Here is a 72,089-nt window from a genome sequence, read left to right as displayed (position 1 = left end):
CGAATAGAGGTATCCACCTAAGTTACTGTATCATATCTGTTGATGTCTATTCAAAATCACTCTAGCAGATGACTTTTGAAGTTTACATAATTTGTCAACTTTTCAGATTGCCCCATACAGTACAACAATAATTAAAATGAGGAGAATTAATTATATTAAAAAATTCACCAAGAATTGAACGTAATCTAGACAACACACCTACTTTGCTTGCATGTTTTTGAATATAAAATTTCAACTTGTTCAGACACGTGCAACATCTGGCAATAGAAACACCAAGTCCATTTACACCTCCTACCTGTGCCCTTTTCAACAAAAACCCACAATTATCGCTTTTCTTGAGAATTCCAGAGGTAAATCAGTTGACAACAGGTGATAATTGGGGATACCATTGCGCACCAAGGGCCTTCATGGCCGAGTGGTTAGAGCATCGCGCTCAAAATCACACGGCCTCTGACGGCGCGGGTTCGAATCCCGCTCGCGCGGGTAAGTGAGAAAGTTTCCCAGTTTACTTGCAGAAGGTCGGTGGTCTCTTCCCAGGAACATTGTATCTGGGTTCTCTCTTCCACCAATAAAAACTGGGCGCCACCAGATAACTGAAAAATTGTTGAGTGTGGCGGAAAACACCAATCAATCAATCGCGCACCAAACGTCCCCATACACTGGAGTACACAAGGTGTTCCAGGAACGTCTAAGAAAACAAAAGGGGCACGGTTTTGTTTTTAACTGTTAATGAGGGGACTCCAAAAGGGCATACTGTAGATGATGATTTAATAAGTAAATCAGAAACTCATTTTACTTAAACATGAGTGTTTTTCACATTATTTCGATGAAAATATTTTAAATGATTTCAATTCGTTAGAACACTGACAACCAAAACCAAGTCTCAAAGGAAAGACTTTCAATCAATAACACTGGCTTAATGCAATCTTTGACCATGTATCCCAGCTTTTACATCTCAGTAAAACATGAATTTCACAAGTAAATACATGCTTATAATATAGATATATCAGTGTGTTTATGATCTTTTTTTCAAAACTTTGGATTTTTAATGATATCGTTTATCAACTCGTACGCTGACATTTGTTTTTAAAATACTCTACTTATATGTACATCAATGTTCTGTGCGATTACACGCGTCACCATAGTGACTTAATTGATAGAAACTGTTAATCGATTAGTAAACGATAAAGTAAATGTTTAAATCGAATGGATGGATGTTTAAAACTAAAGGGACGGAAATGAACATTTTGAAATTTTACTACCAAGAAAAAGGTGGGAAAGCCAGGATTAAGCTGAAAGAGAAAAGACAAAATGCAAAATAAATACAACGTAAAAACAAAATCCTAACGTAACACCAATACGCCCCCGTATATTGATTATATAGGTTAATGAATCATTTGTATGAAATCAAGAAAAATGAGTGATCTCAGATTTTCCCCGGGATCGGATGAAATTTAATTGAGTAAATATTTACAACCAATTGAGAGGTCTCAACTGAACAAACTGTTATATTTACAGTCGGTGTTATTGATCTACTATTCTATAATCATTGTGCTTGTATATATTATGCTGTATAATGAAAGGTGAAGATAACGAACAGTGATCAATCTCATCACGTCTATAAGCAATACAAAATAGAAAGTTGGGCAAACACGGACCGCTGGATATACCTGAAGTGGGATAAGGAGCATAGGAGGAGTAAGCATTCCTTGTCGACCGGTCACACCCGCCGTGAGCCCTATCCCCTGATCAGGTAAACGGAGTCATCCGTAGTCAAAAGCAGTGTGCCAAGAACGGCCTAACAATCGGCATGAAACACGTCAGATAGCATTTGATCCAATGATAGGTTGTATTGGCAAACTAGATCATAGAATTTGCGAAATGCTGACTTTAATCGAGACCAGCAATTTGTTTGTCAATAGCCTGATTCGATTTTAAAACTGACCGTACGCAGAACAAGTTCTTGCGCATCGAATCAGTTGAGAGATATAAACACCATATACATTACTGGGTACAGTAAGTGCTCTACCAAGCCCCTATCTTTGCTCTTCATGAAAATATGAACAACTGCGAAGAAAAAACTTCAAATTTACTGTGCGACTACATATGCTAGAGTAAGTAAATTGTTTATCATAGTGAGATGTGTAATGATACAGTTATACAATAAATTTTACAATGAACGTAGTTTTTTACACCCGGCCCAAAGGACCTATAGTCACTGATTAATATTTTTACAATGTTTAAACAATCACATGAATGAAGATGGAATGATATTAGAATGTCTTTTTTGTGAATTTCTGACGGATTTTAAAAGCATCAAGTATGAAGATAGCATCAAGTATGAAGATGGCATCAAGTATGAATATATCGGCTAGCAAGGTCGATATCATTCTTCATTGATTTGAATTTTTCATCTATATTACTCTTAAAATCATTACGAAACTTGTCTGATTTGCTTTCTATCATCGACTGTAAAGAATTCTGCCCTTTCTGTAGTTTTTTAATTGCGTTTGCGATGATGGTAAAACGGTCAATGATGTCAAATTCTTCGTTTTCACTGAACCCATGCGAACTACCCGTGCTACCTCCTTCCACCATCTTAACTGACTTAGCAACTGGCTTCGGAGTTTTGCCATCTGATGACAGCCTACGTTTGCTGTCTGACATCTCGTATACTCTTTTATGATCAAACTAAATCTCTTAATGATACTTACAAGTCTTAAATATGGTAAAGAAGCCTTTAAACATCCGAAAATTCCATCCAAAACGGAACACAAATCCGAACACCCTCCATCCTCACGCATGCGCAATCCTATATCTCTAGAAGTGGTGTTAATCAAATGTGGATTCTAAAATATTCTAAAGAACTTTTTTTCTAAACTTGAAATCGCAAAACTTTTCCCAAATCAATAACATCAAAACCTATGACTTTTCGACACTTCGCATGACCATTCCTCACGATAAATTAAAGACTAGACTTTCTGACATCATAGACAGTTGCTTCTTCAACAAAACTGGAAAACGGAAATATTCATATCTAGTGATCAGTCATCCCAAAAATTACTTTGTTATCCCCCCTTCAAAGAAGAAGGGCATACTTCTTTGCAGCTGTCTGCCGGTCGGTCGGTAGACCACATGTTGTCCGCTCAATATCTTGAGAACCATGACATCATAGACAGTTGCTTCTTCAACAAAAATGGGAAACAGAAATATTCATACCTAGTGATCAGTCATCCAAAAAAATTAGTTTGTTAAACATCACTCTGATTCCACGCACAAGTACTCTGAAGTTGAAATAAAAAATATGCTGGAGTTCCTGATGTAACTGATGTATACACAAATTCTATGGAACAGCCGTTTCCGTTCAAAATTGAAACATTTCTGTGTCAAAACTCGATTTCTCTCAAAGCATATGTTGATATTTAACTTTAGCTTCCCAACTAGATCTGCTTAGGATGCAATAATACAGAAATCTTGTTTTCATTCTAACAATATCACCGAGGACAGGGTGATATTGACTGACCAAATGACTGACCGATGACTTTAGCCAAAAATTTGGCATGAAAGTAAAAATAGGTTTTTCTGCACTTCAAAATGCATGACATCACAAAGAGAACATCTAAACGAGATTTCATCACGAACACAAACTTTACCTTCTGTTGTATTCCATTTTGGACCTAACCAAATACAATTTCGAGTCAGAACCCAATAACGCTGTCATCTGCAAACAAGAAACCCAAATCATACCATTAGAGCTACATCCAACCACGTCAGCAGCCAGAGGTCACAATAACAGATTCAAGGTGCCATACGCAAGAATTTAAATCTACAAGCAGTTCTTTTTCCTCATGGAATCAGACACTTTAAACTAGATTTACAGATTGCTCTTATTGTCACAATCAGCATAGGCAATAATAAAATAAATGTGAAGATAACGAACAGTGACCAATCTCATAAATCCCATTAAAGACTACAAAATTAAGAGTTGGGCAAACGGGGCCCCTGGACACAACAGAGGTGGGATCAGGTGACTAGTGCGATAATACTCCTAAGACGACTGCACTTGACCAGAAAAAAGAAAGAATACATATATTTTATATAGGGGTTTTACACATCAGCAAGGGGTTTATACTGTACTCAGTAACCCAGACCGTCAGGTGAAATTCTGTTCCACGTTTTGTTGCCAAACATGTTGCACTTCGTCAGTATTTGAACAGTAATTGAATATTACTCACTTGGCATTCAATCTTGCTCCATATTTGAATAAATACTTAAGACTATGAATAACATTTTCCCTTTAATTAAAAAAGTGATTAAGAAATACACATGGAACATTCTTCGATATACTGGTAATTATCATAATATACATGTAACAAATTAAAGCTGAAAAACTGATCGCGGTGGTTCTGTAGTCAGAGTGTTCATTTCGTTACCGGGGATCGTGTGTACGAACTTGTTAAAGTCAATCCTACCATGTGAAAATAGATAGGGATTTGTCATACGAGAGAAAGTTGCGAGTCTTTCGGATGGGACCTTAAAAACCGAGACTTCGTGTCACAGCAGGCGTTGGCATGATGAAAACCCGTCACTGTTATGCCCATGAGCGTCATACATAGGCCTGAATTTGTGGTTCTTCACTTACAGATGGTGACGTCTCAATATAGATGAAAATTTCTCGAAAGGACGTAAAACAACAAACAATAAAACTGAAAAACGTTTGAGCTTAAACTTAACGACAAGAGGTACTCGATCTGAATGTAGCGAGGGACATGTCGTTACTCCGTTCAGTTACCATATTAGTTTCGAAGGCTCGCCCCAACCATTTCAGCCTTATTTCCAGACAATGGCGATGTATGCTTCGAAAATGGGTTGCGTTCAGAGCGAAAATAATCGAATGCATGGCATGGTTAACCAGGACTAGAGATGTCCCAATATGGTGCAAAACAAAGAACCAAGGATCTGTTATAAAGCAAATAAAAACTTGAATGATTTCTTTCATGTTGATCGGCGTCGTTGCAATCACATAAGCTATAATAATCATGGAAATGGTGCGAGATGCTGCTATATCATTTGAATTACTTTGATACGCATTATCGCTGTCCGACGTTCTTTCATGCTTCCGTTTCAACGTTTTAAAAACACATAATATTCCAAGCATCGTGATCGGAGAGATGAATATCAAAATGCTGTATGTTTTCATGGTTCTCTCTCTTTCCACATTATTCCCTTTCCAAAGGATGGACATTTGCATGATTCCTAGCCCCAAACAGACACACCATGCGAATAAAGATGTTAACAAAATATGTTTAGGTGTCAGCCGTAGTTTGAATTGCCGGGGATACACAGCCATGATGACCTGTTGGGCTGACAGCAAGATGACATGCAGAATCGAGCAGATGTATGAAGTCGTCAACAGCGTATAAAAAACAACAATAACAACCTCATGTGACGCTTTCAGGAGATCATGGACTTCAGAGTCTAGAAATTTCAAGATAAGAAATATGAAATCCGGAACTGCAAGCATCACGAATCCTATAAAGCAAGTTTTGCGGAGTCGTTTTACGAAGTAAATAAGGGGAAATAATGAAAAGTTCAAAAGAGCTCCGATTAACGCTAGTGTTTTCAGAAGCATGCGCATGTTGTCACATTGATAATTATTCAAGCACGACTCCGGATCGAACTCCCTCAGTGTACAGGTATACCAAGTTCCGTCGTCATTCGACAAATCTTCTGTTGTTCCATTAGTCATGGCGTACTGTAGAACTGTCTTTTTAAGTGTTTATACAATGACCACACAAATATTACAAGATTTCTATAAGAGTGTAAGTAAACACTTTATATAGAGTACTCAGACCATCTGTTACTGTAATTTATTCATCTTGTTGAATCAATGCATGTGTTCCCTCTTTGCAACAATGTATCAAAATGTGTTCGAGCACTAGTACTTAATCATTAATTATGATTTAAATCAACACATTCATATCCTTCATTATCATGACACACACGCGTTCACGTGACTTACATTGCCCCAGAGCAATAACAAATACTAGTCATGCAAATTAATTCAGTCAGCCAGCGGAATGTTTTCCCAGAGCCTAGTACAATCATATTTAGTCTGATACTTTTTATTTGACATTCAGAGCGCGTTTCCGAGCAATGTCTTCAGAGCTTTAGCGTGCACAGTTCGAGAAGTGAATTTCCCTAATGATCTAGCTACGAAAATAAAACACCTATCATTCGAATACACCCTCCCACTCTTCAACAAATGCAAATGCTTGAATAAACCTTTTTATGACAATATGCATTTGATGATTAATTATTATTTAATGGTAATCTTGATGACGACTAAATATAACCATTAGTATCTTTTTTAAACCCTCTATGTTGTAGATTAATCATAAGATGTATTAACGATTTGTTGCAAACCTTAATGGTTTTCTGATATAATTATCATGTCATTGTATACATAAGTAAAAATAAGTTTGTAGCTTGTATTTGTGTATCTAGGCTAAGACATTTCTCTCTGAAAAGGTGAATTTCTAAGTCCTTAACATATAATGGAAAGGTGAAGATAACGAACAGTGATCAATCTCATAACTCCTATAAGGAATACAAAATTAAGGTTTTGGAAAATACGGACCCCTGAACATACCAGAGGTGTCTAGAAGGAGTATATATACCCTGATTGTTTTAAATCTGTAATATGTAGTTCGACTTTTCTGTTTCAATCCCTATAGCTCGTTACGATTACTACTTATAGGCTGCTGTAGAACAAAAATAGTGCCATTTGTGGGAAGCCCTATATAGATTTTAAACTGCGTATCAGTCACCATGCTGCATTTAGATTATCATCTAAGAAGTCTACCATTGACAATACTTTTAAACAGTTTAACAATTTGAAACAATTTACAATTCAGATCACGTTTCTTATACATTGGCACAACAACAAAAAACTGCATGACTGAACACATTTTTGCATATATAAATAGAAACAGAAGGACGAAAAACGTGTTCGAAAAACTTTTACGGGTTCTTCTCCTAGAAAACACATATCGTTATAATTGTCATGATGGTAATTTCACTGGCCATATAAAATGTTAATTTTGCGAGTGTATCAATGATGCAGAATAATTTCCTTAGATATTGCCATGTTAAAAGTTCATTACCTAATGTGGCCTAATCTTGGATTGTGACAATGGACTAATCATGCCGCTGTTGCTCTATAGAAAGAAATTTTTAAAGATCTTTCCTCAGAGTCATGTATTCAAATATGAAACTGAGACCCCCACCCTACCTGCCTGATCTCTCACTTGAACAACTTTAATCTACACTACTTGAGGATGCTTGCAAATCAATATAGCCCCATCTGTTCTGAAATGTATTCCTTGGCGTAATATAAAACGCAACTTCTGCATGTTTGCTAAAAGCGCTATTTGTGTCTCAAGAAAATTAATGTCATGAAAATTCAAAATAAATATCTAAAATATCTGTAAAAATACAGAAAGTAAATAAGGATTTATTCTAACGTGTCCTTGTTTTAGATGATGCCGAACACCTTAGATACCAGGTAATCCTGGACGAGCATTGATACGACTCTGTTTCATCAGAATTAGATGGAACGATGCTTTAAACCTTGTTTTCATTGGCAAAATACATTTTTGTTAAGAATCATTAATACTATTGGAAATATCTATAAATATGTGTGTCTATTGTTTTTATATACATGTAATATACATATTAATCCTGCACAAACGTATAGTCTCTTAAAAACAAAATATATTTTTCTTGAGAATCATTCATACTGTAAAAAATACTTATGACCGATATGTTTCTTTTATTTTTTATTTTTATGCAATAAGATATTAATCCCGCACAAATGCTTTGCAAAGTTCAAAACAAGTTCTCTATTTTCATGGAACACTCTGGTGAAATTGATATGGAAACATTTATACTGAAGTATTATAAGAAAATGGTCAAATGGGAAAAGAAAAAAGAAGACTGGATCTCAGATAACACATGAACAATAGTAGAACAGCGAAAAGGAAAGAAAAAGAAAATGCTATCAACTATTAGTCTAAATCAAAAAGACAAAACGACCAGCTCCAGGCAGAATACCAGCCCCTAGATAAGGAAGTAGAGAAGAGTGAAAGGGTGGACCGGAAGGTATACACTGAAAAACTAATGAAGCGGAACAACCTGTATCTACATTACAAAAACACTGGCAGGTAGATTTCATTCATCAGATTTACCACTTAGAGATAGGAAATATATCATCCAAAGAAGATATTCTGAAACGCTGGAAAGAACATTTTGAAGAGGGTTATTCATACCAAATTAAAACATTCTTGCATTTTAAATAATGATCTTTATCGTAAAAACATCATGGCCTCTCCAAATTGTATATGTGGTCATATTAAAGATGCTATCATTTCTTCTTTGCATGCAAAAGATACACTCAAGCAAGAAATTGTGTTTTTTCAATGAACTGCTTCAGCTAAATGATATTGCTATTGTCGATACCCACCTTTTATTATGGGGAAATGAATATTTTTCAAATGATGTAATTTTTTTTTTTATATTTTCAGAGCAATTCAAAAGTTTATCAAGAACTCTAGCAGATTTTAATCGGACCTATAGATCATAATTTTAAAATACATGTATGTTTTGCATTTTATGCCTGATTATGTACTTGCATGAACCTAAACATATATTGTATATTATCATAATTGTACATTATAACGAATATTATATTTTCTGTGGTACGACAATCTTTACTTGTACATGTATAGCATAATATATTTTGTATACGGGAGAGGTTGTCTAAGTTGCAAGAACTTGTAATCAATCCCTTTGTATATTTATGTACAATAAAATATGTTCAAATCAATCAAATCAAAAAGAAGTGTTCAATGTGAAGAATCCAGAAAAGGAGGTACTTATAACACCAGTCATAGATACAATGGGCATAGATACAATGATGGGCATAGATACAATGGGTACAGATCCGCCCAGTGTATAAGAGGTGAAAAGGGGCAATAGCAAAACTAAAACATGGAAAAACAGTAGGTATAGATCAGATAAATGCAGAGCTTCTCCAAGCCGAAGAATGCTAGTCACCTACCATCTTGACGAATATTCTACAGAAGATCTGGAAATCAGAAGAGACACCAACTTTCTGGAAAACGGGACTAATAGTCAAGCTTCCAAAAAAGGAGACATCTCAAACTGCAACAACTATAGAGGGATAATGCTGCTCTCGGTAACCATGAAAGTTCCAAGCAAAGTGATACTTAACAGAATCACAGAAATAAACCACTGCGTACAGAACAAGCAGGTTTTAGGAAGGGAAGGTCATGTACCGACCAGATATTCACTCTCAGACAAATACTAGAACAGAGCAATGAATAGAACTCTACACTTTACATCAATTTTATCGATTTTCGAAAGCCCTTGACAGTGTTAGCCGCCTTGCCTCAGAAAGAATTTTCAGTCATTATGGGATCCCAGATAAACTCATCTCCATCAATAAGATTCTGTACACAGACCTAAATGCCAGAATGATCTGTGGATCAAACCTCTCAGAAGAGTTCAAACTAATGACGGGAGTAAAACAGGGATGTATGCTCTCCCCTCTTCTCTTCACATTCCACATTGACTGGATCATGCGAGAAACCACCGAAAACAAGCGGGCGGGAATCAGTTGGACTTTCGTAGAAATGCTTGAAGACCTAGATTTTGCAGATGATATAGCATTGTTATCCTACCGACACTGTGACATACAAGAGAAAAAAAACAACCAGCTCGTAAAAACAGCAGGAAAATTGGTCTGAGCTTCAATAACACCAAAACTAAGATCGTGAAGGTCAACGCTAAATCAAATGAACCCATCACCCTTAATGGTACAAAAATTGAAGATGTCACAGACTTTGTATACCAAAGAAAAGGATCACCACAGATGGGGACTCAGAGGCAGATGTACTAGCTCGGATTTCTAAAACCACAGGAGCGTATGCTACACTGCTAAACATCTGGAGGTCAACAAAGATCAGCACAAAATTAGGATGTTTAAGAGTAATGGTTTTGGGGTCCTCCTGTATGGTGCTGAATCTTGGAAAGTAACAAAAGCCATTTCAAGCTAGATGCCCTCCAGACCCGTTGTCTTCGCAGAATACTACGCATCCTCTGGCCAAATACAATATCGAATGAAGAGTGTACCAAAGTACTATCACCACTCTTCTATCACAAGTAATAAGGCTGTGGATATGGCACATTTGTAGAAGGCACCCGACCTCCATCCCAAGGGTTGCATCACCCGGTAAGAGAAAGAGAGGAAGACCAAAAGAGACCTGGAGGAGATCATTGGAGAAAGAAATGAAGGAGAACAATAGGACATGGGGTCAGGTCCAGAGATGGACACAAGATAGACCATCATGGAAGTATCTGGTGACGGTTTATGCACTGCCCAGCACGAAGATGAATTAGGAAAAATGCATAGCCTCTTAGAAAAAGGACAAACAACACCGCCTTCTTACGAAGGAATCTTTCGTCCTGTCCAACTCCCATCAAGGACAAATACTACAAGACGATGGTCAGACCCCATGTAGAATATGCATTGCGGAAGTTAGCTTATCAGCTTTTGAGCATAACTACACGTGATACTATAACTTTGTATGTGCTGGTTTCATTGGTCCAAACATATTATACATCTAGCACTGTTACTTAACCCCATTCAGTTGAAATAATTTGTATCAATTCGAATTTTGAAAGGGTTTGGCAGGTTCTACATTTTGTGGCGGAAGGGTTGTTTGATTAATAGATTTTTTTAAAAAAAAAAAAATCTGCATGATTTTACAGTTTCTGTTTTATTCATTATATAATGTCAATTTTTATACCCTGTACTTGTATTTCAGCTTTATGATTTATGATACAAGTAGTTGAGACTTGGAACCAATTCAAATGTTGTAATTCATTAAATTGCTAATTGATATATTTTCTCCAAATAAAACACTGGTTCTTAAAAAATAAAAATTAGGTATTTTTGTCAATAATTCATAAATGTGATATACACGTATAATCCCCACTTTTTAAAGTTCTATTTTAAAACAAGACTGAAATTTGTGTGCAATCTTAGAAATCATCATTACCCCTAATATGTTATTTTAAATTCTCAAATTCTATATCATGAATTACCCCGTATATCAAATGCAAAATAGGTCATTATTTATTTCCAATGTTCATTATATATATAAAACCCAAATCAAATCTTCTGCGAAGAATTAGAACACATTAATAACACTCAATGTAGAAAACTCTTATCATATAGTACATTATTTAACTATGATGACAAAAACTAGAAATACAACCATATTTGAATCTTCCAATTCACAAGACCCTACGCGCACTTCTATGGAGCGCCAAATTAACATAAACTCAAATAATTGAAGATATCTTCAATTATTTGAATATATCAATTCAATTATTGTTCTATTTAATTGAATTAATACGCGCATTCAATCAATTATTGTTCTCATCAAATGAATGAATGCGCGCTTCAATTCAATTATTGCTCTCATCAATTGAATTAATGCGCGCATCAATTGAATTAATGAGAGCAATAATTGATTTAATGCGCGCATTAATTCAATTATTGCTCTCTTCAATTCAATTGATGCGCGCATTAATTCAATTAATGAGAGCAATAATAGATTTGATGCGCGCATTAATTCAATTATTGCTCTCTTCAATTCATTTGATGAGAGCATCAATTTAGTAGAAATATTGCTCGCAGTAATTTAGAGCTAGGTTTAAATAATTTGATGATCTCTTTAATTCAATTGAAGATATCTTTAAATCCTTTACAATGTTTTTGTATAAGGAATTAATGCGCGCATCAATTCTTTTAAAGAGAGCAACAATTCAATTAAAGATATCATTAATTGCGGATATGTTGAATTGAAGATATCTTTAATTATATAGTTGCTCTCTCTAAAAGAATTATTGCTATCTTCAAATGAATTAAAGATATCATTAATTCAATTGAAGAGAGCAATAATTGAATTAATGAGCGCATCAATTCAATTATTGCTCTTATCAATTGATTTAATGCGCGCATTATTATCAATTATTGCTCTCTTCAATTGAATTGTAGCGCGCATCAATTCAATTGTTGATATCATTAATTCATTTGAAGAGATCATTAATTCAATTGAAGCGCGCATCAATTCAGTTGAAGAATTAATGCTATCATCAATTCAATTAATGTGCGCAATAATTCAGAATTGAAGATATCATTAATCATTTGAAGAGATCTTTAATTCAATTGTTGCGCGCATCAAATGAATTGATGATATCTTCAATTATTTGAGTTTGTTAATTTGGCGCTCCATACACTTCAGCAGTAGGTGTACCTGTTCTACAGTACTTACATGCCAGGAAATCCCGTCCGGTCTGGAATTCGTTGGCTTCAATAGGACCATATTACATACTGTTTAATAGTAGCCGTCGCTTATCTCTTAATTGCGGTCACTGATTTATAACGGTTTTTCTATACCGGAGATTTTGCTAGGAATTTCTTGGCATGATCCTTGTGACCGACGGTAGATTCAAGTATGCGGTCGCAAAATTAGAAAATTCTCATCTATTCTACATACTAGTATTCTTAACCAAGTAAAAAGGTCAATATATCGTAACACCTGTACCATCCGTTTAATGCGGTTAGTAGAATACCTGTACACGACAAAATACCCAAGATTTACTAGATATTCATGCATCATTGCCAATTCCCAAGAAACTGAGTACTATTTCACTATTGACGCTTTCTTCGTCTGGAAACTCTTGCCCAAGTAATAAGTACATATCTTTGGCATTTGATATTTTATTTTTCAAAGCAAAGTTTTCGAAAGCACTACGAAAGGGGTCGATTTTTTCTGCAAGGTATATTCGTTTTCACATGCCTGCTTTGGAGATCACGTGTGGATACCCCAATACATCATACGATTCAGACGCCAGCTTTCATCTACATTCCCCGTTGAATTCCGTGCATCTGCCCTTGGAACGTCCGTTAGCGGTATTTTCGTTTCTCATCTGTCCCATTTCCATGATGTCGCGGGTATTCCCAGAATTAAGTAATTCAAAGATGGACTGCAAATACTGGAGCTGATGTGGTGCTGCAATTGTATATGCATGATCATTTAAAAGTTCCACTTTCAACGTTTCCTTAAAATGATACTGATCAAGCTTATAATCGAATGTAAACTCAGTATATTTATATTCAGTGCTATCCAAATTCTTACCGAGGAACTGAGACATGAAATTCGTGATGTCGACCGCATTTCCGCTCGTCACGTGATTCTCCACTTGTTGAAAGTGCAACATGGCCGACTTGACGTAGTCCGTGTACATTTGAAGGATGGCAGTAATGGCGGGAGTGGCGTCTGCAGTCGTGTATGTGGGTAGGATTTTCTTTAGCCAAGCCTCTGTCTCAGCGAAGGGTTTGATTTCGGATAACCTGTTTTAAATATTAGCCATTTTCAGTTACATTTTCAAACACTTACATTAAAATCGTAATATAGGAGTCGAGTTTTTACTAGTGAATCAAGATATTTAGCATTGGAGAAAAATGTATCAAAAGGACGAAAAAGTCAAATTGTACACTTTCTGATTTACTTCTCTTGGAAACGGCTAACAACGTTTTGGTGGAATTCCCATAGATCATGCACATTCGGACATTGAAAGACGAAGCCATTGTCCGTCAAAAGTAGATTCAGTTTCTCATCGAACATGACTGGTGTCCAGTTATCCTGTTCAGCTTTCCACATGAGCATTTTCATTTTTGCAAGGAATTCCACAATATCTGAAAGAAAAAAAATGAATAGTAAAATCACGCTTACCTAAATATACCCGTTTACAGCATGCTATAAGTAGCAAAGATTTACAAATACCATTAAGTTGGAAATATTCAATGTGTTCCATAATGTCCCCGTAGGCATGTCTATGCGCTGCCATAACAATTTTCTGGGCGACTTTGTCCACAACGGTCGTATCCGCTACCCACTTCTCCAAGACTTTCCTCACGCCATTGTTAATTTTCCAGTCACCCTCGGCCATTTCACGTACTTGGTTCTTGAAAACATCTAGATAGGGTTCAATGTATATGAAAGTACTTATACAATTCGTTTTTGTGACAATACATAGCAAGATGACAAAAGCATGCCAACATTACAATTTTTCACTACGTATTATCTATTTCATTTTAGGCAGACATAACTGAGGAATGAAATGAATATAATAGTGTTTATATTCAGAACTTGGTATTTTCTAATCAGGTGTTGAAAATAAACATTTCAGCTCCTATTGTGTAGAGTGTTGAAACGCTGTGGTTGTCATTTTGTGGACTTATTTGCAAAGAAATCTGTGCTTGGCTGAGAAATTTCAAACCACGAAATGGTTACATGTTTGTGTATCTATTATTCACAAGATCAGAGTTAGCTTGTTACCGTCATGGGTTCTTTTGTACGAAATATTGAAAAATCAAACGATGCAATATTTTTCATTTAACTGTAGTATCAAAGACGGACATTTAGAAGTACAATGCACCTATAACATTTCTTTCATACGAGTATCATTCACTTAAAAAATTACAGCTGCCAAAATTTGAGATTATATTTCGGTTTACGTCACAGGTCTAATATCAATTCTCTATATAGTTCTACTCACAGAAAATTATTTGGTTGACTCTCGTCGTTGCACACTGGAAATGGGCATTCAAAAACTCTCCGGCAACGTTAACAAAAGTCTGTTCTTTGAGCATCATTTGGTCAGCGTCGTTATACCACGCATTCAGCATTGTAACAACATTGCGTGACATTAACGGCATCTCCGCTGAAAATTCAAGGGATGTCAATGAAGTGTTGAAATGTAATTGATCTTTGCAATATCATTTGAAAGCATTCCATGAGAACTTGCTATTTTTTCAAACATACTTACATTTATATGGTCCACTTGGAAAGCTGCGGAAGTGTGGTTTCAGGAGCTTTTCAATCATTTTGTTGAGATAATTGTATGTTGGAGAGGAGGGGTCAAGTTCATCGTTATCAAGCACCCAAGGTCCGAGTGGTCTGGTACCGGGGATAGTGAATTCTGGTGTAGACCCGCTCAGTGGTCCGATACCCCTCATGGAATACTCAGGCCTACTTCCGTCAACTACATACTGCCTTAAGCTTGCTGCGAGTCTCTCTAGTTTGCCGACGATGACACGTAGTTCATCCTCAGAACTCACTGGCTTTGATAGCGAACCTGTTTGAAAATAGACGACAGTTGTAGTGAACATAGAAATCTTCTGTACGGTATTCATGGGGCACGTTTGATTGGGAAGACTCGAGTAACTATAGTGATGCCTGAGCATGCGCAGAGGCTAGACTCCTTGAATGTGAATAAAACAACTGTTCTAGTGTTGTTTTGAAAATCGTATCAATGGCAATTTATTTAAATGTGGTAGTTCATTTTAATACCGAAAACTTTTACATTTCTATTACATGAATCACATGCATCCTTTTTCATGGTAATTTTGCTCTATATCCCCAAAAAGTTATTTCACGTGTCAAACTTAATATTTCTCTTCATTCGCCGTGTTGAACACTTTATGCTCCTGCTAAAGTCAGGAGTAAACTTTTCCAACCCGTGTTCAACACTAGTGTCATGAAATAACACTTTCTATTTACAACTCTAGCAACTCGCGTAACTTCGAATTGTTCAACCAAACGTGCCGTGCAAGCCATTTTGTGCGTGTTCGAGTGGTATAAACAATTTCACTACAGCTCGAAAAGACTTGCCGATACATTTTAAATCTCAATTATTATTCACGATGGAAAAGTTAAGACAAAAATTCTTTCCATGAAAAAAAAACAACCTTACCTTGCAAAACTACTAGCAAAACCACGAGGACTTTCCAAAACTCCATGCTTTGTTTCTATGATGTGATGTCAGTGATACCGGTCGTCTCAAAGTACACGCACTCACCCGCTCAGTCCTTTTATACCTACCCGACGTCGTGCTGTGTAACAATTGGCTGTTGAAATTTGATGACACATGTATTTTTGCTGAGAATTTTTTTTTTTTTTTCAGATCCAAGTTCCGTATTGTCTTCATTCGTAGAACTCATCAGCTTACAACAGATGATACAATTATAACATTTACATTATAAATAGTTTAAATGAGAGTGAATATAATGTTTTACATGTATATGCATATTGATTGTACGGTAATAGTATCATAGACCCCCCCCCCCCCTCCTCAACAGAATAAAAACCAAGAAGCATATGAGCCACAATGCTTACCCGAATTTCCTTGGACCTGTTCAGATTTTTAAAAGATTTCCCTCTCTTTATTGCCACGAAAATTTTTGACCCAATATCATGACTTCACTCCAGCCACTCTGGTCCTTTTTACAAACAATCTTGCGATTAAGATGAAAACTTTAAAACACTGTAATTGTTTTACAATTCTCCACTCGTATATTTTAAAATGAGCAACACAGGTGATAAAACTGGCAATCTTACTTAGGGCACAATTGATCTCAATTGAGTACAAAACAGAGACAAAAATATAACCTTAATCGTAATTGTTTTTAGCTCACCTGAATTGAAAGCTCAAGTGAACTTTTCTGATTACCAGTTGTCTGTCGTGTGTCCGTAAACTTTTCTTGGGTGAAGGGGCTTCGAGTTTCACAAAAACGGAAAAATAGGATGGGGTCATTTAAAAATCTTCCTTTCAAGAACCACTAGTCAAAAAAAGCTGAAATTGACATGACAGCTTCCTGATATAGTGGAAATTCAAGTTTATTCAAATCATGACCCCCAAGGGTAGGATAGGGCCACAATAGGGGATCAAAGTTTTAAATGCAAATATATAGGGAAAAACTCTCTCTCTCTCAAACTCTCTCAAACTCTCTCTCTCTCTCTCTCTCTCTCTCTCTCGCTCATGCCAACTCACGGTTAATTACAAAAAATTTGCTCGTAATTTCGAGATAAGTATTTTGTAATTACAAGATACTTTCTCGAAATTACGACAAAGTGGAAGGTGAAATTATTTTCTTATATGATACAAAAAGGCTTTATTACCAGGGGCGGATCATGGAATTGTGGTTACGGGGGCGCCACTTTATGAGGCAGGGGGCCTGGGGGCCGCCTTGTGGCTCCTAGTGTGTCCAGGGCTTTGCCCTGGTGGGGCTCCTGGATTTTACAAGTTTTATAGAGCTTGAAATATGTCTCCTATTTAGTCATTTGTACTATTTTCTATCTCTTTTTATAAGGTGAAATTAATAAAATTGACGCAAATTTTAAGGGTTTTTGGAAACAATTAAGTTCTCCCAATAAAGTATTTCAAGAAATCAAAAGATTTGTTATTCATTTCTCCGGGAGTGGAAGAAATTATTACTTCTTTTATCGTTTAGTATATTTTTCTAAACAAGATACCACGATTTACCTTAAATTTGAAAATTTTAGGGGGGGGGGGCGCCGGCTGCGCCCCCCTTAAATCCGCCACTGATTACCTTTCACTGAGAAAGCGAGATATCAAGTCACTGAAAATCTGAAAATGGCTGGTTAGGTGCGCATCTTTGGGGGGGGGGGGGGGTATTATCTGTTTTTGTATTGGGTATTTTTAGCTCAATGCTGGTCATTTTCAAAAACAAAAGGCCCATGGGCCACATCGCTCACCTGAGTCACATTGACCCATATTTAAAGATTTTCCCTACATATTTGCATATAAAACTTTGATCCCTATTGTGGCCCCAACTTACTCTCGGGGACCATGTTATTTACAAAATTTGAAACTGCACTATGTCAGGAAGCTTTCACGTAAACTTCTCTGATCCCATGGTTTTTGAGAAGAATATTTTAAAATATTTTCTCTATATATATTTGTATGTAAAACTTTGATCCCCTATTGTGACCCCTACCCTCCGGGGCCATGGTTTTAAAAACTTGAATCTGCACAATGTCAGGAAGCTTTCATGTAAATATAAACTTTACTGGTCCAGTGGTTCACGAGAAGAAGATTTTTAATGATTTTCTCTATATATTTGTATGTAAAACTGTGATCCCCTACTGTGGCCCCTTCCTACTCCCGGGGGTCATGATTTTAACAAACTTGAATTTGCACCAAGTCAAAAAGCTTTCATGTAAATTCTACTTTCCTGGCCCAGTGGTTCTTGAGAAGAAGATTTTCCCTATATATTTGCATTTAAAACTTCGATCTCCTATTGTGGTCCCATCCTACCCTTGGGGGTCATGATTTGAACAAACTTGAATCTCCACTATGTCAGGAAGCTCAGCTTTTCTGGACTAGTGGTTCTTGAGATGAAGATTTTTAAATGACCCCATCCTATTTTTGCGTTTTTGTGATTATCTCCCCTTTTAAGGGGGCATGGTCCTTCATTTGAACAAACTCAAATCCACTTCACCCAAGATGATTTGTACCAAGTTGAAATTGGCCCAGTGGTTCTGGAGAAGAAGTCGAAAGTATGAAAAGTTTACGGACAGACGACAGACAACTGGTAATCAAAAAAGCTCACTTGAACTTTCAGTTCAGGTGAGCTAAAAACAATTACGATTAAGGTTATATTTTTGTCTCTGTTTTGTACTCAATTGAGATCAATTGCCAGTTTTATCACCTGTGTATAAACTCAATTTTGCTCATTTTAAAATATACGAGTGGAGAATTGTAAAACAATTACAGTGTTTAAAGTTTTCATCTTAATCGTAAGATTGTTTGTAAAAAGGACCAGAGTGGCTGGAGTGAAGTCATGATATTGGGTCAAAAATTTTCGTGGCAATAAAGAGAGGGAAATCTTTTAAAAATCTGAACAGGTCCAAGGAAATTCGGGTAAGCATTGTGGCTCATATGCTTCTTGGTTTTTATTCTGTTGAGGAGGGGGGGGGGGTCTATGATACTATTACCGTACAATCAATATGCATATACATGTAAAACATTATATTCACTCTCATTTAAACTATTTATAATGTAAATGTTATAATTGTATCATCTGTTGTAAGCTGATGAGTTCTACGAATGAAGACAATACGGAACTTGGATCTGAAAAAAAAAAAAAATTCTCAGCAAAAATACATGTGTCATCAAATTTCAACAGCCAATTGTTACACAGCACGACGTCGGGTAGGTATAAAAGGACTGAGCGGGTGAGTGTGTGTACTTTAAGACGACCGGTATCACTGACATCACATCATAGAAACAAAGCATGGAGTTTTGGAAAGTCCTCGTGGTTTTGCTAGTAGTTTTGCAAGGTAAGGTTGTTTTTTTTTCATGGAAAGAATTTTTGTCTTAACTTTTCCATCGTGAATAATAATTGAGATTTAAAATGTATCAGCAAGTCTTTTCGAGCTGTAGTGAAATTGTTTATACCACTCGAACACGCACAAAATGGCTTGCACGGCACGTTTGGTTGAACAATTCGAAGTTACGCGAGTTGCTAGAGTTGTAAATAAAGTGTTATTTCATGACACTAGTGTTGAACACGGGTTGGAAAAGTTTACTCCTGACTTTAACAGGAGCATAAAGTGTTCAACACGGCGAATGAAGAGAAATATTAAGTTTGACACGTGAAATAACTTTTTGGGGATATAGAGCAAAATTACCATGAAAAAGGATACATGTGATTCATGTAATAGAAGTGTAAAAGTTTTCGGTATTAAAATGAACTACCACATTTAAATAAATTGCCATTGATACGATTTTCAAAACAACACTAGAACAGTTGTTTTATTCACATTCAAGGAGTCTAGCCTCTGCGCATGCTCAGGCATCACTATAGTTACTCGAGTCTTCCCAATCAAACGTGCCCCATGAATACCGTACAGAAGATTTCTATGTTCACTACAACTGTCGTCTATTTTCAAACAGGTTCGCTATCAAAGCCAGTGAGTTCTGAGGATGAACTACGTGTCATCGTCGGCAAACTAGAGAGACTCGCAGCAAGCTTAAGGCAGTATGTAGTTGACGGAAGTAGGCCTGAGTATTCCATGAGGGGTATCGGACCACTGAGCGGGTCTACACCAGAATTCACTATCTCCGGTACCAGACCACTCGGACCTTGGGTGCTTGATAACGATGAACTTGACCCCTCCTCTCCAACATACAATTATCTCAACAAAATGATTGAAAAGCTCCTGAAACCATACTTCCGCAGCTTTCCAAGTGGACCATATAAATGTAAGTATGTTTGAAAAAATAGCAAGTTCTCATGGAATGCTTTCAAATGATATTGCAAAGATCAATTACATTTCAACATTTCATTGACATCCCTTGAATTTTCAGCGGAGATGCCGTTAACGTCACGTAATGTTGTTACAATGCTGAATGCGTGGTATAACGACGCTGACCAAATGATGCTCAAAGAACAGACTTTTGTTAACGTTGCCGGAGAGTTTTTGAATGCCCATTTCCAGTGTGCAACGACGAGAGTCAACCAAATAATTTTCTGTGAGTAGAACTATATAGAGAATTGATATTAGACCTGTGACGTAAACCGAAATATAATCTCAAATTTTGGCAGCTGTAATTTTTTAAGTGAATGATACTCGTATGAAAGAAATGTTATAGGTGCATTGTACTTCTAAATGTCCGTCTTTGATACTACAGTTAAATGAAAAATATTGCATCGTTTGATTTTTCAATATTTCGTACAAAAGAACCCATGACGGTAACAAGCTAACTCTGATCTTGTGAATAATAGATACACAAACATGTAACCATTTCGTGGTTTGAAATTTCTCAGCCAAGCACAGATTTCTTTGCAAATAAGTCCACAAAATGACAACCACAGCGTTTCAACACTCTACACAATGGGAGCTGAAATGTTTATTTTAAACACCTGATTAGAAAATACCAAGTTCTGAATATAAACACTATTCATTTCATTCCTCAGTTATGTCTGCCTAAAATGAAATAGTTAATACGTAGTGAAAAATTGTAATGTTGGCATGCTTTTGTCATCTTGCTATGTATTGTCACAAAAACGAATTGTACAAGTACTTTCATATACATTGAACCTTATCTAGATGTTTTCAAGAACCAAGTACGTGAAATGGCCGAGGGTGACTGGAAAATTAACAATGGCGTGAGGAAAGTCTTGGAGAAGTGGGTAGCGGATACGACCGTTGTGGACAAAGTCGCCCAGAAAATTGTTATGGCAGCGCATAGACATGCCTACGGGGACATTATGGAACACATTGAATATTTCCAACTTAATGGTATTTGTAAATCTTTGCTACTTATAGCATGCTGTAAACGGGTATATTTAGGTAAGCGTGATTTTACTATTCATTTTTTTTCTTTCAGATATTGTGGAATTCCTTGCAAAAATGAAAATGCTCATGTGGAAAGCTGAACAGGATAACTGGACACCAGTCATGTTCGATGAGAAACTGAATCTACTTTTGACGGACAATGGCTTCGTCTTTCAATGTCCGAATGTGCATGATCTATGGGAATTCCACCAAAACGTTGTTAGCCGTTTCCAAGAGAGGTAAATCAGAAAGTGTACAATGACTTTTTCGTCCTTTTGATACATTTTTCTCCAATGCTAAATATCTCACTAGTAAAAACCCAGCTTCCTATATTACGAATGTAACGTTCGTATGTGTTTGAAAACGTAATTGAAAATGGCTAATATTTGAAACAGGTTATCCGAAATCAAACCCTTCACTGAGACAGAGGCTTGGCTAAAGAAAATCCTACCCACATACATGACTACAGACGCCGCCCCCGCCATTACTGCCATCCTCCAAATGTACACGGACTACGTCAAGTCGGCCATGTTGCACTTCCAAGAAATGGAGAACCACGTGACCAGCGGAAATACGGACGACATTGCAAATTTCATGTCTCAGTTCCTCGGTAAGGATTTGGATAGCACTGAATATAAATAATTATACTGAGTTTGCAATCGATCATAAGCTTTATCCGTATCTTTTGAGGAAACGTTGGAATTGGAACTTTAAAAATGATCATTCATATACAATTGCAGCACCACATCAGCTCCAGTATTTGCAGTCCATCTTTGAATTACTTAATTCTGGGAATACCCGCGACATCATGGAAATGGGACAGATGAGAAACGAAAATACCGCTAACGGACGTTCCAAGGGCAGATGCACTGAATTCAACGGGGAATGTAGATGAAACCTGGTGTCTGAATCGTATGATGTATTGGGGCATCCACATGTGATGTCCAAACCGGGCATGTGAAAAGGGCTATACCTTGCAGAAAAAATCGACCCCTTTCGTAGTGCTTTCAAAGACTTGAAAAATAAAATATCAAATACCAAACATATGTACTTATTACTTGGGCAAGAATTCCAGACGAAGAAAGCGTCAATAGTGAAATAGCAATCAGTTTCTAGGGAATTGGCATAGTTGAATCTAGATTTTAAACTGGTTATAATATCTATAATGTATAATATTCGTGCAATCTTGACCATTTTTAATATTTTCTCTATATTTTTGAATGTAAAACTTTCCTATTGTGGCCCCATCCTACCCTGGGGGGTCGGGGATTTTTTAATCCGCACTATGTCGGGAAGTTTTCATGTAAATTTCTACTTTTCTAGCTTAGTGGTTCTTGAACATTTTCAAATATTCGCATGTAAAATTTTGATCCCCCAATGTGGTACCATCCTACCCCCGGGGGCAATATGAATTTCTACTTAACTAGCCCAGTGGTTCTTTTAGATTTTTAAATGACCCCACCCTATTTTTGCATTTTTGTGATGTCCCCTTTGAAGGGGGCATGACCCTTCATTTGAACAAACTTGAAAGCCTTGCATCCAAGAATGCTTTTGGCCAAGATTGGTTGAAATTGGTCCGATGGTTCTGGTGAAGTCGAAAATGGAAAGTCTACAGACGACGGACAAAAGGCGATAAGAAAAGCTCACTTGAGCTTTCAGCTCGGAGCTAAAAATGGAACACGGCGTTAAGAAGTAAAGGAAAATTATCATTAGAAATGCATACATGTAAGTAAATACCTGTCGTACCAAGTTCATCAGTGTTTCATTTGATATTGAGGAAAGTATGTGACCATATGAATGTAGACATAAATACATACACAAATTACATTCTTAATTTTTGAAAATAACTGACTGTGTACGCATTAACGAAGAATACAAATACTTTGCTACCTGGTGAGGATAATTTGAAATTAGCATACACAATAAATACATATCTGACCTTACTAACACACACAATACAACCATATCTGACCTTACTAACATTTGGTTAAATCCAGTGTTTTCAAAAAGTTTTGATCGATATTCCTAGTACAAAGGACAGTGCAATAAAAATTGAATTCCGTCTTTTACACTATTTTCGGAACTAAGGGTACAAATTCTTCTTCAACAGGTTCTCCATGATATCTACCAGTCTCTATCAGTGCTCGAACTGGGCTTCGCCATTTTCGCCAATGGCGAATTTTTTTCAAAATTGGCGAAAAAAAATTCAAAGTGGCGAAAATCCCTTTTTGCAATAAATTGTATTTTAAAATCTATCTTGTGATTTCCTTTGTCAGTGACACATTATCGCCAGTTTGTTTATGCAGTCAAAATTTGTTTATTCAGTCAACGCGTGCGACCGGAAATCCCGCGTCGATCCAGTGCACACAGCTGGTCACAAGGCCAGATAATAGCCTTAAGTAATGTATGGCTGCAAAAAAGTCGGTGATTATGTAATAAAGTACATCGGACAGCTATGTACCCTGCTGTGGTCAATTGTTTAACATTTAAAGTCTTATTCATTATTGTGTTATTTCCACAATGTCAAGAACCGACCAGTAATTAAATTGGCCGTATTATTGTGTATAATGTATATACATCAATTGTTTGTTTTTGCGGCCAAGCTCGTTGATTACAAGATTTTGATTTTGATGTGTTTGATTTTAGTTCGAATATTTCATAAACAATGCGGTCGGTCACCATTGATATGGACATAGCAATTTTAATAAATAATTTTCTTTGAAGTTCAGTGCGCAACAGTATAAAAATGCTAATCTCATAAGACTATGCACCCCATTCTATTTTGACACTAAACTTGTAGCTTCTGACCCTAGTCAGTCTAAATTTCAAAAGATATCTATGTTTGGCTTTACAGTCAACCCCACCTGCTCAAACATCCGATTCTGTCCAAATTGCAAAATCTTCCATATCAAAACGGAAATTTAATAGGGAATGGTTGAGATACGACTCTAAATTGGGCTTGATGTTTTGTGACATCTGCATTTCGGGCAATGTACACAATGTTTTCACTGAGGGGTGTAGCATCATGAAGTTTATATATGATTTATTATCTGAGTTTTGATTTCCATAATAGAATTTATCAAACAAATCAACTTATTTCAGAAAGAAGTGTTTAGGTATGATAGTTGGATATGATTAAGTAATGTAACTGATTCAAAATGCTAAAATCAGTGTAATGAATAAAATAATATGATCTAAATAATTGTAAAGCATGAGATTATTTGCGCTGCGCCGCACCCCGAAAAAGTGGCGAAAGGGAATTTTGGTCCAGTGGGAGCACTGGTCTCTATTCGTAATGGTAAAAATTCCACATCGAAATTGTCTCAAAATTGAAAGTAAATATTTATGCATATCCAGTGCTACATAATTTTCCCTATCAAAAATCGTTTTAAAAGATGCATAAGTACGCAATTTGGAAATATTGAAAATTTCATAGCCCCAAAGTTTTGAATAACAAAAGTGGTTTTTTTTTTTTTATGGAGACATATTTATATTTACCATTAACGTTGACTCAAAATAAGTCTAACTCTAAATTATGAGATATTTCTTTCAAATCACTGCACCAATTGTTTGTACATCTATTGTAATCAATTCAAATATATTTCTTGTAATACGCTCATTGTCAAAGGACATGTCTAACACCAGTTTTACAGCTAAACCAATTTGTAAGTTTTCCATTAACTCGTACATATGATTCTGAGCTTTGATAGATATTTTTATCGAGTTAAACAGTTTATTATCTATATTATGTAACAAAAGTTTATATAGCATCACATCTCTATCGACAAATTCGAATCACTTTTTAAGATCAATAAATCCAACAAAGATTTTTGTTTTGGACTAAACTACTCAAAGTGAATAAATACAATAAATTAGTATTGCACTGTATTAGTGTTGTACTGCCTCATCTGCATCCAGTAATTGTTTATAAAGTACTATGATAATGAAATTATTGACTTTTTAGAAGAATAAGAAGGAAACTTAACAAACTGTCAAAGCTGAATAAAGTTGTTTCCTTAGGGAGGGGTGTACCTGTATGATGCACAGTAGGAAGAAACGTAGTCTATGTTTTAACGCGTAATGAAGTTCCGTATTATTCCCAAGGACTCCACTTCAGTTTCTTCATTCATATTGATGAACTGTTCAGAACCTGCTGATTCTTCCTTTAAAGATGTAGAAAATTGCACTTTTGAAAAATCATCCACTGTAGAATACAATAATGTAGAAAGGAGCACAGATTCATATATGATATTAAAAACCCAAGTAATTTCCGCAAAACACAAGAGGTATCTCTCCTGTAGATTTTTTTCCGTATCAGACGAAATATAAATCTCTAAGATCGATACCAGGAATTTTAAGGATGAAGTACATACATGTATATACCAATTGATAAATAGAATTAATGGGAAGGAAGTCGAATCCCAAGCGAGCACCTGTTAAACTGTTGTATAGTAGCCCTTCCCCCATAGTAGATCCCGCCCCCGGAAAAATGGCTATATAGTAGTCTCTCCCCCCCCCCCCCCCCCTAGGGGGAAAGACTACTATATACATATACATGTAGTAGATCTTCCCCCATAGCAGGGTTACCCCCCTCACGTTTTTAGTTTTGATTTTAGAAAACAGACTATGGAAAGGCAGTCGGGCTTTGTACAACAAATATTGACATTGCATAGATAATGCATGTTGCCAAATGTTTATAAATAGATTTTAATGATATTCCAAAATTAACACACAAAGAGTCATTAGAATTAGAAGGCAAATTAACATTACAAGAAGTCTCTAAAACTCTTAGAAACATGAAATCTAACAAATCGCCAGGTTCTGATGGTTTCTCAGCTGAGTTTTTAAAAGTATTTTGGAAACAAATTGGAAACTTTGTAGTGAGGTCACTTAGCTATGCTTATGAAAATAAACTTTTATCTATTACACAGAGACATGGTATCATAACTTTGCTTCCAAAAGGTGAAAAACCAAGACAGTGCCTTAAAAACTGGCGTCCAATAACATTGTTAAACAGTAAACACAGTATATAAAATAGCTTCAGGTTCTATTGCCAATAGATTAAAAACACATGCATATTAGTAAACTTATAAATACAGACCAAACTGGTTTCATTAGCAATAGATATATTGGTGAAAATACACGGCTGATATATGACATTATGCAGTTTACTGAAGAATAAGAAGTTCCTGGGCTTTTATTACTTCTAGATTTTGAGAAAGCTTTTGACACGATATCATGGGATTTTATTCAAAGTACTTTACACTATTTTAATTTTGGGCCTTCCATTAAAGAATGGATTAGAATATTTTATCACAATATTACATCCGCAGTTATACAAGGAGGTCATGTCTCTGAATCTTTCAATATACAACATGGTTGTAGACAAGGCGATCCTATGTCACCATATATTTTTCTATTTTGTGCTGGAATTTTAGCAATTATGATAAGAAAAAACAGTAATATTAAAGGAATCACTATTAGAAATACTGGGAAAAAAAATCTCAGTTGGCAGATGATACATCAATTATACTTGACGGTAGTAGAGAATCTCTCCTAGAAACTGTAAGGACACTGAACAAGTTTTCTGAACTATCAGGTTTATGTATTAACTGCTCCAAAACTCATGCAGTCTGGATAGGTACTAAGAGATTTAGTCAAGAAATAATATATTCAACTCTAAATTTTTCTTGGGGTAATAGTAGATTTACTTTACTCGGTATTCACTTTGATGTAGACTTGCAAAATATTCCCAAAATGAATTATGAACCAAAGCTGATACAAATGAAGGCAATTATCAGCCAGTGGAGTAAAAGATATCTAACACCAATAGGAAGGATAACTGTACTTAAAATTTGGTGCTACCTCTTTTAAATCATATTCTGATGTCTATTCCTAATCCGTCTGATGCTTTTTGTAAAGAATTAGAAAAACTCTTTTACTCCTTTGTATGGAATGGTCCTAGCCACTGCATTAAGAAAGATATCATTACAAAAACATATGAAAATGGTGGTTTACGAATAATTAATATAAAAGCCTTTATTGCATCTTTTAAAAATTTTGGATGAGACAATTAATCTTTACAGATAAAGGCTTTGAACTCTTCATTCCCAAGCTTGATTTGACAAAATTAACTACATGTGGAATAGATTATATACATGAGATTAAAAAAACACTCAAAATGTCTTTTGGATAGATGTCTTTAATGCTTGGATAGACTTAGTTCAGAGAGACGGCCTTCTTATACAAAAGGCAAAAGGTGATGTACCACTTTTTTAAAATCCAAACATTATGATAGGTAAAAAAAACATATTTCAGTAAAAATCTGTTTGAGTATAACATACAATATGTAAATGATATTACACATGAAGATGGTACTTTTTATACATATGAAAAATGTTCATCCATTTATCCTTGTGTATATATTATTTTTTTTAGAATTTATGGGTATAGTACAAGCAGTAAAAGCATGGATGAAAACAAAAAATAATGAAGGGGCTATATTTAAGGTACAAAATCCCTTGATTTTACCCAATATCTATAAATTGTCATGTTGTAAGAAATCAAAACATATTTATGATATATTGAACTATAACGATACTGAACCAATCTGTAAAACAAAATGGAACACTCTATTTGGACTTGAAGAAAGTGAATGGAGAACAATTTATAAGTTACCATTTAAGTTAACAAAAAATTCAAAATTTCAATGGTTCCAATATAGACTTATTAATAGAATTTTGGCTACAAACACTTTCCTGCATACAATTAAGAGGAAGGATACAAAAAGCTGTACATTTTGTAAATTGGAAGAAGAAACATTGGAACACCTCTTCTGGGAATGTGTAAATGTTCAATCTTTTTTTAGATACTTTGGAAACATATGTTGAAGAAAATACTAATCTACAGTTATCTATTACAAAAAGAAACTTTTTGCTGGGTTTTCTTGATTCAAACAAATATATTCAAAACACACTTTTTCTGTGGTTTAAGTACTACATATATACCATGACGTATACAGAAAAGACATTAAGTATAGTAGTAGCGATATCTCATTTGAAAAAGAACTATGAGACCTTGAAATACATCTTCTATAAAAATGGTGAAAAAAAACACCAAAAATACTTGTTCTGTTCATTTCAATAACAGGACATACTGATGGTTTGTATTGATATGAAATATGTTTTTATTAAGTAAAGCCATGACAAAGACTGCCAATACGTGTTATCTGTTCTATTGTATGTTGACGTTGTCCATCTGTCAGATTCAAAATAAATTAATATTTGGAGAAATTTTGTAAACGAATATGTATAATCCCATGGGGATCCGGGTTAGAATAGGTCCTCAGTATCCCCTTGCTTGTTGTAAGAAACGACTAAATGGGGGCGGTCCTTCGGATGAGACCGCAAAAAACCGAGGTTCCGTGTCACAGCAGGTGTGGCATGATAAAGATCCCTCCCTGCTCAATGGCCATGCCAAGAAATCCCGTCCGGTCTGAATTCGTTGGCTTCAATAGGACCATATTACATGCTGATAAATAGTAGCCGTCGCTTATCTCTTAATTGCGGTCACTGATTTATAACGGTTTTTCTATACCGGAGATTTTGCTAGGAATTTCTTGGCATGAAATCGATTTGAACCATCGTTTGACTCAAAAACAACAAAATTTATTTTTTCACGAGGTTGTCAAACTTATAAGCGTGCATCTCAAAAACATTGTACAATGTGGATCTTTCTCTATAAAAGCAAGCTGACCAGGGGGAAAAAAAAATTTACTATGGGTTTTAGGTTAATGGCTGTAATTTTTATTTATATCGCGCTCGTCAGTCAGTAAATTGAAAACCCATGCTATTTACAGATGGCGCTGAGGAACTGAAAATGTCCAGTGGACCACTTGTGAACAATTTTGAAGTCCCATCGTGGTAATGAATTCTGTGGTAGTTGTAAAATTACACAGATTATAAAGATATGCAGTTTTGGGCTGTGCAAATATTAACTAATCGATGCTAGCACCATGCTTATTTTGTCGTGCTACGTAAAGGATTTGTTCTGGGAGCATGAGCATGATGCTTTTTCTTTAAAAATAGGGCCTATAGGCTTTTGGAAAAACTACTGCTGCAGTTTCTTCATAAATGATTTGTAATGATTAGCTTGGTAGTAAATACACTTATAGGAGTGGTATTTGCATTGTTCTCGCGGAGTTGAGTAGATGCCCATAATCTACAGTTATCGGTAATCTTGATGAGATTCGGCTTGGCCGTGAGTCTCAGAATTAAGCACGAGGGATTGTTTTGAGATGTGGTTAGGCATTAGTTTAAATATCACAGCCAGCCCAAGTCAAATCTCAAACAATCAAATTATCCTGAGTTACGGATGATAACAAATACCATGGTCAGTCTGTTGGTGTTGGGCATTGTAAGCCAAACTACATACCACATTATAGTCGAAACGTCCGACTTTTTTTTCATATATAACTAGGACATTTCGACCCCAAAGACATTTCGACCTCATACGTTTCGATGATCAATTGTGTTTCTTTTCATCTCACAGTTTTAGCCTATTTTTGATGAGGAAATATGCTTATGTGGAAATCAGTGTTTAGTAGAATAATATGAATTCAACAACTCTAACTTGTGGGTGTAACGAAGGTTGTTTGGGGTGACTTTCATGTGTATTTGGATGTGTATACATTGATCTCATCAATATTGTCTCCACGCCAAAAACTGCCTCTTAATAATTTTTAAAGGCTTCACTTCGCTTTTGAGTCCACCAGTTAGCGCCAATTTTGTCACGCTTGATCGCAGTTATCACGCATGCTGCTCTTTGTAGTCACAGCGACGAGTAATTAATATGATAATGAATTCCAATGAAGAAATCAGCATTTGTTTTCAAACTTTACAAAAATCATTATGTAAATCAAAATCTCCATAACTAACAACGCAAGTGGCAAACATTGGAACATATTTATTTAACATCATAAATATATAACACTGACATTCCAAAATCAATTCATAAATACACATCAAACAAAATAAATTATATAAACATACATACATGGAGAGACAGAGAGAGAGGGTCTAAGATTAAACTTTGGGTCGAAACGTCCCAGTTATCAATAAAAAAAATTAGGTGAGACGTTTCAACCCAATATATTCTAGGGTTGAAACGTCTTTAAAGTGTCGGTTGAAACGTCTTGGGTCGAAACGTCCCACATTTTTACCCACTTTTCTTGCCCGATTTATCTCGATGTTAGACTGAATATTTGGACTGATGCCTTCACCGAATCTCTGAGCAGTCCTTCATAATTCATGTCTGGAAACTTCAGCTGGTTCTAGCAATTAATTGGCACCTAGGCGACACTGCTGCTTGCATATAGGTGATTTAACCAACTCTGTATCACTATTAATGCTGCATTACTTACCGTCTAGGTATGTAAATTCCATGATAAAAACTTTCACTAAATTTTCCATTAAAATGCTGACTTCAATGGTGCATTATTTTATCTCCTGCAATTTAAAAATTCTTTTAATCTGTTTTATTAAGTCACTGATACAGTAAGACTTCGTTATCTTGAACTTGATTGGACCAAGAAGAAACTTTGAGATATCCATGGATTTGAGGGTTAAATACTTAATATAGGTGGTTGGAACTTCCAAAACACTTTGATATTTTAGACATTGGTGTTCAAGATATGGAAGTTCAACTACATGTAGTATCTTCACATACCTACTATATTTCACCAATTTTAAAAAATGGACTATTATAGGAAATCTTCAATTTTGGGAGATAGATTATTGAGCCATAGAAGTCAGCTTTTGAACGAAATTTTTATTATGGAATATACATACTTAGGCAGTATGTAATCAGGGATTTATCAGCCTATTTTGGGAAACGCCTTCTTTTTTTTTTCAAAATTAGGAAAATTTAATCGACAATTTGCTGAAATTGGGAAAAATAACAAAATTATATATATACTTATTTTCATATATTTCAGATTAAATTCCAACATAACGTTTATTTTTCACAGAAACACAACACAGTGTTTACATGGTCAGACTTCATAAGCATATTCTAATAATATTGTCCAAAGACACTTTCTTAATGGAGTGCAAATAATATTCATTAACATGATTAAGGAAAAGCCTCTCTCTACAGAGGCAGTAGAGACATGAACAATGCAAAGAAGTTCCAAGACTTTGAAAATGTTTAAGATACAAGTTTGGAGGTTTCCATCTGTCATAAATTTTCTCAGAAGATCCTGTGGCTCTTTGCAGATCTGCCTACAATAATATTTAGAATTAGATTTATTTTCAGATTAAAAGTAACATGTTGAGTTCCCTAAATAATAATAAAAATGTACATAAATATATTATATATTTTTTACATTTTTATTTCATGATACTTTAATTTACAATTTTATTCAAATAAAAGACATTCGTACTTATCAGATGCGAATTTTCTCTGATCTGAAATCATTGAAGTAGTGGAACTTGTACTCGGCATTAGCGATTCATTGGATCTGGATTCGGAATCATCCGATGCGTCACTTGGACATGTGGTGGCATTGTGCATGTATTCTGTTTCTGGCCAATGATTCTCAGTCGAGGTAGAAGACGATTGGTCAACACATCCCAGTCTCATGCTCCTGATCGCGATCGTCGCCTGTCAGACCTGAGGACTGGGGTATTTCAGCAGTACTGACATCTGGGACAGTAGGCTCTGTTACTTTAAAGAACGTACTAATTTTTCTACAAGTTTTCCCGTTATCTTTTCTTAACCTTTTAGTGTATGCTGAGACGATTCGATCAAAATACGATTCACCCCGAGACGTTTCGCCCTTGGACGATTCACCCCAGACATTTCTCCCAAAAAGACATTGAGCTTACATTGATGATTGTCTGTTGTGCACTTATTGCTTTCTTTATTTTGTAAATCAATATTTATAAACATTGCATATCATTAAATATGTATGCTACATCTATATCAAAAGGAAACTTCAATCTCAAACAGGTACAAATTAAAATCAAGATCTAATTTGATCGAGGAAATTTGGCGTATATGGACTAACATCACGCCTGCCTATATATGTTAACATCAAATTTATTCAGACAAAATTTCTTAAATAAACATTGACTAGATAGATAATAACCAAAGTAATTGGAAAATGCATGGGACGTTTTGCACTGCAAATAGGGGCGAACCATCCTAGTGCGAATCGTCTCAGTACAAAACGTCTTTTGGGGCGAAACATCCTGTTACCTGTCCAGCTACCTTTTATTCTTAATCTGTCCACATGGTCCAGGTACATGTATTAATAGGTCTGTCTCCAATTGTCAAGCTATGCTATAGAACTGTGACCCTGTGGTAGGTACTGAAGATATTTCGGTCGGTTTCAGCAAACCATATATATTAAACTTATGAAATTACATTTGATTATCTAATGAAAAATATTAGTCAACAATTGATCCATATAATGAAAAGACTTAATTTATCTTTATCTTTGCAAGAAATGTACAAAAATAGGAAAATGGACAGTTTAAATCACAATTGACTAGTATTGACTACTTGGGGAGTATTGACCGGGACAAACCACTGGTTAAAACGGGGCGGTTTTAACCGCCCAACTCTGTCTGATTCAGTAAAGGCGTCGGTCCAAATATCCAGCCGAGTCGAATCTCAGCCAAGATTATCTAAAGTTAAGCTTGAAGCCTTCTAATTGAAGCTAAGAATATTAATGAATGTAAAATGTTTGGCAATCCCCATGCTCTGAACAAATCAAACAAAAGAAAAATGAATTTTGCAACAGTTTTATCCATTGTGGTTGTATGCAAACAGCATGACGAGCTTTCAAATTTCTATTCATATCGATTTCTTCTTCTGTCAAATTTAGTTTTTGTTGTTTGGATATATGCAGTCATGATCACTAATATTTTCAAAAATTGTGTTAAATTACTCTGATACTTGGTATCTATATTTAGAGTTTTTCTCTGTATGTACTGCATTTTATGTTGCTCCAGCAATGAAAATGAAGTCAAGTTTGATAAAGAAACAACATTAGCTTTACTAAAAGTTAATTTTCAAACTTTATGATAAACTTCTTCAGCATATTCAAATCAAATGCACCAGTGTAAATCTTCAAAACAACACTAACATACTGCATTGCAACATTCTATGCTAGGAATGTGTTGCTTTTCCACCGTGAGGGACTTGAGTCGTTGTAGATTGTCGGGAGAGCACACTTGCTTCTCGTCTCAGAAACCCAGGTTCAATCCTCATTATTAACAGGGCTTGTGTGTGGTGGACACTAGAGGTGTAGCGATACATTGATCGTGATCGTGTATCATATCGTCAGGTATATATCGCGATACTGTAGGAGTTAATTTTTATTGATTTACTCTAAAAATCTACATATGACCTAACAAATGTTATCATTTAAAAATGGTGGAAAATGAGGTAGAATCAAATGTTGAGATGGTAAACTGTTGTTGAGATGTTTATTCTATAAATTCTAATACTATGGAGGTAAAAAACAACAATATGTAAAGATTATTGGTTTATTCAGTTATTGACTACTGTATCGTGATACATGTTTTCTCACATTATCACCAGTGTGAGATCGACTTTACACATGCTGCGATGTCATTTGATTGTGACGTCATATATTTTCTATGATTTATGTTACACAGTGAAGATTTACGTTACATGGTGAAGTAAAAATATTTTGCATTGTTATCTTTAAAGTTTAATGTATATAGCTTTCTGGTGGACAACCTTGGTTTTTTAGCTCACCTGAGCTGAAAGCTCAAGTGAGCTTTTCTGATCACCCGTATTCCGGCGTCCGTCCGTCTGTCCGTCCGTCTGTAAACTTTTCACATTTTCAACTTCTTCTCAACAACCACTGGGCCAATTTCAACCAAAGTTGGCACAAAACATCCTTAGGTAAAGGGAATTCTAAATTGTTAAAATAAAGGGCCAGGCCACCTTCCAAGGGGAGATAATCAAGAAAAGGTAAAAATAGGGTAGGGTCATTAAAAAATATTCTTCTCAAGAACCACTGGGCCAGAAAAGATGAAATTTATAGATAAGCTTTATTAGGTAGTCCAGATTCTAAATTGTTAAAATCATGGCCCCCGGGGGTTGGATGGGGCCACAATAGGGGGTCAAAGTTTTACATACAAATATATAGGGAAAATCTTTAAAAATCTTCTTCTCAAGAACCACTGAGCCAGAAAAGCTGAGATTTATATGAAAGCTTTCTGATGTAGTGCAGATTCAGGTTTGTTAAAATCATGGCCCCCTGGGGTAGGATGGGGCCACAATAGGGGATCAAAGTTTTACATACAAATATATAGGGAAAATCTTTAAAAATCTTTTTCAAGATCCCTTGGGCCAAAGAAGTTCATATTTACATGAAAGCTTTCTGACATAGTGTAGATTCAAGTTTGCGAAATCCATGGCCTCCAGGGGTAGTTTTGGGGCCATAATAGGGACTACGGTTTTACATGCAAATAGATATGGAAAATCTTCTGATATGGACCAAGGTGACTCAGGTGAGCAATGTGGCCCATGGGCCTCTTGTTCTAGTTTACACTTACAGTGTAAACCATTTTCGGGTATGCTCTTTCTGCCAATCTAATTAGTTTTTGCATTCAAGTTCAAATGACGATTTTGATAATTTAGAATTTTTTCAAAGCTCCTAAATTTATGCACTAAACTGTAGGTAAAATGTGAGAATAATCCTTCATTTTTACTCATGTGGGATAGGAAAATTCCACCGAGGGGACAAGATTTGCTTTGCTGAGTCCTAGCCAGCGAATCTTGTTCCAGAGGGGCCAAGATTCGCAGTCTAGGACGAGGCTTTGCTGAGTCCTAGCCAGCGAATCTTGTCCCCTCAGTGGAATTTCCCTATCCCACACTCGTACTAATGAGGGATTCTATTAGTATCGCATGACCATATTGTGATACATATCGTATCATGAGGTGGCTGGCAATACTCAGGCCTAGTGGACACATGGATTTTTGATGGATATTTTAGCTTCCTCTCACTCTAATGACCGTCTCTCACAAAGATCTGTGCAAAACCACACTAAAGACCCCATTAGAAATAAGTTTTCATTGATTACTTTAGGGTTTACCATCATGACTAAATAAAGATTTATTTATTTCGCAGCTAAAATAGGTTGAGAAGGATGAGACATTAAAAAACTGAGGTTGCATGTGATTGTAGGTTTCAGCCTCCCTCACGACTAAATGGCCCAGAGCACTTAGCATAGGTCAAAACTTGTGGCATTTCCCCTAGTATAACTTGTGAAATTGTGTTATGTGTGAAATATTCTTAAAGGAGCGTAAAACTAGTAGACAACTGAAGGTATGAAAATTTAACATCAGGCAATCTTTGATGGGTGTACTGCATCAGAAGAAGTGGGTTAGAAATAATTACCAATGTAAACTTGATTCCGAATCAAAATTGTGAAATACAGTTGTGATTATCTGGAAGTAATTTACCTGGGGAATTTTTTTTCTTCTATTGTTTAATGGTTTGTTTTGTTTTTTGGCATAAATGTCGGGACATTAAATCTTTTCCATATTCATGTACATGAATTCCATGGGACAGTACTTTCAGTCAATATAAAAATGAACTGATGTCAAATTAATGGTATTTTTAAAGTATTGTACTTAAAAACCATGACTCTTGAGTTGAACAGACTTATAGATGATACTGTAAACGTAGCTACAGCTATTATAAACCCTGTTTCACTGTATATTCCAACCCTTATTTTCTTTCCCAATTCTTTGCATTTTTAAAAGTAGAGGTTCATGTGAGCCTCTCTGATCAAAAGTTGTCTTATCATCCTTCATATTTGTTATTGTAGCCATTTTCATATTTTCAACTTCTTCTCCAGAGCCATAAGAGCTATTTCAACCAATTCAAATGAGGGATCATGCTCCTTTTAAGGACAGATAATTAAAAAATAGGGAAATTTGCTGAATGGATTAAAAAATCCTAGTATTCTCAAGAACCATGGAAGCAGAAAAGCCAAGACTTATAAGGAAGCCTCCTTATGTATAATCAAAATTCAAGTTTGTTTAAACCTAAGATGTCCCATCTTAGAAGGGTTTGAAATTTTACTACAAGATATATTAAAAAATCATCTGAAGAACAAGACGGTTACACATTGTCAAATTAACACGCAAGCATACGTATGTAGTGTAGATTTAACCTTGTCCACTATGTAGGTTCCAAATTTTACAAATGGAATTAATGAATATATGTAGGAAAATTCTTGCAATATCTCCCTGAGAAACATTAAGGGTACACCTTGTCAAATTGATATTCAGGCATTCTAATATAGAATTAGATATAAGTTTGTTCACACCTTGACCCATGGGACCAAGGTTTGAATTTCATGTTTTACATAGGAAAATGTTGGTACTCGAGTGAGTGGTGTGGACCATGGGCCCTTTGTTGGCCCTTTTGTTCCAAATTCTTCACAGTGTTTAATCCAATATACTGTCCAACATTGTCCAATTCGACACAAAATTGATCTCCCAAAGCATGTTGGATTAGGCAGGTTTCATTGTACATACTTTGATTTGTATGTGTGTGTTTGGATTAGGCAGGCTTCACTGTACATGTATTGATTTGTATGTGTCTGTTTGGATTAGACAGATTTCGTTGTACATGTATTGATTTGTATGTGTCTGTTTGGATTAGGCAGGCTTCACTGTATATGCATTGATTTGTATGTGTCTGTTTGGATTAGGCAGGTTTCACTGTATATATATATTGATTTGTGTGTGTCTTTTTGGATTAGACAGGTTTCATTGTACATATTGATTTGTATGTGTCTGTTTAGATTAGGCAGGTTTCACTGTACATGTATTGATTTGTATGTGTCTGTTTGAATTAGACAGGTTTCATTGTATATGTATTGATTTGTATGTGTCTGTTTGGATTAGGCAGGTTTCACTGTACATGTATTGATTTGTATGTGTCTGTTTAGATTAGACAGGTTTCATTGTACATATTGATTTGTATTTGTCTCTTTAGATTAGGCTGGTTTCACTGTACATGTATTGATTTGTATGTGTCTGTTTGCATTAGACAGGTTTCACTGTACATGTATTGATTTGTATGTGTCTGTTTAGATTAGGCCGGTTTTTACTGTACATGCATTGATTTGTATGTGTTTGTTTAGATTAGGCAGTCTTCACTGTACATGCTTTGATTTGTATGTGTCTGTTTGGATTAGACAGGCTTCACTGTACATGTATTGATTTGTATGTGTGTGTTTGGATTAGGCAGGTTTCACTCTACATGCTTTGATTTGTATGTGTCTGTTTGGATTAGACAGGTTTCACTGTACATGTATTGAATTGTATGTGTCTGTTTGGATTAGGCAGGTTTCATTGTACATGTATTGATTTGTATGTGTTTGTTTGGATTAGACAGGTTTCATTGTACATATATTGATTTGTATGTGTCTGTTTGGATTAGGCAGGTTTCATTGTACATATATTGATTTGTATGTGTCTGTTTAGATTAGGCAGGCTTCACTGTACATGTATTGATTTGTATGTGTGTGTTTGGATTAGGCAGGTTTCACTCTACATGCTTTGATTTGTATGTGTCTGTTTGGATTAGACAGGTTTCACTGTACATGTATTGAATTGTATGTGTCTGTTTGTTTTCTGTTGATGATGCCTTATTCTGTCATTGATAGGGCTGGAAAACCTCCACCGGGACTCCATCTAGACTGTATGAAGGATGGCAAAATGATTCAGGTAAAAGTTCTCCCTGTTTAGTACAAATTAAATGACCAGTAAAATTATTTTAAATGTTTAGTTGTAAAAATCATCACGTGATTAGTTTTGGATACTGGGTACACTGTATTAGGCCTGCACTTGGACAGTTGCATTGTGATGACAAACATTACAGTGCTTTTTCACGAGTGCCACATAAACTATGATAATGTATCTGCACATTCTGTGGTTGAGATCGAACAGTGTGCTATTAAATTGTCTAACAAAAACTCCCAAACTACTCTGTCTTCGAGAGTATAAATTGTGAACTTTGATTTATTAATATTTACTAATATACTGTTGCTAGTTAGATATGACATGTGTTATAAATGTATATTGTAGAAACTGATGATCGAAGAGAAGAAATGCTATATGACATTTGTTATAAATATATATTGTAGAAACTGATGATCGAAGAGAAGAAATGCTCTATGACATGTGTTATAAATATATATTGTAGAAACTGATGATCGATGAGAAGAAATGCTATATGACATGTGTTATAAATATATATTGTAGAAACTGATGATCGATGAGAAGAAATGCTACTTCTTTGGAAGGAATAAACAACTGTGCGACTTCTGCATTGACCACCAGTCATGTTCCAGAGTTCATGCTGCTCTTGTGTGGCACAAGCACCTGTCACGGCCATTCATTGTAGATTTAGGCAGCAGTAAGACACCCATGTATTATAAAACTACCCAGAATTTCTCAAAGGAAAGAAAACAGCAAACAAAATTCAATAAATGAATTAAATTAATGTAGATTACTTATTTTACACGAGCACATAATATTGCGAAATGACTCGTATATGTCAAATCGCGAGAACATAAATTCGCGAGTGCTCTGTTGATCAAGAGTCTTTACATGTATTTTAGCTGTATAGAAATGAAAGTGAATAATTTTAATTCACAAATGATGCTTCTCGCAAAATTATGCTATAATAAATTCCTCACATATATTTAGGAATTTACAGCTATTAAATGTTCAGAAATAAAGGTGTAACAACACCACAGTATATTGATCGTAGATATGTATGTGATGTATATGAGGTCATCAGTAGGATATCGTGATACAGGTTTTAAGTTATATTTGTCATTAATTTGGAATTATTCTGTGTGTGACATAAGTTTTAAAGTGCTTTAGCTTTTATTAGGTCACCTGAATCATTCAGGTGACCTATTGCTATCTGTTTTTGTCCGTTGTCGTGCGTTAACTTTTGAACATTTTCAGCTTCTTCTCTGAAACCCCTGAACCAATTTCAACCAATTTTGGCATATAGCATCTGTGGGTGGAGGGGAACAAAAATTCTGAAATTCGTGGCCCCTGCCCCCCTGGGGCCGGAGGGGTGGGGCAAAAACCATCAAAATGAGTGTAATTTTAAAAAATCTTCTTCTTTACTCCTGGACATCAAAAAGCCAAACTGTGGGCATAATTATAATGAGTGTTGAGCCCTCTACCAAAATTGTGAAATTCATGGCCCCTGGGGCAGGGGTTCTTGTGTTAGGGTGGGGCTCTATTGGTCATATAGTGAAAATGTAGAAATTCTTTGAAAATCTTCTTCTCTGTCTCTGGGTATTAAGTAGACAAACTAATAGCATGGTAATGATGAGTAAGGATGCCTCTTTATACCCCCCTCAACAAGTTGTGGGGGGGTATACTGGAATCGGGTTGTCTGTCTGTCCGTCCGTCTGTAGACGCAATGGTTTCCGGGCTCTAAAGCATTATCCTTTCCACCTACCGTCACCATATCATATATATGGACTACCCATGGGATGAAGATGTTCCCTATCGATTTTGGGGTCAAAAGGTCAAAGGTCAAGCGCACTGGACATTGAAGTAGCAATATGGTTTCCGGGCTCTAAAGCGTTATCCTTTCCACCTACAGTCACCATATCATATATTTGGACTACCCATGGGATGAAAATGATCCCTATCGATTTTGGGGTCAAAAGGTCAAAGGTCACGTGCACTGGACATTGAAGTAGCAATATGGTTTCCGGGCTCTAAAGCGTTATCCTTTCCACCTACAGTCACCATATCATATATTTGGACTACCCATGGGATGAAAATGATCCCTATCGATTTTGGGGTCAAAAGGTCAAAGGTCACGTGCACTGGACATTGAAGTAGCAATATGGTTTCCGGGCTCTAAAGCGTTATCCTTTCCACCTACAGTCACCATATCATACATATGGACTACCCATGGGATGAAGATGTTCCCTATCAATTTTGGGGTCAAAAGGTCAAAGGTCATGCACACTGGACATCGAAGTAGCAACACTCAGAAAAGAGGTAGTTTATACCTATTACCAACACCCTTTGGGAGATTGGGGTAAGCGGGGGGTATTCTTAGTGAACATTGCTCACAGTACCTCTTGTTAAAAATTGTGAAATTCATGGCCCCTGGATCAGGGGTTCTGGTGCTAGAGTGGGGCTCTATAAGTCATATAGTGAAAATGCATTATTTCTTTGAAAATCTTCTTCTCTGTCCTTGGGTATTAAGTAGACAAACCAATAGCATGGTTATGATGAGCAAGGATGCCTCTTTCAAAATTGTGAAATTCATGGTCCCTGGGTCAGGGGTTCTGGTATTAGGGTGGGGCTGACCACATAGCTATTCGATGTTTCTTCCATCCAAAAGTAAAATTCTTATATTTAAACACAAACCTAATTCAAACATTGGAAGGTTGTTACATGATACTCAGGTGACCTATAAGGCCCCTGGGCCTCTTGTTCTAATAATCTTTATTTGTTAATGAACTATTTTTTAATACAGAAGTTCTTGTGATTTTGATCTCAGAAATAATACTAAATGTACAATTGTTACAAAATAAACAGCTGAAAACTAAGAAATCTATAGTTGTGAAAGTCATGAAAACTATTGTATCATGATGCATATCATATCGTAAGGTAGCTCTTACTACTCGGGCCAATTCAGAAACATGTTTTGCTATATGTATATTTGCAAATAAAGTTTAAAATTATAATGTCAACCGAATTACTGTAGAAACTATCTGTATCATGGATCCTCATTTTCAGCTCATGGTACACACATTGGACACATCAAACTGGAATCCAGGAAACCACAACAAGTTCCTATTGACAGTGAAATCCATTTTGGGGCCTCAACTCGAATCTACATCATTCGAGAACGCCCCCAGGTCAGCACTGGGCAGATGTCGGACGATAAGGACAAACGGCGGGAGGATCTGGAGGGCGGCCTACTGGGGCTCCCAGAGACAGAAACAGAGCTAGATGTAAGTGATCACACCACTGCATTTTAAAATTAAAAAAAAAAAAGATATGTATGCACATTGTAAAGTTAAGTATATCAGCAAGTGCCTTGGTTACTAAGATTACCAGACACAGAATCACCCCATTAGTGATAAAACAATGATTGATAAAATCAGTCAGTAGGACCTCAGATTTTTATACACCCATCTTTAGATGGTATGTATTATGTTGCAGCGATGTCTGTCCGTTCGTCTGTTCAGGGTTTTCTGTTTCTAATTTCATTTCTTTGTCACACATCAAACTGAAACTTGCTATGTATCTTCTTTGTGGATCACTCTAGATCAAATTGCAATTTTGATCCATTTCGATCTCTCTTGCAGGAGTTTTGCCCCTTTATTGAAAAATTATTGTTATATAGAGGGTACATAATTTGTCCGGCTAACTCCTCCCACAATTTTCAAGTGAGGACCATCTTGTTTTACAGTGTATGGATATTGAGGATGTGCATGTGGCAAGAATTTTTATTTCCTTCAATTTTAGAGAAATTTACAGGTTGAACTTAAGGTAATACTCTACATCGTCATAATGGCTGACTTCCTTTAAAAACATGGATGAAAAAATCGATATCAGCAATATTTGACTTTTCCTTTTCCATTTAAATACCTAGCTGAGTAGCTCAGTAAGTTAGAATACCGACTGTTGAACTGTGGGTCGCAGGTTCGAGTCCAGCAGGGGTTTTAATTTTTTTTTCAGATTACCTTCTACTAAATATGTATTTTTTGACAAAATAAAATAAATTTGAAAATATTCAACTTCAAAATATTGCTGTACATATCCTCCACTTTTGATCTACATCAAATTTCTCTGGTGTAGCATACATCCTTAATCCGTTTTGAAAAAATATTGCAAAGAAAGTACATGATTTGTTCAGTGAACTCCTCCCACAGTTTTCAAGTGAGAACATTCTTATTTTACTATATTGTTTATGTAGGTATTGAAGATGTGCATGTGGCAAAGAATTTTATTTTCTTCATTTTTTGAGAAAATTCCGGGTTGTTGAACTTAGACAGTTTTGAGGAAATATTGCATAGAGAGTACAACATATACACAGCATGTTATTGAAGGTTCACTGAAATCTAGAACATTTACACAGCATCTTACTGAAGGTTCAGTTAAATCTAGAACATAAACACAACATCTTACTGAAGGTTCACTGAAATCTAGAACATAAACACAGCATCTTACTGAAGGTTTACTGAAATCTAGAACATAAACTACTGAAGGTTCACTTAAATCTAGAACACAAACACAACATCTTACTGAAGGTTCACTGAAATCTAGAACATAAACGCAACATCTTATTGAAGGTTCACTTAAATCTAGAACATAAACACAACATCTTACTGAAGGTTTACTGAAATCTAGAACATAAACTACTGAAGGTTCACTTAAATCTAGAACATAAACACAATCTTATTGAAGATTCACTTAAATCTAGAACATAAACACATTTCTTATTGAAGGTTCACTTAAATCTAAAACATATACACAATATCTTACAATGTAGAACATATACACAATATCTTATTGAAGGCTCATTCAAATCTAGAACATATACAAAGCATCTTATTGAAGGTTCACTTAAATCAGTAACAGTTTAACAACATGCAACATTTATTTTTGATTTAGTTGAAACATATACAGAAACAAATAAAATACAAGCTACAAAAAATTGTTAAATAGTTTCTCAGGCCAAATATTTCAAATTTTGATGAAGCAGGCAGGTATATTTAGCTCACCTGAGCCAAAGGGTCAAGCGAGCTTTTCTGATCAAAATTTGTCCATTGTCTGTCTGCGGCGGCAGCGTAAACTTTTCACATTTTCGACTTCTTCTCAAGAACCGCTGGGCCAATTTCAACCAAACTTGCCACAAAGCATCCTTGGATGAAGGGCTTTCAAGATTGTTCAAATGAAGGGCTGTGTCCCTTTCTAAGGGGAGATAATCACAAAAATGCAAAAATAGGGTTGGGTCATTTAAAAATCTTCTTCTCAAGAACCAATGGGCCAGAAAAGCTGAAATTTACATGAAAGCTTCCTGACATAGTACAGATTCAAAGTCAAGTTTGTAAAAATCATGACACCCGGGTGTAGGTTGGGGCCACAATAGGGATCAAAGTTTTACATGTGAATATTTAGGGAAAATCTTTAAATATGAACCAAGGTGACTCAGGTGAGCGAGGTGGCCCATGTGCCTCTTATTTTCCTATCATACAGCACAAAATACCTTTTCATCTTGATATCAACTTTATTTCAGTGTTCAATACATGCAATTCCCTTTCAAGCATACATGTAATTTACAGAATGCCAAGATTGCCTCTTGGTATATGGTTTGGTAAAATAAACACCCATAGAAGTAATTTTCCTGCAAAAGCCACCCACCATAGAATCAATATTCCACCAGTGTGAACCACCCATAGATTTTTTTTTTTTTTAACCCAAAAAGCCAAAAAAAAACTGCCTTCCCTGGGTACCCCATCTGTTTTAATAAAACAGCCCTAAATCAATTATCAATCTATCATTGACTAATTAAGTGATGATTGATTATGAAAACATTATTGGATTTGATTAAGAACAGCAGACAGTAGAGTATGGTGTGTTTTATTATACCCCCCGCAACAAGTTGTGGGGGGGTATACTGGAATCGGGTTGTCTGTCTGTCTGTCCGTCCGTCCGTCTGTAGACGCAACGTAAAAGCATTATCCTTTCCACCTACCGTCACCATATCATACATATGGACTACCCATGGGATGAAGATGTTCCCTATCGATTTTGGGGTCAAAAGGTCAAAGGTCACGCGCACTGGACATCGAAGTAGCAATATGGTTTCCGGGCTCTAAAGCGTTATCCTTTCCACCTACAGTCACCATATCATACATATGGACTACCCATGGGATGAAGATGTTCCCTATCGATTTTGGGGTCAAAAGGTCAAAGGTCACGCGCACTGGACATCGAAGTAGCAATATGGTTTCCGGGCTCTAAAACGTTATCCTTTCCACCTACAGTCACCATATCATACATATGGACTACCCATGGGATGAAGATGTTCCCTATCGATTTTGGGGTCAAAAGGTCAAAGGTCACGCGCACTGGACATCGAAGTAGCAATATGGTTTCCGGGCTCTAAAACGTTATCCTTTCCACCTACAGTCACCATATCATACATATGGACTACCCATGGGATGAAGATGTTCCCTATCGATTTTGGGGTCAAAAGGTCAAAGGTCAAGCACACTGGACATCGAAGTAGCAGTATGGTTTCCTGGATCTAAAGCGTTATCCTTTCCACCTACAGTCACCATATCATACATATGGACTACCCATGGGATGAAGATGTTCCCTATCGATTTTGGGGTCAAAAGGTCAAAGGTCAAGTGCACTGGACATCGAAGTAGCAATATGGTTCGGTTTGTCATGCCATTTGTTTTTTACACTCAGAAAAGAGGTAGTTTATACCTATTACCAACACCCTTTGGGAGATTGGGGTAAGCGGGGGGTATTCTTAGTGAGCATCACAGTACCTCTTGTTTCACCAGAATTTAACAGAATTCAACACTGCCCACAACAGACGAATATCCTCAATGGTGGATGTTGGAGCAGACACAGGTCCCAACGCCCTGAAGAGGAAACACAAAAGTCTCCATGTCAACTTTGAAGAAGAAGATGAAGTCATTAACCCAGGTATGTGATGCAAGATTGAATTTGAAAAATAGTTTTGGTATTGATTTACCCAATGTAATGTCAAGCATGGAAATGCAGTGTTTCTAACATACCAGAATTGGACAGTATAAGAAAATGTATGTCGTTCTGTTATGTCGGATTCCTGGATTTCTGGATTTTTTTCCTTATATTTTCTGTAGAGGATATAGACCCTTCAGTCGGACGATTCAGAAACATGATCCAGACAACTGTTATACCCACTAAGGTAAGTCAAGTGTGTTTTAGTGTGCATTTGTAAGTTATTAAATAATATCTGCAATCTCCAATACTTTACATCATGACTTTAGAATTTTATACGGCATTCTTATTTAACAAAAATGTGCACAATTATTTTACAGCGTCAGAAAATGGACACGGGTCTAGTTCAAAACACATCAATGACCGACAACATAACCAAACGATTACAAAGTTTCTCTTATCAAACACCAAGTTTGTACGGTGACTTATCAGCCGCACCAAACACATACAGTATAGCTGCTAAAATGGGACTTCATGTACCCAACCTGGCTCCTGACATTGTGCCAGATGAACCTGTGGCACCTACAATCACAGGGCATCCACCAGTTGTGTTTAATGTGGAAGAGGTGTCAAAGGAACCGAAGAAAAAGAAATATGCCAAGGAAATGTGGCCAGGCAAAAAACCTGTTCATTCACTTCTTGTATAGCCCCCAATAATGTTCTTATTGTTTGAGTTAAGCACCACTGAGATAGATCTGGCATACTCGCTGTAGGTTTAATATACCTTGTATGTTGTATCTGTAAGCAACACACCAGAGCATCGAAATGTGAATTTGAGGATGTGTTAGCATATTCAATTAATTTCTTCCCCTCACATTTCTAGTTAAATAGTTTTAATGTGAAACTTGCATTACTTAGAATTTTTTATAAGATGTTAGATGTGTGTAAAACAGATGCATTGATACCTGGAGCTAGGTGGAATCAATATAGACAGTGCCTGTAAATGGTAATGTCTCTGTGTACAGTGTTTGTATCTCCTAGCATAGTTTTATTCAAGCAAATTTGTACATATTAAAATTTAAAGGAAAATCGTAAAATTTAGTCAATTTTAAAGTGCTGGGCAATCTAATTAAAATCATCTTGAGGTAGAGTACGTATATATGTAGCAAACGGAACCCAGACAGATGATTTTAATTAGGTTGGGTGTTTGTCACAAGACAGCCCACCAAAAATAATAATTGTTTTTTAAAACATTTTTTGATTTTCTTTTTCTTTCCTCTCACTGTTTTCTACTGCCAATATGACTATGATTAAACGTGAGATTGTATCAATTTGTTGATCTATAGCAATATGTACCAATGGTGACCAGATTTAGTTCACGTGAGCCGTAAACTGATGTCTTGAACACCATATACTTTAAATAAAAAGTTTTCTACCATTTTATTTTTGGTATACCATATTTGACAGATCGACTTTTTTTGCAAGCATTGTGTTATTTATGTCCATCATTTATGAATTAACATTGTGGCAGATGAAGTAAAAATGATGAGTCATGCAAGATGAGACTTTATTGTCAAATCATTGGTTGTAAAAGTCAGTGTGTTGGAGATGTTTGTTTTAATCAGTGTGCACAAATTTTAGATCTTTGATTTGAGGTTAAAGTCTTATAAAGAGAATATACTTTTATAGTTTATAATGAATTTTATCAGGTACATGTACTCCAATTTCACTCAAGATCATGTTAATTCATATTGAAAGCTTAATCTGAAACTCACTTGAAATAAGTGCAATTTTGTCCAAATCATTACTTCTTAACTTAATCTTGTCAGCACAAAATATGATTGTGAAAATATGAATTGAAATTTCTTCATATTCATCATAAAATCATTCATGTATTTATTGTAAGTGATGCTCATTGTGCAGTTCTGGCCACAGGCATTGGCATCCTTGGCCTAGAACCGACTAGCTGAGTTGTGTTTTGGAGACACGAGGCAATCGGAGAGCGTTTCTCAGGCTCAGGCATGCCAAGTACCTGCTAGACTGATATGGCTTAAAGTTCTGAGTGCAGCTATACATGTAAATTCATATAGGATTGTGTATTTAAAGTAAAGTACACTCTGACTGGATATTAAGGTGTTCATTTTAGAAGCGTGAGGAAATTGTAAACAATGAAGAATTAAAATGGAGGATGTCTGAATCATGGTTGTTATGTCTCACACAAATTTATATTTCTGTCTCGTTAAGCTGCCGGTGGTACGACAAAGGGTGTTACCATTGTTGTGACTTTCCTTTTTGGTGGTATGAAAATTGTACCCAGAATGAAGTGTGAAATATCATGAAAATATACCATAAACTGAGAATACACTCAGTCAAGAATAAGATTTTTAAAATACTAAAGACATGTGATTTCTTTCGTTTGTGGTACGAATTAGACAGAAATCAATTTCTACTTGGTGTAGTAATGAATTACTTGTTCGGAATTACAAGGTTTTCATTCGAATACCTGTTTGTGTCACATGGTTCTTTAGAACCGGTTTCATAGCAAGGCTTTATAAGGGAATGCATAGGTGTTAAATACCAGTTTAGGACGACACGGGCAGCTAAACACATGAGTTTAAATTTTATGAAATGCGTTTTTAAGTAAATTTTTTTAATCCAACTTTATGATATACAATTATGTATTTGTACATTTAATATGCCCAGTATTAAATAGTTGCAGCGTGTCGTTGCTAATTCCACACAGTGTGTTATTTATTAGTATTCTACTTTCGTTAGAAAGCAATGAATGGACTCAAAGGAGAATTGGTAAAATCACACATATATTTACTTTTTTTTTTACTTTATTTTAAAAAAAACACCTAGTCTTTACTTGCATATTAATTATTATAACATCAATACTTAATGTATTTGATCAATTGAAAAGTTAGTCTAATATCACGTTATAGTCTTGGCTGGTCTGTCCGTGAAACAGATGTCTCCATAAGCAATGGATCAGTGAAGCGGTTTTTGAGATGCTGCGACTCCGATGCATCAGAAAGCGACAGCTTACAACGATATGGCCCGGGGTTATATTGCGATTGATGACGATCACGGATTGTTTTTACAGTCAGGATTTGCCACCAGTGTTCCACCTGTTGTTGACCTGCTGGGGCAAAAAATGAGAGAGTTGTCATAATAACTCGGTGTTTATCTATTTGGAAATTGATGGATGAAAGGCTGCGAGCTTCAGTATCGCTCTTGCTGTCTTAATGAAATCAAATATTGGCTATGTTTGAAGGGCATTTGTCATTGTGTTTGGTGAACTTGACGTTCGTTATGAATTGGTGTCATTTTTTGCTGGTGGCTCTAATAGAGTTAATCCTCTTGGAATTTGAACAGTATTATTTAATAATGACGAACAGGGTAAAAGGGAGGAGAGAGAAAAAAACGGGGAAAGGTAGAGGGTTGAAGACGGAGAGAGAGAGAGGGAAAATATGGAGGGATAGGTGGACTCCCTTATTCACCGCACTCCTATATTTGGGGATGGATGGGTTTAAATCATTTTATGATCATTAAGTTTTTCTTGGAAAAATGTACACAACTGCCCAAACAAACATTTCGTACACGTGTACATTACTCTATACCCGTGAGATTACTGAGATATATTTTTCTTGATCTGTACAGGTATACATTATGGATGCAGAGAAATTACAAGTACAGCCTTCCATTGTTTTAAGGATACTCAGAAATTATGTCCTCTGGTGATAAAATATATACGAGTAGATTGTGCGAATATATATTTCCGTAGTTAAAGGTCTAATATGACTATCTGTGGGTATATAACGTCATAGCCTACTTGGGAGCACGTGGTGCTATAGAAATTTGCATAATTTCAGGTACAGGTACTATGGTTATCACCCTGGTATATCCACCCCGCACCTGAAGTGTGGATGTCATGTCCATAGATCTTGTGTACGTACCCCCCCCCCCCCCCAACCTCTCTCTCTCTACCCAATGAAAAAATAAAAAAACAATTTATCGAAAATATGTTATTTTCCCGCCGATTACCTTTATGTAAGTCGTTCTGCACAGCCAGTTCCTACATTCTGTAAGCTTTCAAAATGACCACTTGTGAGATATTAATATATGTACATGTATAGCAATATATCTCCCGAGTGGTCATTTCAAAAGCTCAAAGAAAGTAAAAAGTTGCTATTCAGAACGACTTATCACATATTTTTTATGAATTATTGGTTCTATGTTTAGAAGGGGGTGTACATTAGATCTATACACGCTATCCACACTTCAGGTGCCGGTGGGTTTATAACCATCCCTCCCCCCCCCCCCCCCGAAAAAAAAAATAGGCATAAACATCGCATGTCATGGGTAATTTGGTTGACGTGTTGCAATCATTATTAGGCATTCAAAAGGGTCATCACAATTTCTGTATGGTTAATCAAGGTCATTTATCAAGTCAAGGTCAAAATTGTCATAGTTAATCGTGGTTACGTAGGGATATTTGTTTGAAAAACACGTTTTCAAGTTTACTTTTAACTGCCACTAGATTTAACCGCTGGGTAAGAATAGCTCTATTCAGACTTGGAGAAAGCTAGTGAATGAAAAACAATATAGAAGTCACCTTTTAAGATAACCAACCAACCAAAACAAAAACAAACAAGAAAAACCCCTTCAAACTTCAATGGTTCCAATATAGACGTATTAATAGAATATTGGCTACAAACACTTTCCTGCGTAGAATTAAGAGGAAGGATACGAATATATGTACGTTTTGTAAATTGGAAGAAGAAACATCGGAACACATCTTCTGGGAATGTGTAAATGTTCAATCCTTTTTAGATACTTTGGAAACATATGTTGAAGAAAATACAAATCTACAGTTATCTATTACTTAACGATTTTTTTAATTAGGATTTCTAGATTCAAACAAAAATATTCAAAACACACTTTTTCTGTGGTTAAAGTACTACATATATACAATGAGGTGTACAGAAAAGACATTGAATATAGTAGTAGCGATATGCCACTTGAAAAAGAGCTATTCATGAGAGCTTGAAATACACCTCCTATAAAAATGATAAAAAAAAATTCACACAATCTAGAATTGATGGAACTTTTTATTCGACTGAAACAACCATTTGATATATTTACTCTCTCTCTCTCTCTCTCTCTCTCTCTCTCTCTCTCTCTCTCTCTCTCTCTCTCAAAACATATTCTGTAAATTAAAGATTGATGCATACATATGTTACATGCTTTTATATTACATAATATCAGAAAATAAAGAATTATGAATAAAGAATAGCTCTTATTCCAACGGTGTGTTACAAGTGTGTGTGTGGTTTTTGTAAGATTATCTCTCTCTCTCTCTCTCTCTCTCTCTCTCTCTCTCTCTCACACACACACACACACACACACACACACACACAGAAATAGCAAAGAACTCTTAAAAAACCTAACTGCACTAAGTGAAGAAGACTTAGTGTTTAATGTAAAGCACAGTGAAAATTCGGGCTATTTTATTTGGATACCCACTTCCGCCCCTAAATGTACTATAGGATACTGGCCGAATGTGTGTCCTACATGATCGCTCAAAATTATGCAAGTTTTATCGATAATTGAAAAAGAAGAAGGCAGTCGGTCTAAGGTATATTCGTTACATGTTTTGTAGTTGACCTAATATGGTTTGTAAATGGCCAGTAAATTCGCTCTCACCTCATATCACGTATAAGCCATATTTTAAAATCAACTTCAAACCATGTACTAGCTGCAGAACTGTAGCTCTCTGAAAAAATACTTTGACGGAACATATACCTACAGATCCACCCCTGTTCCGTCAAAATATTTTTTCAGAGAGCTAAAGTTCTGCAGCTAACCATGTACCTAATGAGTTGTAGTGATTCAGGTGAGCTTTGTGGCCTATTGACATCTTGTTCATATTTATTTGTTTTTTGAAATCCCTTGAAGTGCCAGGAAAGCCAATATAGAGCCTGATTGATGTGTTTTCCCCGCCATTTTAAAAGGTTAGTATTATACTTCGTCAATATCATATAAAGCTTCGGGCAACAATTCTCTTTCTGAATCGAACAAACGATGACGTCACAGCATTTGATCTGTAATTGGAATTAACGGATACCTTTACCTAATACAATGAGAATGACGATGTCCTTGGTGAACTCGGCACGACCTAGATGTACGAGTTGCTGTCTTCAATACACGTAACCAAGAAATTCAGCCCCACATTGCATTGTTACATAACTCAAAATAATGAAGTTTTTTGTGAAAGAATATCGTTGGGTAGGTAGGTTACATTGAACTGAATTTACTTTACCGTTCACACACTTTTTTTTATCGATTTTAAATCACTGTTCTCTGTCTTTGAAGATAAATGAGGACAATATCCAACAACTGTCTCATTTATCTCAAGGAATAATCAGCTCGAAATATGACTAATGTGCGTTCTCTGTGAAAGTAAGAGTTTGTCAATATTTAAATTTTAATTCTTTCGTATTTTCTCTCACTCGGATATCCCAAAATGCACTTTATCGAGTGGCCGGGGCCAAACTTGTCTATTATGTGGGGATGATTCAATTAAGAATTTTCTCCATTCATTCAAATTGTCAAGGTGAGGAATGATAATATGTTCCTGGGCTGGATTTTGGGGGTATTTGAAAGGAATCTACTTTGTGATTTTGTTTGGGGACAATTATAGATTAAATTAATTTAATTTGTTGCAAACCAAATAAAATGGCTTTTGGGAGAAAACTCTTTCAAAGACTTCTCATTTTATGCCTTGAGTTGAAGCTTCCATCTATAAAACATTTTGTGTCATCCCTTTTCTCTTTGATCTTTTGTTATTTCTACCCGAGACGAGTAATGGTCGCGGTTTGAACAAATCTGTTCCCAGTCCCATATGTGTATCCTAGTTTCTCAAGTACCTGTCATATTATGAAAGTCTACTTTCAACATCTACTTGCAATGAGACTTGCAATTTTGTAGACCTGGTTATTTCTTTGAGAAAACATAAAAATGTCTTATCCGTCTCCTACCTTTTAAAACTTTTCAAAAAAAAAAATTAGTTTCCCAATTCACGAAAAATATTAATCACTTGTAGCGTCCAACAAACGTTGATAATCATGCAAGTCTTCTTGGACAGCGTATCCTGACTCGGGACTTGCAGGACCATTAAAACTATGTTCATCACTCCCAACAAAGGATTCAAAACCTTCCTGCAAATCTTGCATGACATCTCATTTTAATTTATTTATTGTTGTACTTTACGAAATCATTTTTTTTCATCTGTCGAGGAACCCAACGCCGTAATTAATAATTGATCTGACGACAACAGAATTTCCATGTGACAGACGTTAGGATCAACACAATTCCCGTATGCCAGACGGGATGGAATCAAACCGGATTCTCGATCCGGTGTCTATCCCAGTGGTAAATAAGTGTACACAAAAAGTATCATATTAGGTTTGTCGGTGGCTCGGTTTTGATTTATCCGTCAATAATTCGATAAAACAACAAAACCAACCAAATTTTCCATACAGCGGCTATATTCTGTTTAAACATCTCTCGGATCGAGAAGTTTGTAAGATTTCCTTTGATCCTGTGGGTCAATATTAATCTGCTTACACAGGCCTATAGCTTCTTGAATAGTATACACCGTGCAACTTCTTTTATGAGTCAGATTTGTTCAAAAATAAATTACAAGTTACCGCTCAATAGCTCGTGTTTGCAATATTTAACACGATATATGTAATACAGACCCCATTATTAAAATCAATAGTTTCTTCATGTTGATATTTGTAATCGGCGTGTCAACATGGACGATCTTTACCAAACTTTTATGCATTGTTAATAGCCCCACTTTTCATACAAACGATAAAGTTCCGTGGCTTTGGCAGAGTCTGGGGTCCTTCCTCTTTTGTTACATTTTCAGCAGACGACCCTGAGTAAAACGGAGGTGTATCTCTGCAAAGGTAAGGTAGATTTTCATGTATATTAGCATATGTGCATTTACTAAACCCCATTAATCCGTATCTTATAGAATATCAAAGAGGGAAAATAACTAGCATAAGGATGTGGAATGTCGCGGAATGTTAATATTAATACATCGGTTTTTAATCTCACTTGAAGTAGAGTCAATGTGAATACTTACAGTTGCTGGCCAAAGCACAGGTGAGCATGCTGAAGAACGCTGAAGGCCTCGAATAGGAATGTTTTATTACAGCGAAATTAAAGACAATTATTCGTTCACCTTATGATTTTATTAATTTTTGGAAGATTGATTGTTGGTGACATTGCTGCTCACGAGGCTTATCATTGGTGGAGCGATCGAAGCTCCGTGTCTTTGTGTGGGCTTCCGGGAGCCCACCGTCTCGTGTCACTTCGTGATCTTCCAAATAACTCAATATTTAAACTCCCTGATTAAAAGAAAATGCAAAGTAGGGTTACAACATTGTGTCAAACTTGTATTTAAAAAATTTGTCTCATTTTTAATTACAAAATTATTGAAGACTCGTTTGATTTATCAAATAACAAATTTTGTAGAGCTCCCAGATCAGCCATATGAAGCCCTTGTCTAGCGTTGAAACACAATAACATGACAAATTTTTCGAACAAAGGTTTAATTTCTAATCTTTGCAAATTGTATTTGAATAGACCAGTCTGACAGTTCTTTGTTTGGTTGAGGGCAGTCAATGGGGGGAATGTAGTTCAACCAGCAGAACAGAGAGGGATGAAACACAATCACAACTCTTTATACCCCAGCGCCCAATAAATTACCCTGGATCAACCTTTTTGTGTCATCTCTCATTTATATGTAAGATTATGTACCTGGTTACCAGATGATTATGAAGTGGCTAGGAAGGTCAAGACGTATAGTAAACAGATAAATAAAACTATTCAACCGCCCGAAGAATTCCGACCATTGTATCCATGTTTTCCGGACAAACAATCCCTCTTGGGCCATCAAATACTAGTAGTTCCGTCAGTTTGGGGGGAATCCTCACGGACCGAATCCCGCAGAGAAGAGAGATAGAGTATTATAGATAAATTCGTACTGTCTAGTCGTTATCGAGGTATATCATGGAGAATGACAAGCCATCCGACGACTCAAGATCTTATTTCTGAGATGGAAGTATAGTCTGGGATTGATAACCTATTGATTTCATTGTTTAAGATTCATGTGGAATTTAAAACTCTACCCTACCCCTGATTTACGACATGGAATTAAAACCTCAGTTGCAATGAGAATAGCGCACTATTTGTTTTATATTTTACAAGTCTAATGTAACATGGTACACAGGGGGGCTTCAGCAAAATGGTTAGTAATTGACCGCTATTGGCGCCTCGTAGAGATTTGTTTGTACAGAATTAGTCTGCGCTTACCTTAGGGTTTTAAAAAATCTATTACAAAAATTATCGCAGTTTGTTATCTTTTTTTCATAGGATGAAAGAGCGATAGGTTAGATTGAATGATATGTGCTAGATCACGTGATTTGTGATGGAAAGTGTCGCCAAAATTACTTTTATTAATGAAAACTGAAAATCGCTACAAACTGAAACATATACAAGTTCTGTTCAGATCTCTGAAATATTCATTTCGTAGTTGGTGTGGGAAAATAATCAGGAGAGACACATTGCAACTATTATTCAATTATTTCAAACAATTTAAATACATTCATTTATTAACAAAGAGTTTGGAATCTCAAGTATCATCGATTACTTCGTAGATTCGTTGACTGCACAAGCTCATTCTTATAGATGAAAAAATGTAACTATGTTTAAATAGCACATTGAAACGAGAAATAATCTATGATCTTTGTTATGCGAAAGATATAATACCTTTTTAGTATTTGGTCGAAAAGCTCAGAGTGTATGTGATAAAAAGACACCCGCTTCAGTAAGTCTTTGATGCCTTTTTCAGATACTTTTCAAACTGGTGAAGATCGAGAAGCTAGGAATTGTGACACCCCTATGTTGAAAGAAAAGAAATCTCCATAATTTCAACGAAGGCAAGGCTAACTAACATGGTAAGACATATTATAAATACATGCATCTAAATGATTTTGTAAATGAAAGTTTTGAATTGGCTTTCAAACTTAAGAAAACCCCACTGGATTCATAACTGAAAAGATTTGAAGACTTGGTTAAATAAATACAACATATCCTATTCTTATGTATTTGATAAGTAAATCTTTTAAATTCCATAATCCCCAGTATGTATTTTAATTGAATGCATTGTTAATCTGGGATAAGAGCATGAGTAACTCCCAGGTGTTAGAAATGAATGATCATTATTACAATATAGAAATCAGAGACCCAGGAATTGCTGACCAAATAGTTTGACAGGTATTGTCAGGTTGTGGAGTGATTACGATGGACAGAGAACCAGGTCTTACGTGGGTAAATAATCGTTCTAGGCCCCTAACAGATTGAACCAAATGTCGCCTACAGTCTTTCTAACTTGTACCCGGGCTTAACGCGACTCGACTGGAGAGCTCACATGCTTCCAGTTCCTTTTGACATTTTTTACTTATTAAACTCTAGTGACACACAGCGTGAAGGAACTAATCCTCCGTCAACAAGAGGGGAAGCAAGAAGCAATTATTGGCATTAATATCACTGTCGATAAATCTTAATTCACATAAGTAAATTTGTTTAGACCCTACGGTTCAAAGACTCTTACTAGTATTTGTCGTTCGTTGCGGACAGTGTTTCATTTAGTGTGTTGGTATTGATATGGAAATTTTATGATGGAATGAATTATCTAGGTAATGTTACATGGGTCTTTTTGATAGGGAGATCGAGTAAATTTGGCAAAGTTTTCATTGTAAAAAAAAACCTTAATTTTTATGTAAAATTTATGTGTCTTCCTTATTTATTGGAAAATTTTGTAATTTCGTTCTATAAAACCTTGGCACATTTTTTTTGGTCGTTTTATATGATTTACGAGTTTGAAAATAAGTTTTGAAAGGATGTTGAAACCTGCTCCAACAAAGCAGGAGTACTGTGTTCCCGTATTGACTGCAATTCTATCAAAAGTACATCTCAGTTTAGCGTAGGAGAGCAATGAAATAGCCACTACACCAACGCCCTGTATTATATTAGTAAATGGAAATTCTGGAGAGCCCAAGCTCTCCTCGAGATTCTCGAGATCTCTTCTCAAATTCTTACAAAACTTATAAAATTCAATATTAAGATGATATCTGTCTGTGTGAATGCGTAATTCGAATTTGACGACAGGGAAGAGTCATGCGACTTCTCTCTTAAATTGAGCTATTTAATAGGCATTTCACTGTACCTTTCACTCAATGACACTGAACAAATTAAATCCTACAAAGTTGAGAGTAATTTTTTTTTTACTTTTGCATTTTTACATATTAAGCAAACACATAAAAGAAAATTTTATTGACTTAAGGATTGTCACTATGTAATGTCACATATTGAAATATAATTTGTAATTTACTGATGATATCCGCACTATGAGGTCGTAAAAGATCATGATTAATATGTATCATTTTAAAATTATAAAAAGCCCGCATTGTATCATATATTTCTAAAACAGGTAAATGGCTAAGAAGGATCTAGCAATAACGATTTATTTTACATAAACGGAAGATATCATGATAATTAACAGTCTTCCCTTGATCCCAATTACATTCTAGATATAAATGAGGTAAATATAGCGATAGTTACCTCACAGCTTTTCCAAATTACAAAGGTGACCCGGGTAAGAGAGAAAGGGCACCTGTTTTGTCGTGTGACGTGCAAAGAATACATAAGTCGAGTGCGATGTGATTAAGTGATAATTGGCTTTCAGCATAGGCATAAATCTTGGCTTTCGGTTCACGAAAAGTCGCTAACAGATATCCGATTTTTCCAGTATTACCATAAGTAATTACAGACTTTATGTATTACAGAACTTCAAATATATCTGTCCATACATCAGTCAATTCTCGAAAACGATGTGTGTAAGCGTGATTCAAAGGACACGAAGTTGGTGACCCATCTGTGTTTGATGAATATTATACCTAGGACTATATAGACTCGCATAAATATCAATACTTTTGTGTGGACATCAGAAGAACTGTCATTAAACCGCTGGAAATAGACCCGGATCGCGGGTCTCGTTTTGATTTAACGCTTCAAAAGAACGGAAAAGATGTTTTATCTGATTCGATTCAATACCTCTCTGCACACCGTGGACGAATTTTAAGCCTACTCTTGCATTGAATTTCATGGTTTTATACTTTAAATTGACATTGTTTAGATATGTTATGTGGCTTAAAGAGTACACTTTACGACTTCTCTCAATTCACAGGATTTCGAACTGGATCTCCCATTGACATAGAAGACAAGGAAGATATGAATGATTATGAGAGCAACTGACCACTGAACCAGCAATGCACCTCTGGATCAAAGATCTTCACGTTTTTACTTTGTAGACAAAAGCTTTATAGATTCTACACCTGTTTGTAGACCTAATCTTCGTATTTATCAAGTATGACTGCAGAGAAAGGATCGACCTCCAATGCTAATTGATAATGGTGCTGTTATCTGATTTCACTTTGCTGGATATGTGTTTTAAATGAAAGTTGAATTTAACAATAGAATAGGAGATAATTGAGAAATACTATACTGTTTACAGTGAAGGGAGGCTTCCTCTGGAGGCTTTACGGGATTCAATGAATTTTTGATATTTTAAGGATTGTGAAGTTGAAGTCATGGTACAGTAACATGCCGTCTCCGGCGAGGAAATATGGGAATCGTAATTTCTCTCCTGAGCATGGCGACATACATCGTAGAAACATCGCTGCAAGTGAACGATGCTGCGACTGGCAAGGACTTGTGGCGGTCGGTCTTGGTTGCCATCATTATTGTCGCAGGATTCGTAATTACAAACATTATATCCGCCGTGTTGGTTTTCAGAACAATGGATTTCTCCGGGAAATCGTGTGGAAGATTCATCTGTGTTCTCCTCCATTGTGGTCAAATCGGAATTCTGTGGAGATACCTCAAACTTTTTATGCTGTATGATGAACACGACTGGAAAGAATTCGTTCTGCTAAGGACAATACAGACCTTAATTCAAACAATACCCTACATTCTCTTAAAAGGATATACAGTGTTAGCGATGGAGGATTTTTCGGCCACATCAGTGACAGTTATTTGTATTTCTACAATCTCCTCTGGGTTTGTGTTCACAATGTTCAACCTCGGTAACTTACTTTTCGAATCGGACGAGTTTCTTGATCGGAATCATCGTATAAAGAAACCATTTGGAATATTTTCTCTTGTGATGGGAACGATCTTCATGTTAGGGTCCCGTTTTGGTGCTATTGTGGTAATGTCATCTGTATTAACATATTGGACCAGTATTCCCATTGGCCTTCATTTCATAACTTTAACGCTAATACTTTCAATCAAAGCTAAGTGCAATAATCAATGCTCAGTATTTGAAATCATGAAAATCTCCGGCCTTTCTCTTCTCTGCGTGTTTGACGTAATCGTTAACAAATTTAAAGTGTTGCGTTGTACGGAAGTTATGTATTACAGCGCCGTTCTTGTGGAAAATATCATAATGGTTGCAACTTGGATTCTACTCTCCAGCAAAGGATACGTCTTCAAATTATCAAGTGTTGTAGTCCTGTTGTGCACTTTTGTATTTGGTGTAATCCTGAAATCATGTAGCTGTGGCTATATAGAAGAGAACAACGAAGATGATGATTTCTCATCGGCTGATGTGTTCGACTTTGAACAGACTAATCTTAAACTGGGAAATTCAAATAAAAAGCCAACGAAGAGGAAACCTCGGGATATAAACCACCTCTCCAGTAACACGGCGTCCGAAATTCAAATAGAGTCTATATTCACCCCCATATCCGAATCCATGAGACGACAGAAAGAAATCTTAAAGAGCCCGTCTAGTAAATGTTCTGGAAACGGGAGTCTTGTGGTGGCTGAAAGTAATGGAGACTTGAACTCAAGCAACAGCAGAAACACAAATACACTGAATCTGAGTAATCTAACTAGCAAACAAAACAAGAACAAAGACAAAGATTTGGAACAATACAATGAGCGTGCCCGGATGTCATCCTTAGCAATGGAAATAAAATCTCCACAAGTAAAACAAAAACAATTTTTTCAAGACAATGATGTAAAAAATACAAACATTGTTTCCAAATCGCCACAAATAAAAAAATACTCAATGGGAAAAAAACTGGATATACCTTTATTTCCGCAAGAATGCAACGATTTAATAGGCAGCAAAGAGTTTGGTTCTCCCAAACCCAAGCATATTTTGAGCAACTCTGTTGCAGAATACACGATGGGTGATTCATCTTCCGATTCGTCTTATTCGGAATACCTCAGTTACAGCAGTTATTATGTAGATACCACTGATTGGTCCTCTATGTCATGTGATTCCGATGGCGCAGTAACATGGCCCCCATCAACTCCAATAACACTTGTAAATTTACACAGTTTACCAAAGGAAAGGTTAGAGACCTCTGATAGTGTTCATGTGTGGTTAAGTCGCTTAAACGAATGGGAACCTAGTTACGAAACAACCCTTCCTGACTTTGATGCAGGGAGTCCCGATACATCACGTAGTGTGCATAGTATGGAAACAGAACAGCATAAAACTGAAATATTCAGAAGAAGCAGTTCTGTGCATGAGCAAAGACAACATATATACAAAAGAAAAAACAGATATGCACATCATAGTCTAGATGCAGACAATCCACATGATCATTTATATGTAAACCATGTGGATGTCGCTGCAGACCAGGTCAATCTGGAGTTACCTCATACCTCACAGACGAGAAATATCCCACAAAACGAGAAGAAAGCGTTTCTGGTCTGGAACGATGACTCCATCGGTCCACCTGACGTAGTCCAGGAGTCGGTTGTCTGACCGTTTCTGGAAAAAAAATCCATTGTGCCAAATTTCATGATTTGAAGATTTAATAATGAGCATTGATAAACACCAATAAAGGATGATGAAATAGTTTGAAAATACATATATCTGTGCTCCAAAAGTTGGAGTGTTTAAACGCATGTGTTTGAATGAAAGATTTGCACATACACGTATACATGCACCTTACACTTTAAGATATTTGATCTAGGAACAATGCACCGCATACTTTAATCAATATTTGAGAAAAGTCGTTAAACACTTGAGCGATGCACAGGAATACTTTTAACCTGGAGATTTGTTTCTGTCTGTTGAGAAAATGATTTCCTTCTCCAAATGTTTTACATAGCATGAAAGAGTCACTCGATACATTGTATGGTAATCTGATATAGAATAAATCAGTTACTTCCATTTCATGATAGAGCATGAAAATGGACATAGCAATTCTTTGTGTATTTAATTCTTATTTTAATAAGGATGGATTTCTTTGACATAACAGATGATTTGACTTTCAGTATTGACATAATGGTACGAGTGCTTGAACTGAATGTAATCTAGTTGGCAGGGGTCGAAGTCAATATTTAGCCTCCAGTGTGATCTAGAATCCAAGTTGTGTATGCTGAGGACTCCCCACCACTTTGTCAACACACTTAGTGCTTGCATTGTCACGTTCTGACTACGTTAGGCAATCAGTGATCGGTCGCTCTTCTACACTTTCAGAAAGTGTATAGGTGAACAAACTGATTTATAATCTGTATATAGAGGCGGCAGGCACTGTAAAAATCAAAGCTAGAATAAGAAATCAGAGTACTGAAATTCCCATTGTGTTGGAGGTGCTTGGATTGATAACACAAAGTGATAAAATAAGGAAAAAATCTCGTATTGCATCACTATTGTTACCTAGAAGTTATCGAAGGAGAATCTTTTCACTCCGCTGTAGTTCACGGAGCGTAGAGGATACAGCAATGTTGCAAACACAAAAGAGGGCGCAACAAGTGCATTATGTATTCATTACAAGTTGTATTGCTCGCTTTTCTATCCCTTGTTTAACTCAATTACATTTTACAAGTTACATGAGATAGGTATGACTATGCTCCGACAGCAATGAAGGTTGTAACTTAATGAAGCTGTTTTCAATGCAGTGATGCCCCCCCCCCCCCCCCCCCCCATTCAACATACAACCTGCATATAATAATGGGTATTATGATACTGATACCGTATTGTAAAGACAGTGTGTTTTTTAAAAAACAATTTCGCATTGTCTGTCGGTGAAATTGACCGGCTGCAGTGATATGTCCCTGTAAAAGTTAGTATGATTTTGAGGCACGTGACTTGAATTATAATATTTCTCTATATAGGTTGACTAGTAGACCTTTGACATAGATGGATAAAAATGTCCCGGTCTTGTTTTATTACAATGTACACAAACCATACAGATTGTTATCTGCCTGCAGACTTCTCAGTTTTGACATTTAAATTGTGTCTCCCGTCAGGAATACGAGATTTTCGTTTTGTTTAAATTTTTATAGTCTCCTAAATGTAGAAAAACAGCTTTAATATTTGATGACAATTCAGAAAAAAAATTAATGTTTTGTATTATGTATTATTGTAAAATTATTCATATATAATTTCTTAAGATGGGCGTGTGTTTTTGATACCATTGAATTGATAACTTTTATTTGACATATTAGTAATCAATCACGGATTTAAGATAATATCAGTGAGGGTTGCTAAGTATTCGCTTACGTCACTTAAAGTGCAAAAAAAAAAGAAATGAGGTTGTACACAGCAGTTACAGAACGATTGATTGTAATACTAAACTTTGAAATCCAGGTACATCAAATCAAATTTTTACATTTGTGGATGTGATTTAACTTAATGATCTACCTAACCGTACACAACACAAAGAAAATTTAAAGCACAATCAATCTCGATTTCTTCGGTACCCGCTAGTGCAATGAAAGACATGTACTAGCGGTATCGTTTTACAGAAGACGACAAAAGTCCAACAAATACCGGTGTTGTATGGTAGCCTTTCCCCCTAGCCATCCCCCGCTGAAAAAAATGGCTATATAGTAGATCTTCCCCCACAGAAATGTGGATATATACATATAGATGGATTTCCCCCTTTTATAGCCAGATGACCACCTCGAAAACATACTAACAAATCAACAACTTCAAAACGTATGACTTTTCAACACTTTACACGACCATTCCTCACGATAAATTAAAGACTAGACTTTCTGACATCCTAGACAATTGCTTCTTCAACAAAAATTGAAAACGGAAATATTCATATGTAGTGATGAGTCATCCAAAAACTTTGTTAAACACCACTCCGATTCCACGGACAAGTGCTCTGAAGTTGAAATAAAGAATATGCTGCAGTTCCTCATCAACAATATCTTCGTAGTCTTTGGTGATCAGGTCTTCCAACTGTCTGTTGGAATTCCCATGGGCACGAATTGTGCTCCTTTGTTAGTTGACCTGTTTTTATATTCTCATGAAGGAGAATTTATTCAAAATTTATTTAAAAATTTCTACGTGAGAAGTCAAATCTTTTGCTGTGGTCTTTCATTCGACATTTAGATATATGGACGACGTTTTATCTAAAACAAGAATAATTTTCATTAATATTCATATATCGAAGTGTCTCTGTGAACTCGAAATAAAAGACACCATAGAGTCGTGTACTTCTGCCTCATACTTTATTATTTTATTGCAAGTAAATATTAACGACAAACCAACAACTCAACTTTATGACAAACGGAATGATGTCAGCTTCCCATATTTATGTATCAATATTCCACAATCACCTGTATATGGTGTTTATATCTCTCAGCTGATTGGATACGTAAGAGTTTGTTCTGCGTATGGTCAGTTTTTAAATCGAGGCAAGCTACTGACAAACAAATTGATGATGCAGGGGTTTCAACAGTCACGTTTAAAGTAAGCATTTCGCAAATTCAATGGTCGTTATAACGATCTACCATCTTCACAAGTCAAGGGTTATTGATTCGTTACCTCGCACTAACCCTTAACATCAGTCACTATATAAAAGTTGGGCTCGTTCTGATTGGTTCCACAAAAGATTGGGAACCAATGAAAATGTGGTTCTATCTATAACAACGCAAAGCGAGAGATTCAAATAAAAACACATATTGATACCTACAGTTGTGGCTATTTCAATCGTTTAAGCAATTGTCTTAAGCAAAAAGGTTTCCAAACTTGATCTACTATCAATAAACGTAATTAGTGGTGTAAATATTACAATTGCGCGTGTTTATCAATACAGCAGTATGAGATCGCATCATTGTATCCATGTACACCATAACAAGATGCAGTGATTTCACTGGATGTTTTATTTATAGTGGATTGCGTAATGGTCTCATGATCCCAAATTTTATATAGCGACTGATGTCAAGAGTTAGTGTGTGATAACGAATCAACAACCCTTGACTTGTGAAGATAAACGATCTACATGTACATGTAGTTTGCCAAATTGAATACAACCTTTCAATGGGTCAAATGCTGTCTGACGTGTTTCATACCGATTGTTAGACCGTTCTTGGCACACTGATTTTGACTACGGATTACTCCGTTTACCTGATCAAGATATATGGTTCACGGCGGGTGTAATCGGTCGACCCTATTACTCCTTCTAGCTACCTGATCCCACCTCTGGTGTGTCCAGGGATCCGTGTTTGCCCAACTCTCTATTTTGTATTGCTTATAGGAGTTATGAGATTGATCACTGTTCGTTATCTTCACCTTTATAGGAGTTATGAGATTGATTACTGTTCGTTATCTTCACCTTTATAGGAGTTATGAGATTGATTATCTTCACCTTTCATACAGTAGATTTTCCCCCTTTATTTATTCCGGTTACGTTTACGGCGGAACATTTCCATACATATTCCATTCTGAAATAAATTCTTTTCTGGCCACTCATTTCTTTTATATCCTAAATGGAGAGTTAATTTCCGATTTCCTTTGATTGGAATTTTTAAAAAATATTTCTTATTCAACAGATACCATTTCATTCAGTCGAATGCTATGTAAAACAATTATGCGAGTATATTTAGAATGTAAAATAAGAATATTTCGTGCTTGTAAAACAACACCTATTTAGGCAACTCAGAATTTGTTAGTTAAACAAATAAGTATTTATCGTACGAGGAATCAAAATTGTCTCTCATCATTTGATTAAACAATAACTTTTAATACAGATAGTAGAGTAGAACTCAAATTTTACAACTCTGTTGATTGTCTACCCCTCATTCACTAAGGAATCAACTCGCTCTCTCGCTAGACATGATTCTTATCATCGAATTAAGGTAGCTCATTACACCAAAATTTTATTTAATGACTCGTTAAAACACCTCTTATGACGTATGATTTCACCATCGAAAGAGTGATACAAGCTCTCAAGTATTTTATATTAATTTTTTGTGAATTTTCCCGGAATGATAAAATAGGTGTTTTGTTTGCAAATAAGGTACTATTGTGTCCAAATTTTGCTGTGATTTGGTGCATGATATGAATATAGATCTGATAAAACATGCCTAAAAGACTCACATATAAACGTTCTATTTTTTTAGAAAAAAATATTTAAGAAAATTGAAAACGTTATTTGTTGATATTTTTTAAACCTACGGATAAAATCTTTTTAAAAAAACAACAACAAAAAAACCAACAAAAAACAAAAAACAAAAAAAAAAAAAAAAAAACCAACAAAAAACACGTCAGTTAGAAAAGAGATATATCAGAAATTTATTTTTTTTAAAATTGAAACAAAATGACCAAATTTCAGATATAATCACTACATTCAAACGAGAGAGAAAAGTACCGATCCAAATCAAAATTGATAGCGAGCGAAGCTCGCGTCGCGAAGCGACGCGATGAGCTCGCTCCAATGATTACACATATGAGTCATGTGATTTGCTCTTCTTCAGCTGAAAAAAGATGAGTAATATGTATACGGTGTGACCGTTGGACCGAGTGAAGCGTGTAATGGTCATTAAGAGTGTCCCAAGTGGTAATCATAATTCCGTTAAGTACGGTAGATTATGATTCATTTAAAAAAATATATTTTTAATGAAATTTTCCTTGCGCTAAACACCCAGTAACATCTCAATATTAAAGGGGTTTATATGGGGACAACAGTTTTACAGGATCCGCCTATTCATTGAACGCGGGAAATAAAACGTAAGGCGACGCGACGTAAACTGTGCATTGTGACGTCACATTTAGCCTCGACTTTTTTTTCTCTTTTCCAAAGCAAACAATTATAAACAACAATAATACATTCCGTATGCAATTAAAAAAAAGGCCGTTAAAACTAAACAAAATTAACCAATAAATTAAAAACGGTAAAAAAGTAACCGTAATTTTATCGTATATTCTTATTCAATGAAACTCATGAACTCGTTCATCTATTTAGTCGTATTAAGGTTTTATATGTAATTATTTGCTAAAACCTGTTACAATGATAATTATACTATTCACTTTGATCAAACTGAGTGTTTAAATTACGAATTGCACGTCGGAGTCTTCTATTATTGGCATTCAAAATAAAACACGAATAACTGTTGAAGCAGGTAATGAAAAAATAAATGGCGGCGCCCATATGGATCACGAAAATTTCAGTGAACGTATATAGAGATTATCTCTTTTTCTTTTGCTGATTTTGACTTTTTTCTTTTACATACGTGTTACCTTTAGAGCCTTGCTTCGCGGACGGGCCTCTTTCAATAGTGAAATTGTACTTCAAAAGAGGTGTCTTAACGAGCAATTAAATAAAATTTTGGTGTAGTGAGCTACCTTAAGAGAAAGCGGAATTTTTCAATTGAATTTTGGTTTTGAGAGAACACCCCCCCCCCCCCCCCCCCCCCCGTTCTCAGGCCATTGGTGGATTAATAGATGTGAACATGTTATCGATCAATCGGAACTCCTCGAATGTCTCGCGCACTCGACATAGATCTCGGATGTAATACGGTGGCATCCATGAGTGAATTTGATGCATTGCCAATTGGCAATGCATCAAATTCACTCATGGATGCCACCGTATTACATCCGAGATCTATGTCGAGTGCGCGAGACATTCGAGGAGTTCCGATTGTGTTATCGATATAATCGTAACTATTCCAGGCGGGCAACTCTCAGTTGTACTGTCGATATTTGGATTCATACATATTCGTTTACAAAATTTCTCAATAGATGGATTTATTTTCAATCTGACAGATTGGTAACGTCCTCGTGTTTTATTCCCATACGAAGAATATTCTGGAGAAGTTTTGATTTTTAACATGCACTCCTAAAACATTTGTAGATCACCTGAGCTGAAAACTCAAGTGAGCTTTTCTAATCACCTGTTGTCCGTCGTCTGTACGTCTGTAACCTTTCCACATTTTCGACTTCTTCTCCAGAACCACTGAGTCAATTTCAACCATACTTTATACAATGCAAATTTGTTGAAATATAGTGCCATAGGGCCTCTACAAGGTGAGATGATACTTACATAATAAATTTTTAGTTGCTACCTTTCAAATTTTTCTAATCAAAGTGCTGGTATAATGATAGTTTTGCTCAATTTGTTTAATTTGAGGGTTAAAACTATCCACAGTAGATTGATTTCATTTATCTGGACATGGTAAAACGGAGGTCCACAGAATAGACGAACAGGAAAAGAGGTGGACAAACGAGTGCCACAGAATAGACGAACAGAAAAAGAGGTGGGCAAACGAGTGCCACAGAACAGAAGAACAGAAAAAGAGGTGGGCAAACGAGTGCCACAGAACAGAAGAACAGAAAAAGAGGTGGGCAAACGAGTGCCACAGAATAGACGAACAGGAAAAGAGGTGGGCAAACGAGTGCCACAGAACAGAAGAACAGAAAAAGAGGTGGGCAAACGAGTGCCACAGAATAGACGAACAGGAAAAGAGGTGGGCAAACGAGTGCCACAGAACAGAAGAACAGGAAAAGAGGTGGGCAAACGAGTGCCACAGAATAGATGAACAGGAAAAGAGGTGGGCAAACGAGTGCCACAGAACAGAAGAACAGGAAAAGAGGTGGGCAAACGAGTGCCACAGAATAGACGAACAGGAAAAAAGGTGGGCAAACGAGTGCCACAGAATAGACGAACAGGAAAAGAGGTGGACAAACGAGTGCCACAGAATAGACGAACAGGAAAAGAGGTGGACAAACGAGTGCCACAGAATAGACGAACAGGAAAAGAGGTGGGCAAACGAGTGCCACAGAATAGACAAACAGGAAAAGAGGTGGACAAACGAGTGCCACAGAATAGACGAACAGGAAAAGAGGTGGGCAAACGAGTGCCACAGAATAGACGAACAGGAAAAATAGAAGACTAATGCAGGCTAGTGCATATGAAGTGAATATCAAGTGAGACCAAACACAGAACAAACAGAACAATGAAATAGGAAAATAGGAACGTCAAAGGAGACCAAACACAGAACAAACAGAACAATGGAACAGGAAAATAGGAACGTCAAAGGAGACTAAACACAGAACAAACAGAAAACAAAGGAAACCAAACACAGAAGAAACAGAACAATGGAATAGCAAAATAGGAAAACCAAAGGAGACCAAACACAGAAGAAACGGAACAATAGAATAGGAAAATAGGAACGTCAAAGGAGACCAAACACAGAACAAACAGAACAATGGAATAGGAACGTCAAAGGAGACCAAACACAGAACAAACAGAACAATGGAATAGGAAAATGGGAACGTCAAAGGAGACCAAACACAGAACAAACAGAACAATGAAATAGGAAAATAGGAACGCCAAAGGAGACCAAACACAGAACAGTGAAATATGGAAGAACGAAGATGAAAGGAGATCAGGCGAAGAACAGAGTAACTAAAAACAGAAGACGAGAGGGAACCTGACCCAACCTACAAAGAATCATAGAAAATGAAGGTCAACATGTAACAAAAATAAATAGATACAATCAAACGTTCAACAGACCTAACTCTTCTATTTTTTCTGGGTACGTGATTGTTTGTGCCTTAAAGGGATTTTCCAGCAACTTTTGTTTTCACTTTCAATGAGTCTAATGTGTTTAAAAGGTTTCACATAAAATTAAGGTTATACATTATAAAAGAAGCTCAATTTAGAGAGTTTATTTTGGTTTTGTAAACAAATATTGCGGTAAGTTATTGTTTCATAAGTTTTCAAAAGAAATGGATATTGATCTAGTTTAATATATCTATCACCTTTCAAGTATTCTTTAGGTAAATGTGTCATCTAAAAATGAAAATTGTGACTGTGCAAAATTGAGATGCTTTGAAGTACAAAATTAACATAGCACTGGTTTGTTCGTAAACATAAAAAACTCGAGTCTTTGTTTACATAACACAGAGTTGAGGCTAAATTATTTTTTTCATTCTCGCATTCAGAAGATCAAATGTTTAGCTATCAATATGAAAGGTGAAGATAACGAACAGTGATCAATCTCATAATCCATAGGCAATACAAAATAGATAGTTGGGCAAACACAGACTCTTGGATATACCAGAGGTGGGATCAGGTGTCTAGGAGTAGTAAGCATCTCCTGTCGACCGGTCACACCCGCCGTGAGCCCTATGTCTTGATCAGGTAAACGGAGTAATCCGTAGTCAAAATCAGTGTGCCATGCATGGCCTAATAATCGGTATGAAACATGCCAGACAGCACTTGACCCAAAGATAGGTCGTATTGGCAAACTAAATCATTATAACGACCATAGAATTCGCAAAATGCTGACTATAAATGAGACAGTTGAAATATTAGTATGTATGTCAGTAGCATGTCTGGATTTAAAAACTGATCATATTCAGAACAAGTTCTTGCGTATCGAATCAGTTGAGAGATAAAACACCATATGCAGGTGATGATGGAATATTGCTACATAAATATGGGAAGTTGACGACGGAGACGGTGAAACCATCACGTTAGTCACAAAGTTGAGTTGTTAGTTTGCCGTTAATCTTTATTTTCAATAGGATATCTAAGTACGAAGGAAAGGCAAAGACAAGAAACAGCGATCAATCTCACCAAAACCAACCACAAAATCAAGAACAGGACAAACACGGACCCTTGGACACACCAGAGGTGGGACCAGGCGCCCAGGAGGAGCAAGCATTCCCTGTCAACCGATAATACCCTCCGTGATCCATTTATCTTCCCGTGGGGATCCGGGTTAGAATAGGTCCTCAGTACCCCTTGCTTGTGGTAAGAGGCGACTAAATGGGGCGGTCCTTCAGATGAGACCACAAAATCCGAGGCCCCGTGTCACAGCAGGTGTGGCACGATAACGATCCCTCCCTGCTCAAAGGCCTAAATTTTGCAGCCCTTTACCGGCAATGGTGATGTCTCCACATGAGTGAAAGATTCTCAAGTGGGACGGTAAACAATATACATTTAATCAATCGATCGGGTAAACGGAGCAATCCTTAGTCAAAATCAGTGTGTAAAGAACGGCCTACCAATTGGTATGAAACACGTCGGACAGCATTTAACCCATTGTCAGATTGTACTGGTAAATTAGATCGTTATAGCGACCATAGAATTTGCGAAATGCTGACTCCAAACGAGAATGTCGAAATCATCAACTTATTTGTCAGAAGCCTGTCTCGACTTAAAAACTGATCATACGCAGACATGAGCTCTTGTGTATATACCGCATATTGCGTAAATACCATATCTACGTGATAAAGAAATATTGCTACATAAATATGGGGAGTTGGAGAAGTTTGAATCTAATCATAAATCTGATTCATTTTTAATTATGAACAGTGTAATTGTACATATCCGGTTCATGATCTCAGTATCGTGGGATTGATGCATACAAAGATTTGTTCATTGACTAATTCATTAAATATATCTTCAACTTCATTGAATTACGAGTCATAGGATTAAATAGGCATAATCTTCTTTAAATGATCGGCTGATAACATTCCGTGTATTCACGATTAAGCAAGAAATTATGAATAATACTGTTACATGTACATGTAGTTATTTCACCATAACTACACATTTAATACAATTATTTTTTTTATCGATATGCTTACCATAACTACACATTTAATAGAAATGTCTTTTTATCGATATGCTTAGTTGAAAAAAGGGTACATGTACTTATACACGTACCAGCATTTGAGTATTATTAGATTAATTCAAAGGGACATAACTCAATAAAGTAGATCAGCTCTTACCGAATAGGAAATTGGACAGATTACTGAGAGACGCTTAAAAAACAGACAGGCGGGAGGAAACACATCAAATAAAATATCCAGTATTCATCATCATCGATCACATGGATGCATCTTGTACTAAACATTTTTATTGACTGATTCCTTGACCTTTTAAAGTTAAGTGTTCTTAGAATCTAAAATAAAAATATATTAATGATAATACTGAAAATTAGTAAGATTGTAATCGGTTGTAACGCAAGTTATTTATGTATAACTAATACATAACTGCGAAAGGTATAAAATTACGAAACTAATATAAGAATTAAGTTTATTTCTCTAACCTGTATTGCTCTGTTATAGATCAAAAATCTTATAAATCAAAATCGTTCGAGAAAAGAATGATTCAAGACTTAGTTTTTAAATATTTCTTATAGTAAAGTACAGTTTAAGAAATATTTTATTCACTGGTTTTAGGTTTGAAGCTTAGTATAACAAAACGCATCATTACATATGTCCTACACACACCGAATGTAGCCCCCCCCCCCCCCCCTTGATTTTTTTTAATCCTGTCGTTTTCGGGAGAAGACTACAATTCCTTAGGATCTTAGTAATAGTGAAAATATTTTGATGAATAACCTGTAATTAACTCCCGTATATTCGTCTCCAGTGTTGTTTAACACCAAAAGGTGTACCAACTTTGTGCTTGGACATGTCTAATAAAGGTGGTTTTCATTAAATATCATGTACAGCATGCAAAATTCTTCGTCTGCGTATTATTACGAGATCTCGTAGGTGGATCTACTGAAAAACCTAAACATTGACAATCAGAGCGAAAGTGTACTTACTCGAGCCATTCCGACAAAGAAAGAAAAATCATATGCAGGGGCGGATCCAGGAATTGCGGTTACGGGGGGCGCCACTTTGTGAGGCAGTGGGTCCAGGGCGAAGCCCCCGGAAGCTCCTGAATTTTACAGATTTTATGGGGCTTGAAATATTTTTCCTATTTAGTCATTTGTACTATTTCCTATCATTTTAATAAGGTGAAATTGATAAAATGACACAAATTTTAAGGGGTTTTTGTTGTTGTTGAAAAAATTAAGTTCTCCTAATACAGCAATTCAAGAAATCAAAAGATTTTGTCATTTATTTCTCCGGGAGTGGAAGAAATTATTGTTTCTTTTATCGTTTTGTACATTTTCCAAAACAAGACACCGCGATTTACCTTAATTTAAAAAAAAAAAATTGGGGGGGGGGGCGAGCTTGCCTCTAACTTTTCATATTTATAAACTATATTAAATACGTACGTTTTTACTTCGTGAATGAAAGCGTGCATAATTTTCCAAACTGCAACTCGGCCATGCGCATCTTTGATGCGTTTTAACGATTTTTTGTTTTACGTCCCGTCGAGAATTTTTCACTCATATTGAGATGTCACCAGCTCTAGGTGAAGTACCGCAAATTTATACCTACAAGATGAAACCCCGCGCAAGCGCGAGAAATCACAATTAAACAATATTGCATAGCGGAAGGATATTTAAATGCGTGTTTGAACGGTATCTTTATTGTCCCCCACCGCAACGTGGAAGGGAACATAGGAATACCGGTGTCCGTGCGTCTGTCCGTCCCGCTTCACTTTGTGGATGCAACTCCTCAGAAACCGCTCAACGGATTTTGTTCATATTTTGTAGGATAGTTAGTCACAAGTGTAGTTGATCATATTACACCGCCATTTTGATTCGACAATTTTACAGGAGTTATGGGACTTTGTTGAATTTGTACATGCTATACTATAGGAACACTTTGTGGACGCAACTCCTCTGAAACCGTTCAATAGATTTTGTTCATATTTTGTATAATTGTTAGTCACCATGTGTAGTTGATCATATTGT

General features: G+C 36.1%; 4 protein-coding genes and 1 long non-coding RNA gene across 5 annotated transcripts; 3 read left to right on the top strand and 2 right to left on the bottom strand.

Moving 5' to 3' along the window:
• Positions 1-12,858: 12,858 nt before the first annotated feature.
• On the bottom strand, positions 12,859-16,048 carry LOC125671640 (uncharacterized). Its single transcript, XM_048907468.2, has 7 exons — positions 15,913-16,048; positions 14,986-15,294; positions 14,716-14,880; positions 13,941-14,132; positions 13,666-13,852; positions 13,293-13,507; positions 12,859-13,166 (listed from the first exon to the last, which is right to left on the bottom strand). Exons 1-7 carry the CDS (start codon positions 15,956-15,958, stop codon positions 13,012-13,014), a joined length of 1,269 nt encoding a protein of 422 aa, XP_048763425.2. The 5' UTR covers positions 15,959-16,048; the 3' UTR covers positions 12,859-13,011.
• A 3,127-nt stretch (positions 16,049-19,175) lies between these two features.
• Positions 19,176-22,344, top strand: LOC125671459 (uncharacterized). Its single transcript, XM_048907212.2, has 7 exons — positions 19,176-19,301; positions 19,918-20,226; positions 20,332-20,496; positions 21,075-21,266; positions 21,355-21,541; positions 21,698-21,912; positions 22,043-22,344. The coding sequence occupies exons 1-7, from the start codon at positions 19,256-19,258 to the stop codon at positions 22,195-22,197; spliced, it is 1,269 nt and encodes a 422-aa protein (XP_048763169.2). The 5' UTR covers positions 19,176-19,255; the 3' UTR covers positions 22,198-22,344.
• Positions 22,345-29,131: 6,787 nt separating this feature from the next.
• Positions 29,132-47,277, top strand: LOC125668970 (nuclear inhibitor of protein phosphatase 1-like). The gene is made up of 7 exons (XM_048903412.2): positions 29,132-29,224; positions 38,027-38,087; positions 38,625-38,778; positions 41,148-41,365; positions 44,939-45,083; positions 45,263-45,327; positions 45,461-47,277. The coding sequence occupies exons 1-7, from the start codon at positions 29,148-29,150 to the stop codon at positions 45,785-45,787; spliced, it is 1,047 nt and encodes a 348-aa protein (XP_048759369.2). The 5' UTR covers positions 29,132-29,147; the 3' UTR covers positions 45,788-47,277.
• A 2,899-nt stretch (positions 47,278-50,176) lies between these two features.
• On the bottom strand, positions 50,177-54,423 carry LOC125671408 (uncharacterized). The gene is made up of 2 exons (XR_007368644.2): positions 53,239-54,423; positions 50,177-53,051 (listed from the first exon to the last, which is right to left on the bottom strand). It is a non-coding gene; the product is annotated as an uncharacterized LOC125671408 (long non-coding RNA).
• Positions 52,882-60,444, top strand: LOC125671407 (uncharacterized). The gene is made up of 3 exons (XM_048907144.2): positions 52,882-53,059; positions 55,009-55,114; positions 57,406-60,444. The coding sequence occupies exon 3, from the start codon at positions 57,844-57,846 to the stop codon at positions 59,998-60,000; it is 2,157 nt and encodes a 718-aa protein (XP_048763101.2). The 5' UTR covers positions 52,882-53,059; positions 55,009-55,114; positions 57,406-57,843; the 3' UTR covers positions 60,001-60,444.
• The last annotated feature ends 11,645 nt before the right edge of the window (positions 60,445-72,089 follow it).

Source organism: Ostrea edulis, chromosome 4, assembly GCF_947568905.1.
Source record: "Ostrea edulis chromosome 4, xbOstEdul1.1, whole genome shotgun sequence".
Classification (NCBI taxonomy): Eukaryota; Metazoa; Mollusca; class Bivalvia; order Ostreida; family Ostreidae; genus Ostrea; species Ostrea edulis.
This window is presented reverse-complemented; position numbering and strand designations above follow the sequence as displayed.

Coding starts and splice junctions, on each gene's coding strand:
- LOC125671640 (XM_048907468.2), bottom strand. CDS start 15,958: ATGGAGTTTTGGAAAGTCCTCGTGGTTTTGCTAGTAGTTTTGCAAG. Junction 15,295..15,912: donor TTTGCTAGTAGTTTTGCAAG/GTAAGGTTGTTT, acceptor ATTTTCAAACAG/GTTCGCTATCAAAGCCAGTG. Junction 14,133..14,715: donor AGTCAACCAAATAATTTTCT/GTGAGTAGAACT, acceptor AACCCTATCTAG/ATGTTTTCAAGAACCAAGTA.
- LOC125671459 (XM_048907212.2), top strand. CDS start 19,256: ATGGAGTTTTGGAAAGTCCTCGTGGTTTTGCTAGTAGTTTTGCAAG. Junction 20,497..21,074: donor AGTCAACCAAATAATTTTCT/GTGAGTAGAACT, acceptor AACCTTATCTAG/ATGTTTTCAAGAACCAAGTA. Junction 21,913..22,042: donor TTTCATGTCTCAGTTCCTCG/GTAAGGATTTGG, acceptor ATACAATTGCAG/CACCACATCAGCTCCAGTAT.
- LOC125668970 (XM_048903412.2), top strand. CDS start 29,148: ATGCTATTTACAGATGGCGCTGAGGAACTGAAAATGTCCAGTGGACCA. Junction 29,225..38,026: donor AATTTTGAAGTCCCATCGTG/GTAATGAATTCT, acceptor TGTCATTGATAG/GGCTGGAAAACCTCCACCGG. Junction 38,088..38,624: donor AGGATGGCAAAATGATTCAG/GTAAAAGTTCTC, acceptor TATATATTGTAG/AAACTGATGATCGATGAGAA.
- LOC125671407 (XM_048907144.2), top strand. CDS start 57,844: ATGGGAATCGTAATTTCTCTCCTGAGCATGGCGACATACATCGTAGAA.